At 35.4% G+C, this 72,089-nt stretch overlaps 2 protein-coding genes and 1 pseudogene across 2 annotated transcripts; 1 reads left to right on the forward strand and 2 right to left on the reverse strand.

Annotated features, from left to right (window-relative positions):
* Positions 1-2,882: 2,882 nt before the first annotated feature.
* LOC143540321 (putative rRNA-processing protein EBP2 homolog pseudogene) lies at positions 2,883-3,817 on the forward strand (annotated as a pseudogene).
* Positions 3,818-6,815: 2,998 nt separating this feature from the next.
* On the reverse strand, positions 6,816-12,629 carry LOC143540332 (65-kDa microtubule-associated protein 3-like). Its single transcript, XM_077033427.1, has 12 exons — positions 12,558-12,629; positions 12,271-12,477; positions 11,600-11,839; positions 11,293-11,502; positions 10,249-10,404; positions 10,006-10,165; positions 8,680-8,831; positions 8,500-8,587; positions 8,330-8,403; positions 8,168-8,242; positions 7,816-8,080; positions 6,816-7,276 (listed from the first exon to the last, which is right to left on the reverse strand). Exons 1-12 carry the CDS (start codon positions 12,627-12,629, stop codon positions 6,816-6,818), a joined length of 2,160 nt encoding a protein of 719 aa, XP_076889542.1.
* Positions 12,630-23,167: 10,538 nt separating this feature from the next.
* Positions 23,168-27,279, reverse strand: LOC143540322 (protein YLS7-like). Its single transcript, XM_077033420.1, has 4 exons — positions 26,705-27,279; positions 25,428-25,702; positions 24,197-24,664; positions 23,168-23,500 (listed from the first exon to the last, which is right to left on the reverse strand). The coding sequence occupies exons 1-4, from the start codon at positions 27,132-27,134 to the stop codon at positions 23,168-23,170; spliced, it is 1,506 nt and encodes a 501-aa protein (XP_076889535.1). The 5' UTR covers positions 27,135-27,279.
* Between the last annotated feature and the right edge of the window lie 44,810 nt (positions 27,280-72,089).

A 72,089-nucleotide genomic window follows, 5' to 3' on the forward strand; every position in this document is an offset into this window, starting at 1 on the left:
GTGTCTAATGTTTCATGAAAGCAACAACATTGGGTATTAACATTTAAAAGTCACTTTTTTAGGTATTAAAATTTCAATTTTGTAACAAAGTTGGGTACTAAGTCATCCGTTAAAAACTTAACAGAATGGGAGTCATGTGAAAACAAAACAAAAAAAAGAAAAACTAAGGGTAATCTTGTCATTACACATTTAACCCATACTAACGTATCAACTCCTTCTTCTTCGCTCCATGTTTGTAATACCGAGAAGACACAAAGTCACGATTAGGGCAAGCGAAGAACAATGGGCGTGCGGGCAATCAAGACAGAGTTTCAAAACTTTAAATTTAAAATGGCTTACAATACGTAATATTGGTAATGATATGCTATTTAGACCCTTTGTTCTTGATAGTGAGATGAAACTGAAAATCGTATTTTTTTATTTTTGTGTTCAGGCCTTCATGCATAGCTTTTTTCTATCAAAATTCACTATGGTAGAGAATTTTCCATCAACAACTACCAGAAAGTTTATGAAAGGGGTAAAGTCAATTATGTGAATTTGTTGGATGCATAATAAAAAAGTTCTATATACTAACTTTTTTACTTTTTTACTTCATTGACACTTCATAACGTAGAAAGGTTCTGTATTTTTTTACTTCAACCAGTCAATGATATAATAAAAAAGTTTGGTTATCTAATGAAAAGAGCCGTGAATGTAACGAAAGTCATTGGTAAGTGCCATGGTATACTAACTTTTTTAATATGTCATTCAAGTAAAAAATTTACATAACCTTTCTACGTCCAACAAATCCACATAATTGACCTTGCCCATTTTATAAACTTTGTGGTAGTTGCTGATGGAAAATTCTCTACCATGACGAATTTTGATAAAAAAAAAAGCTCTGGATGAAGGCCTGAAACAAAAAAAAAAACGGTTTTTAGTTTCATCTCACTATCAACAACAAAGGGTCTAAATAGCATATCATTACCAAAATCACGTACCTTAAGCCATGTCGAATTCAAAGTTTTGAAATTCTGTCATGATTACCCACGTTCCCATTGTTCTACGTTTGCCCTAATCGTGTCTTTGTGTCTTCTCTATATTACAAACATGGAGCGAAGAAGGAGTTGATACGTTAGTATGTGTTAAATGTGTAATGACAAGATTACCCTTAGTTTTTTTCACATAACTCCCATTCTGTTAAGTTTTTAACGGATGTTAGACTTAGTACCCAACTTTGTTACAAAATTGAAAGTTGAATACCTAAACAAGTGACTTTTAAATGTTAATACCCAATGTTGTTACTTTCATGAAACGTTAGACATCAATTATGTAGTAAACTCTTCTGCAAATTTAGTATCTAACTTTAAGAAATTACAACTATGGTCCCCAATAGTTTATGGTCTCTAAAATGAAATTGGTTTGGATGGCGTTATCTCTCTGTGTCACATAATATACAAAGTAAATAGAAATGAAATTTACTAGGTGTTTAAAGCAACTATTCAAGCAGTTGGTAGGCTAACATAGAAGATCATGTTTCATGATGTTCACATTCAATTGGTGTGGTAATCTTGACTGGCAAATCCAATAAAAGCTGCTTCTAGTTCTAGATTAAATGGATTTTTCTTAATTATATCTATAATTTGGACAATTTGGTTATGATACTTAAAAAATGAGTAAATGACTAGACTTTAGTTAATTAGCAAACAAATACACTGGTTGGAAGTTTTAGTTAGAATTGCTTCAAATATCAATAAGTTTCTTACATAACATATATTATCATCAAAGTTCAGTTTGGTTATCACACATCAAAACCATAACCAAACCATAAACTTCAATTAATTGGTTATGGCTTAATCAACCCTTCTATTAATTCGCTTATGGCTCATTTAATTTGGTTTATTTTTTTTTCTCTTAATTTCCTGGGTTTATTTTTTTTATATATTCTTTTGTTGTTTTGTTTTCACTTTTTATATTGTTACTTTTCATATATTATCACATCTTGCACAAAATACAACACTGACACCGCCAGTATATAAAACTTACAATAAATAGTTCAATCATCAATAATTGAAACTTAAAATCATAACAGGTGGATGAAACACTATACTATAACTAAATAAAACCACTCGAGACACTTACCTACTTATCTAATTTAGTAATTTTAATACGACACAAAATGAATGAATCATCAATTTATTTAAAAGCTTACATGGGCCAAGTCGTAGGCCGAAACTCACATTTTAACGGGCTAACTCTCTTTTGACAAAAATGGGCCTATATATACACACATTAGAGAAAGCAATTGACGTTTCATTCAAGGGTTTAGGGTTCATCATCATCATATACATACATACGCCTCTGTTCCGTCGACAGTTAGCTTCCAAGGTCAGCCGGTTATTTGTCTGCCGTTTGTTTTCATTGGTTCATGTATGCAATTCTATTCTATTAATCTTGCTTTTGCACATCGTTAATCTAGGGTTTTAGAATATTATTATCTGGTTAATCTATTTTACAATTTCTTTCAGTTGCTATCTGCCCTTTACTGTTAATCTCGATTTCGATTTCGTCTCGTTCATTTTAGTTTTTTTTTTTTTTTAATTTTGAATAAGGGCACATCAGGGTTTGATAGGGAAGTTTGTTTGTTATTGCAAATTATCAAATATTATTTATAGATAGATAGATACATGTTTCATAACAATATTGCCAAGATTCTTTGTTTATATTCCTACTGTATTTGAGGTTAACTACACCATGTAATATTGTTTTAACAAAAAAAAAATAGTAACCGAAAATATATATATATATATATATATATATATATATGAACCATGTCATTTTTCGTTATTTATTTTGACAAATCAGTTGGAAGAGTTTTGTTATTGTTTAACTGTAACAGATTACTAAATGGCTATAAAAAAGCCGACTTCCAAGTTGTTAGAGACGTTACCCGAAGATCTTGATATGGATGCTTCGGATTCTGACCCAGAAATCCAATCCGAATCCGACCCTGAGTCGGAGTCTGAATCCGAAGGGGACGAGGACATTAAACTAACCGAGCCATCAAAAACCGCCATATACAACAAAGAAGCTATACTTGACAAACTCGGGGACATAAGCTGGCCCGAAGATGTTGATTGGCTACACAAATTATCACTTCACATTGACCAAGACCAAAAGGTAGACGTTAATGATGACCTGGCACGTGAGCTCGCGTTCTACACACAAGCCCTTGAAGGCACCCGTCAAGCTTTCTCAAATTCCAACCTTTGGGCCTCCCGTTTCTCCGGCCCACTGATTATTATGCCGAAATGGTGAAAACCGACACATACATGGAGAAGATTAAGGGTCGGCTTTTATCTGAAAAGAAAAGAATTGAAGAGGCGGAAGAAAGACGAAAGGCCCGAGAGAATAAGAAAAAGGCAAAAGAAGTGCAAGCCGAGAAGCAAAAAGAATGGGCCAAAATGAAGAAAGAAGAGATTGAGTCGGTTAAGAAATGGAGGAAACAACGGGAACAGAGCGGGTTTGCGGGTGGTGACAAGGATGGCGATATGGGTTTGTCGTTTGAAAGTGGAAAAGAGTCGGATAAGTCTAAGAAGAACAAACGGGCCGGGGTGAACCCGTGAGACCGGTCGGGTGGAAAGGCGAAAGTAGGTGGTGGGAAGGACCGTAAGGGGGGCGTAAACAATAAGAGGAAAAATCGGGATTCAAAGTATGGGTTTGGTGGGAAGAAGGGTTTGAAGAAGCAGAATACTGCGGAGACTACTAATGATTTTAATGGGTTTAACAAGAAGAGCGAGTCTTTCGGGAACAAGAAAAGAAAGAAGTGATCGTCATAAGTTCATCAGTTTTGTTTTGGTTCTTTAAGGTCAGATTGTTGTTTTGGTTCATTTCTGTTGCTTTAGTTTTAGTATTATGAATGTTTTGAGCCACCAGATATTCTCTATGAAAACTTTTATTTACCGCAGTGTTTCTTTTATTTTTTTGACTTTTGAACTTATATTGGTCTGTTGGTTGTTTGTTATATGACATGGCATTATTTGATGGGCCAGTCAGCACAATCATGTTATTGCATCTTATGAGATCTCATGAGATCTCTTAGGTTTGGTAGACAAAACTGGCTGTGATATAGCAAGAGAAGTAGGTTTTCTGTTGATGTTAAAAACTAGAGGTTGCAATATGGGTGGGCGGGGGTAATGGGCCATCTTGGTTGAAGTTGAATTTTTTTTTGTACAGCTCGGAACGCGATCTATAATAATGGTTAGGATCACAACATAAATCTTGAAAATGGTTTTGGCGCATATAAACGTAAAATTAGATTTTGGCTAACTTTAAAATCGTCTGTCGTGTTTTTCTTTTGGTTCTGTTTAATCATGTTCTGGCTTGAGAAATAAGTGTTGTATTGATGTTAAAAGCTAGAGGTTGCACCATGGGTGGGTCGAGGATCGTCCTATTTTAGTTGGAGTTGAATGGGTTTTCTACTGTACAGTTTAAAATGGGGTGTGTGATGATAATTTTTTTGGTGTTAATTTGGATCGAGTACGAACTGGTTTTGGAGATTTTATACATTAAATGAAATTTACTGTTTATCTACAAGTAAAAAGGTTAACTTTAAGTTGAAGGCAAACTTTGCATGACAAATAAAAACTTAATTATATATTCTAATTATATTTTTATTATTTGTATCACAGATTTAGATGTTTTTGAGTTTTAGTAAATTTAATTTTGAACATGCTTATCAGCTTGGGTGTGCGTTGGTTTATGATACATTAAAGCTTATGTATGATTTTTATTGTGTGTTTATTGTTAGCAATTTGATAATTAATTTTGTTGTCCGAGACTTGAATGTTTCATCTGTGACACATGGAAACGAGTCAAAAAGTTAAATAAAGACTTACAAAGGAAGTTTATTAAAAAGTTTAGAACGTCAATTATTTATCATACAAAAAAATTAATCTGTTTTAATGTTATAGTTTATTGATGGTTGTTAGACTGGTTTTTATATTGAGAAGTCAACTGCAGTTAGCTTTCACACCACACCCCAATCATCCAAAAGCTTACACAACACACTCTTCTTATTCTCCCATCCTTATAAACCCTTCCATCTCTCCCAACCCATCTCTCTCTAATATTCTGTGGCCAACGCCATGTTTGAATTGATCGCTGTGGCTGCATCAAATCCGCACCTCATATTTCTTTTGTGCAATGTGATCATAGTCACTCTCATTCTTGTTAGCTTGGAACCATCATCACATTCTGATCATCAACACACTCCTACTCCCATTCCACCACCGCCACCGCCTCCTGTCGTCAACAAAAACAAAACTTTTGCAACTGCCACTCCAGTGAGTCAAACTGCATCCCTACAAAAGATTAACACCAGTGTATTGATAGACGTTGACCCGGTTTCTTATGATGATGATTGCAACTTAGAGGTCAATGAGCACGAGGAGGAGGAAGATGAACTCAGAAGAAGAGTTGAAGAGTTCATTGAAAAGGTTAACAGAGGTTGGATGGCTGAAAAACTGATTTCAGCTTCAACTCTTGGTTCTTTCACTAATTAAGTTTCATGTGAAAATTATGGCCTATTGGATGGTTGGATTGTTATAGAGAATGTACATAAGTTGGTTCGATAACAAGTTATGAATTTTGGTTGTTGCTTCTTCTAGTTTAGAATCTTGGTTCTCAGTTTAAATTCATGTGAAATATGTTAAAAGAAAGTTAAATTTAACAAGCAGATGCTGCTATCTTTTGTTTTGATGTGATACCTTTTATTATTTTGGGGGCAGTTGACATGCTACATTTCATTATTATTCAGTACAATTAAGGAAGAGTTTTTAATTAATATTATTTTCTTTTAAAGATCAATTGGATTAGTGGGGCCAATTCCAAAATCGAAAAAAAAACAAACACACAGGAACATAGACACAAATTTAATTTCACATAAAAAATTTATTTAGTTAGTTAACGAATGCATCCAATGAAGAAAGATTACACCAAACTGTTTTAATATTACATTCCAAGTTGGTGTGACATAAAAGAATGGGAAATCAAAATGATCTAATAAAATGTTATATTTTTTGTACCAACTTAAAGAAATAGCTTATAAAGAGTTTAATTGTCAACGAGTTCAATAAACTTTATGTTGATTGAATCCTCACATTATAGGCTCATGCCCTCCTCAGGTCCTTGTGGAGAAGCGCGGACCATCTCTTCACCTCTTGTTACACAATTTCAGTTATTGTAATTAGTGCAAGATCAATCCTGCTTGCGCTTTTCTGGTTCGTGGCATCTTTGTTATTTACCAGCAAGTTCCAAAGGAAGACTACCAAAAGGATGTCATCCATGGCATTTTGGTAATCGCATATTGGTGTTTATGGAAAACAAGGAACGAGGTAGATTTTTCAAACACGGAAATCAACCAATTGGCTAGAGGAATTATAGTTTAGGTTTCTTTAATGGTAGTGCTGAAAATGTTACAATTATTTAAAACCCGTCCTAAGGAAAAGAAAAGGCAGGCATCTCAATCATACAATAAGTCGTCATTTGGTTACATTAATATGACGGCTATTTCGTTAAATTAATATAATATGTATGTAAAATGCCATTTTCAAAAACAATATTTAGTAATAACAAATATCAACAGAATAAAAGTGGTAAATCTTTATCACATAGCCAGCCAGCCACTAAACTTCAAACATCAGCACAAGTCATTAAAGCCAATTACAATTGACTTCAAACACCAAACAAACATGTCAGCAGTAACAACTAACAACCATTAAACCATAACAAATCAAAGTATCCTAATTACTTATTAAGTAACTTCTTCACAAACATCAAACTGCAACAACTGTCTTCAGTAGTGTTCTCGGAGCCACAAAGCCCGCTCTTCTCTCTTCAAAGGAGTATTCAACAATCTCTTCAGGAATAATCTGATTCACACCCGTTAAAGGCGTCATCACAGTCTGCATTGGGACCGAAACAGTTGATGGTGTACAGGGTACGGTTGGGATCATGTGTGTTTTAGGAGTTCTGTTTTCGTCATCTGTTGCAGATGTTATGGTTTTGGAAGGAGTTGTAAATGGTGTGGTGTTGTTTTGAAATGTTTTTTGCAACATTCCGTGTTTTCGGTTGAGATCTTCAAGTAAACTTATGCTGGTTTTTGATGATTCGGTTGAAGACAACGGTGAAAAGGGTGTTCGGAAGATCGGTTGTTGTTGTGGTTGTGGCGGTTCGGTTTCGCTGATGGAGTGTTTTCTGTTTGCAGGAAGTCCAGCTATGTCCAAACCTCTTCTCCCTGAAATAAGAAATTCCAAATTACCTCTTTAATTGAAAAGCTTTACAATTTCACTTACTCATTGGCAAGATTTTTCAAAATATGGCCTGTTTTAATAAAAAAAAAAAACATTTTTTACCCTTTGCATAAAGAAGTCATTTTTACCCTTCTCATTTTGCTTTTTATATTTTTTTTCTGAAGGGAGAAATTTTAAAACTAAGTTAGATATCCGGCTGGTAATCATATCATTACTTCTTAATGTTTGTCATTCTTGATAAACTTTACCAGCTTGTTAATATTATTAAAAACGCTTATTATTTTTTTTACTACATTTATAAAAAAAATTGCCTGCTGAACAGATTTATCGACTACAAAACTCATCAATTTATGATATATTTACAACACCTTTCTTTATAAATATACAGTATAATGAGGGAGAATTTGATAGGTTAAAAGATTCATATTAACTATTTTAAGTTTGTGTTTGGTATATATGATATTTCATAAGTAGAAGTTAAAAATGACATATTATTGTAAGAAAGAGTTAGAATTATTTTTACCAGCTGAAAGGCCTGAAGATCCATTCCAGTTATTATTTAACTGTCGTTCGTTCTTTTTGCCAGGTCGGGTATTAGGCGTGGCTCTAACGGAGTGAAGATCAGTTTTAGTTGCATGCATAGCTCCCCCGAGTGATAATCTTCTGTTACTTGCCCCACCATATGACATCCTGGACCCCTTTTTCCCACTTTGTTTCATCGGGCTCGGTTTTGACCCGAACATGGCTTCCTGTTCCGCCATCAACTGTCCTTGAAGTTTTTTCTGATCCTAAAAACACACAAAACAACATTATAAAGGCAATGAGATCAGGTCAAACGGGTTAAACCCGTTCACAACACTTAAATTAGATCCTACCCTTTGACGTTTTCGTTCTTCTTCTTTTACTTGTCTTAAGGTCTTATATTCTTCAAGCATGGATATAAGTCGGATCTGCACAGGACATATTAAATTTTATAAAAAAACTGAAAAAAAAAAATGTATTTTTAAATATTATTATTTAAAAGTCAATATTCTTACTCCATCATAAGTGAATTCAATGCCTCTCTCATCCTCCCAGGTTATTGTCTTTACAGCTAATGCCTCCACCATTCCTGTTTAAAAATCAACCAAAAACATGTTATATCTATGAAAAAATATTTCATTATTGGAACAAATATTTTACAAGTTCGCACGAAAGTAAGATTTACCTGGAAGTTTATTTACTAAAGCGCGGGCTTTTTCTGCACGTTTTAGAGTGAGATGTGCGCCCCTTCCAGCATTATAACGATTATCATCCTGGATATAAAACAATAAAAGTTATTTTCGTTGAGCATGTAAAATTAAATAATTGAAATAGAAGTAACTAAGGGTAAAGAAAAATTATTCACATTGTTATACTCTTCCAGCCAACACTCTTCTTCACACGCAGAAATCCACTTTTCAACCTTGTCAAGTATTTCTTTCCTGCTATATGCTTCTTCTTTAACTTTTCCTATTTGAAGCTCCAGTTGTTCTAGAAGACTAGCAGGATCAATAGCTCCTTCATTAACAGATGCAAACTTTATATCAGTAAATATGCAAATATAATTGTTGTTAGTAATATCAATTTTTGACCCATTTACTTATGAATGAGTCGATTCGGGTTATGGGTGAAACGGGTATATTAAAAAAGTTTAGCTTAAAAGAAAATCGTCAAGTGGGTATATTAAAAAAGATTATCACTGAAATATAGAATTTTCACAATTGTATTTGCTATGGAACAACCCAATCCGTCTTGATCCGTAAAAATACCAACCCATTATAACTTGTTACCCATCGCACACATTGCATTTTAAGTATGATAATGAGTTGTGGCTATGTGAACCAGCTACCAATAAATGAGTACGTTAAAAAAGTCAAACGGATTGAGATGTCAAAAGTTGTCCCAAGTGTATTTTAATGCATAAAACCTTCTTAACTAATATAAATTTCATAATATCATATTTGACACGCAAATTATTTAACAAAAAGTTTGAAACTTTGGGTAGAAAGTGTTATGGGCCAACCCGACCCGTTTTTACCCCTGCATATATTTTGACGTTATTTTACTAATCTCGTGAAAATAACGTTAAAAGTGGCGGAAGGTTAATCAGGCATCATGTGGTGGCGTTGATAGCCGAAAGACAAGGGCACATGCACCGATCAGCCGGTGTCCCGATGATTGAGTGCTATGTGCCTTATGTCCAAGGCTTGATGCAAAACTACTATCGAGCCGGGGGTCTCACCGGAAGCAGCCTCTCTATCCCTATGGGATAGAGGTAAGGCTGTCTACATCTTACCCTCCTCAGACCCTACCATAGCATTGCTATTGGTGGGATATACTGAGTACGATGATGATGATGATGATATATTACCCATTATAACTTGTTATTAACACGCATATTACAATATGCGTGTATTTTGAGCCCATTTTTGAGTTTAATATTGATGAGAGTTGACAATTTCAGCCCATTTTTGACCCGTATGAAAATCACCAATTCTAACACGTCACCTAACACACACATTGTATTTTGAGTATGGCAACTTTGGCCCATAAACTTTTGAAAGGCCCATAACTCATAAAAAAGTTAATGAAGAAATTACCAATCCTGCCCCTTTACCAAATGTCCCATTCATGCATGTAACATTTATCAAGTGAAAACATTTTACATATCAGTTTCACCCTAAATACATACCAGTTTCAATAGCTTCCATTGCAATCTCCATTGAACTATCAGCTTCAGGAAGTAAGTGAGTCTTTCTACAAATATCCTCCAACTCTAATCTTTTCTTGAAAACAAGTTCCTTCATTTTGCTTGATTTCAACTCTTCAAGCCGCGAAACCTCAGCCTCAACCTTTAAAAGAACAAAAACTTATTTCTACCTATTTTAAAACTTAGTTACACTTTTGAATAATGAATCCAAATACCATTACTTACATAATTAATGAACTCAACCGAAAGCAAGTTGGGTTCTGTTATCTCTTCCTCTAAAGCAGCTATGTTGCAGGTAACACTTTGAAATACCTGTTGCTCTTCAACGGGTGTATCCATCAAATTCCAAAGCTCTAACAGGCATCTTGCAAGATTTTGGAGCTAACAGAAGAAGTTTGACAAATTAATAAGGTTAGTGGCAAATTGGATTCGGGTCAAAACATGTCATTTGTTAAATGTGCCAAAACGGGCCGGGCCAAGCCGGGTTGAATTTTGTAAAATTTTTAATGTATTAAGGGGGTGTTTGGGATTCCTTATTTTTACCTCCTTATGACTTATGGATAAGTCATAAGTTACAACCTTGTGACTTATGGAACTTTTCCTCTCACATATTAAACAAACCCAAACACCTTTTTAAGTTTTTAGTAAGTTATAAGGAAGCAAAAACAAGGAATCCCGAACACCCCCTAAATACAATTAAGAAAACTGCAATATGGAAACACAAAGCGATTCTAGAGGTTGTTATTGTAAGTATTTAAATCCACTACGGGTCACTTTTGACCCAATTGATTCGATCAACTTTTTAATAAGCAATTTAAGAGGTTATAATTACTTACATAAACTTCAGGCCACTTGTGACCTGTTTGACTCATTTGGCACAATAAATGGGTTGGTGGATTGAGCAACGGGTTGAAATGTGTTCTGGTCAGAACATGTCACTTTTCCAATGGGTCAAAATGGGCCAGGTTGAATTTTATAAACATTTAATGTACTAAATATGATCGAAGAAACTACAATATGAAAATACTAATCTAGTTTTTTGAATAATTTAGAAGTTATAATTGTAAGTATTTGAATACACTACAGGACACTTTCGACCCATTTGACCCGCTCAATTTTCTGATAAAGCAATTTAAGAGGTTGTAATAATTTATCGGGTCACCTTTGACCCGCTCAGTTTTTCAATAAAGCAATTTATGAGGTTGTAACTATTTAAATAACGTCAGGGTCTTTTGACCCATTAGATTTGAAATATAACAATGTACTTACTCTTTGCACTCTCTCTCTTTTGACCTCATGTAATTTGTGTATAGCAGCAGCAAGACTCCCAATGGCATCATTACTTAAGCTCTTTGTTCCTTCGGTTTCTTCTAAACGAGGATTAATTTCATGAACTGTCTGATTAAAGTCCATTCCAAGCACCACACACAGTGAGTTTAAGGTGTTCATGTGGTCTAAAACTTTCTTAATTCGATCACTCTGGATATTTAGGACAAAAGCAACAAGTAATTAGTTTTAAAACAACCCCGTTTATTAAAGTTATAATAAAGTTGATGGTGAAAAGGGTAAGAATTACCTTCTCTTTCTCAAGTGCTTGTAGCTGCACATGAAGTTCTTCAAGTTTTCTTAACGACAAATCAGTTTCATCCAATACTGTTTTGAAAGAAGTTGCGTAGATTTCCATTTGTATCCTTTGTATCTGTTCTATAACTTCAAGGAATTGATTCTTCCTCTCGGATTTCCTCTTTCTCATTTCTTCTAGTTCTGGAAGAATAGCTCTGAGTTCTGCCTTTAGGCTCTTTGTCTTCTGATCAGACTGCAAAAGTAGCACATTAGGCGATCAAAATCAAGCATTGTTTTGTAACCATAATCAAGAAGAAAGAAACACTTTATGCAACCATAATCATGAACTAATTACTGCAACCAAAATCAAGAAAAAGTAACACCTTATGCAACCAAAATAAAGAACTGATTGTTAAGATTGTTTTTTTAACCAAAATAAAGAACTGATTGTTAAAATTGTTTTTTTAACCGATTATTAACATTGTTTTATAAGCATAAATAACCCACTTATTAACTTTCTTAACCAATGACATAAAGTGACCCATCCCAAACCTTAACGGGTCAACCAAACCACCCAGCCCGTTTCAACAAGTATTTAAACTGACCCATCTAAACCCGAACCTTAACTAACCCTTTACCCTCAACTCGTAAGCAAAAAAAATATAATTTAAGAAAACGATTTACCTGCCTAATGTGCACGGGGCGCTCCCCCATAGCCGAGCATATATTTGCCAACTCCGCTTCACATTCAGCAATGGCCTGCCTTAAGTGAGCGCGGCTTCTGTTTGCTAAATCGACTTTTCTTCGGTATACCTCTAAGCACTCTCGTTCAAGCTCCAACAGCATCTTATCCTTGTCAACATCTGACTCGCCGACTTCATTCCAAATAACCTGATGATGATATTGATTTTACACAAAAGAGTTAAGTTAAACCCACCCAGCCTAGGGTTCAATAATAATAATAATAATACCTGAAGTTCATGAAGAAGAGAACCACATGTTGTTTCCACTTGCATCAGGGGATCCTTGGTAGGAGTAGTCATTCTGAAAACCCTAATTTTGAAATTGAAAATTATTAGGTAATTAAACAACAAATGAGGCGTAAAAAAGTAGTCAATTTCAAAGTAATTAAGCAAGTAAGAAGTAATAGAATAAAATAAAGAAACCCTAAATAGAAATTGAAGATCTAACCAACAATGGATGCAGTCGTGAGCGTTTGCAACCGGAAGAGACAGAGAGATGGATTGAATTTTGAAATTGAAATGGAAGGAAGGAAGGAATTCGACCGTTGACAAATTAAAAACAACGCTTGTGATCAGATTTGAATTTCAAATAGTGTGTGTGTTTGTGGGCTTTTATTTGTGTTTGGCCCAAAAGTAACAACGATGCTTGTTGTTGGTCCCATCCCAACCTTTCCATGATTTCTTCTTAGGGGGTGTTTGGTAGAGAGATTTGAGGGTGGAGAATTAGGTTTCTCTTGTTTGGGAGAATTAGGCGGAGAATTGGGCGGAGAATTGGTTTTCTCTGAGAATTGGGTGTAGGCAAAAAGTAGAGAAATCCAATTCTCTCCATTTGGAAAAGAAATGGAATTCTCTCTGCTTCTAAATCGCGTCTCTGCTCTACTCCGTTCGCGTATGATGATGATGATGCTCCGACCGGCGATGGTGATGATGATGCCGACTTCCGGCACGGCGGCCGACGCCGCAGCCACGTCCGTTCGCGTCTCTGAGCCAAAACGAAACCCTAAATCGCGAGGCGGTGTTGCGAGGCGGAACCCTAAATCGCGGTGTTGATGTTGCGCGGCGATGATGATGACGCTCTACTCCGTTCGCGGTGTTGCGACGCGTCTCTGAGCCACCATTTCTCCACCATGATGATGCCGAGGCGGAACCCTAATCACGTCTCTGCTCCCGTTTCTCCACCCATTTCTCTATTGTACCAAACAAAGGAAATGATTGTCAATTCTCCACCCATTTCTATTTCTCTCCAATTCCATTTCTCTCCCATTTCTATTTCCATTTCTTTCCATTCTTTTTCTCTGTACCAAACACCCCCTTATGGTTTATCTCACCACCGAGGGACCAGCCAACGTACCCACCATTTGTCATCTCCACGCCCTCTGATCCAACTTCGACCTCCGGAACATACGAACCGAACCACCGCCGTCATTACAACACCACCGAGCGCCGCAACTCTGCAGGTAGCCACAACCCCTTCTTCCAACGTGTATAAATATAACGTACTAGCTTTAGTTATAATTTCTGTTTGTGTTGGTTTAATACAAACTGAAAGAGTATAAACCATTAATTTGTTTTTTAAACCATTAGAAACTGTGGCTAAAATGGGTTGGGTCAAACGGGCAGGGGTCGAAATGAGTCATGGATCGAAACGGGTTTGGGTCAGCATGGGTTACGTCAGAACGGGTTAACTAAAAAAATGGTTATTTTGGTTTGGGTAAGAATAGGTTAGGGTCGTAAGAGCATTCTCAACGGATTCCCTAAATTATGTGAAGGGGTTCTCCATTTTTTAGATATGGTTAAAAATGGTTGTGAGGGGAGGAGAGAGAAAATGTTACTGTTCATGGTTAAATGTGGAGAAGCGTACTGTTTATCTCTATAATTTTTTAATATTTTTGAAAGTGGTTGTGAGTGATTGAGAGAGAAAATGTAATGATAAAAGTATAAAAAAGTATTATTTAATTGAAAATGATAGAGAAAAGATAGTGTTTTAGTGTAATTATAGAGATGGAGAATTGAATAGGAATGCTCTAACAAGTCATAACGGGTTTCGTTCTTTTTTTTTTTGGAACGAGAATAGCAACGGAAACATTTTAGTATTTTTAAGGTGGAGGAGTTTGATGATATTTGAAAACACATAATAATAATAATAATAATAATAATAATAATAATAATATTATGTATGTTTACGTGGGTGTGTATGTGTACGGACCATTCATCAGTTGGATCAAATTAAAGAAAACATGTGGTTGCTCATTTAAGACTAGTAAATGTATAAAGAATTTGAAGTCTTTTTTTCAGATAAAAAAAGCATTTATATATATGGCTATTTTTTTTAAAATGACAGTTTTACCCTTATAATATATTAATAAACTTAACACATATATTGAAAATTCAAAGTAAAAAAAAAAAAAAAAAACACAACATGATGAATGGGCAGAGTCTGACACAAACTGTCACAATCTCCCCCTGCTTCCCCTCGCCTTTCGATTTCATCTCTAAATTTAAAGGTTCGCAAAAAAATATCTCATCTTCTAATTCCATCTTGGTTGAAAAATGGATTGTGAAGGTAGATGTAAAAGACCCATCCATGGCCGCCGGCGGATTCCTAATTTTACGATGGGTTTGACAATGTAGTTCAAGGATTTATAGCTCTTACTAGTTTGGGAGAAAACTAAGAGAATTAGTGGGTGGTAAGAGATCGGTGTTGATGCTGAAATGTGAAAATCATTTCTTCGTAGTTAAGGAAGTATAGTCACTTTCTATTTCGGGGTTTAACTAAGTACTTGTTATTTTACTAATGTGTTTAATAAATTACATGGACATAATTTACCACCTTTCAAATACATCAAATCGATTACTCTCACTCAATCACATAGCTCATAATACAACCAATGGAGATTCTCCATAATAATAATTCTCTACGTCCCCTATAGTATTTTTCATCCAACAATTGTCCAACCTAAAAACCCATAATAATAATTCTCTAAAATGCCCTGTTCAGAAAAACCCATCCAAAATGTGACAAATTTCTACAGTTTGCTTTGATTAAACCATCTTCTCGTTCGCTACACCATGCAACATATCATATGATTAGAGAACGACGCTCCGCAAGATATTACAAGTCAAGGGGTAGGTTATAATAGGAAGTATACTTTTTGTAGGAAGGATAAAAAGTAATCTTGTCCATTGATTTTAAACATGGATGGTTGAGATTAATTTACGGGGAAATCAAGTGTGAACATAATGGGAAGGGTATAAAAGGAATCACACATTTGTTAACTTTCTCTCTTCACATGCAAGACACATGCCAAATTCCCCCATCATTTTTAAACGCCCATAACTTTTTTTTATGACCTTTTTATTGAAAAACAAATTCACCATAATAACGAGTGTCTTTTTATCTTTTATATGAGTATCATATTGTAATATAAAAATAAAAAAAAATTAGTGGGTTTTTTTTACAAATTGTGTTTTACCGAATGTGTTTTACAAAATTGTGTTATACAATAGTATTTTTCATTGTGTTTTTTTCATTATGTTTTTTACATTGTGTCATACAATTGTGTTTTTTATTATGTTTTTATCATTTTGTTTTTTTTCATAGTGTATTTTTCCATTATGTTTTTTCATTATGTTTTTCATAGTGTTTTCCATTGTGTTTTTTCGGACTTTTCCAACGAGGTGGTGGCGGTGGGTGACGGTTGTGGTGGCGGTGGGTGGTGGAGTGGCGGTGGTTGTAGGAGATGAGTGAAGATGTAATTGGGTTTTTGAAATTAATTTAAGTGGGTTTTGAGATTAAAGTAAGTGGGTTTTAAGATTAAAGTGTTAGATTAAAATACTATCCTTCCTAGCCTTCTTAGGAAAATTAAACTTCTTATTTGAATCTAACCCTACAAGTTAATTCCACATCGATTGTCCATAATATGCACATAAACACACACATTAATCATTATATAATGTCAAATCAAGTCTGCATATCAAAGTACGTCACATCATACGAGTCATATGAGTTAAAATAAAAATAAAGAGTTTCTAAAGAATGATAAGATAAAATTTGACGTTAAGAAACTCTACGAGCCTAGATCCTAGAAAACTATTTGGTATTTTAAAAACTACTAATTTCAATCACCAAGAGCATTCATATTTACATCTATCATATTTTACCCTATAATTTAACAAAAATTCATACTTTTCAAAATATATTACTCATTTTTAAAAATCTCTCACAACCCATCCACCATTTTTATATTTATCTTACTCACAAATAATAATTTTATTATATTTCTCGTTTATGTACCCTCAACTAATTTAAAGAATTATGAATATTAACTTTTTATATATAAAAAGCTGGTATAACAACTTTCTATAATTTTCGGGGTAAACAAATAGTGGATGAGTTGTAATTACTTTTTAATGGAATTGTTTAAAAATTTAAAGATGAGAAAAAGATGATAGATGAAATAAAAATACTCTAAATTCTAGATCCAATTGCCTATATCTATTTTATTCTAAAAAAACTATGCATTTTATTTTAACCCAGCCCACAATTTCTATATTTATTTGACCGGTTAACATAGGAATGAACATTTGGTACTTGGTGCCGGTACCGTATCGGTACCGAAATCGGCACCGAATTGGTACCGTTGGTACCAAAGTTTTGAATTTCTGGGTCGGTACGGTACCTGTACCGGTACGGTACGGCACCGGTATTTCCCGAATTTTTACCTTCAATACCGGGACCGTCTCGGTACCGGTACCGAATATTTCGGTACCGGTACCAAGAATTGACAATTTTCGAGATCGGTATTTTCGTTATCGGTACCGAGCTCATCGCCAGGTTTTCTCGACTTTTAAGAACCGAAGGCCAATATTTTAAAACCCTAAAGTACTGATGTTTAAAATACATCATACAAGAAATTTTTATTTGAAATTCATACGTATTAATTATTAATTAACTTAGAAAGTCAAACTTGTTATAGGGATGATTCAAAACATTTATATATCTATACTACTTAATAAACAAAGGTTTTTCTTTGTCACGTGTCCTCTTCCAACTCCACCGTAATCTATACTAATTAATAAACAAAGGTTTTCCTTTGCCACGTGTCCTCTTTCTACTCCATCCTAATTCTCAAAATCCCGCCTCCCTTCTGAATCCTTATATCACTCACTAATCGGATTCCTGTTCCACCCTATTTTGAAATTATAACCCCAACAACCATCTCATCATCCTTGATCCTTGATGTTAAAAAACGCTAAACCATTCTTGCCCCTTTCCTAGATAGCCCGATCCTTAATCAGATCCCTCAAACTAGAACAACCATGTCATAATCCTTGCTTAAACCCGAACAAGCAGATTCTTATCACCGCATGTCATCATCATCCACATCTCCTCGATCCGCCAGCGACTTAGGTATACCGTTTTTTCTAATTGTTTGTTTTTCTATGTTTTACATACACTGTTAGGGTTCCGATTTTAATTTTGCTTTTATTTTTATTTTTCGTTAATTGTTATCGTTGAAGGAGATGTATTGTTGTTGAATTTGTTGTCTCCATGTTTAATTTCATTTAAACCTTAATTTTGCTTTTATGTTTAGTTTGTAAAAATTTTTTTCATGTAATTTTGTTTTCATTAGTTCAAACACTTGGCGTGCATATACACATTATAATGAATATTGTGTAAAAATATTATTCATTGATGGAAAGCTTTCTATTTAAATAGATTATGAAGTGGGGTTTGGTGTACAACTTCTAAATGAGTAAAATTTTCACAGGTTGCCATGTTAAATCGTCATTTTTATTCAAAGAACACGAATTATGCCTATGAAACTGAAGCAAACAATCGTCCAATGCAAGTAAATCCGAGGATGATGTTGAATGGATGAATCAGATTGCAGAATGTTCTGTTTATCATTCTTCAGTTGAGTCCGTTTTGAATTAAATCAGATTGCACTAGAAGCAAACAATCGTCCAATGCAAGTAAATCAGATTGCACTAGAAGCATCAAATTATGGTGAGTTTTGATTATTTTTTTACTTTACTAAATTAATGATTACTTTATGTTGTTTTGAATTAAGTTAATTATTTGCAGGTATATGCAAGATTGTTCCTCCTTTTATCTCTCAATCGGTCTCCACATGTCTTAATAATTGAGCCGTCTTCAATAAAAAGGTATCAATCATTGTAATCGGCCATCGTCTTCAAGATTAAAAGTATAAAAGTAGCCTGCTTTACATCACCATTTATACTCAATTATCAACATCATTTGCCATCGATTCATAACTGGAATCATTTTGAAATCATCGTCGCAATCAGCTCATTATATACCATCTTCAATATAAGATTTGTATCTACATCTCTTTATTGTTGGATGCTCGAATTAATATGGTTACTTATTTCTATTTCCAAATCCTCGATTTCGATTTAATGTTAATATATGGTTTAAACATGTATTTGTTGTTTTTATGACTTTTATCATCAAATTTTTTTTTAGCCTATTACTCAATATCCTTTAGAATAGGTTGCAGTTAAGAGGATAGATTGAAGACCATGTGTAGATAGATGGTAGGAAATCTGTCGGTCAAAATTAATAAATGAGCCATTTTGTGAACACCAGAACTTGAAGCATAACTGTATATTAGAAAGGCTAAAGTAATTTGAAATTTATGCATAGCTGCATTCAGTATGTTTTTTTAAAAAACTATACTTTCTAACAAAAAAAGATATAGTAAACATAATTCTTTGTTGCATTTCAAAACAATAACACCTAACTCGATTAGGGATTATATGGTTGTTAATACTTTGTTGACAAATATCAAAATTCCAATTCTTAATGGATTGGAAAAAGATAAAAGTCTAATATAGTGTCAAATTTGGATGAATTTTATGGCACTTACTACATTAGATTAAGTTTGTGCAGTCCTGTCATACATTCTTTTTTTTTTTCTACCTAAATTATTATGAATTATTGTTGACTGCATAGTGACATGTTATATTCACTATTAATTAGATTAATTTTTGATTGTGCAGGGGTCCTTGATCTTTGCGTCGATTTGTGCCTTTTTGTGTTTCTTTGCATCTGCTCCCCATAGCCCATTTCCAGGTAAGTTGCTTTGCTTATGAATCCTTTAAATTAGGATGTGCGTGGTGTGGTTCGGTGCGTTTTTAAGATAAAACCAAACCAAAAACCAAAACTTAAGTTTTTTGAATTTTAAGACCGTTTGGTTTCGGTTTTCTCGGTTTCGGTTTTTCGGTTTTCGTTTTGGTTTCTGTTTGGTTTAAGTGTTTTCGGTTTTGGTCTTTGCTTTTGTTTCGGTTCCCTTTCGTTTTTTTTTTCGGTTTTTTTTTCATTTGACCTTGAAAATTTAGGCCGAAAAAAAAGTTGTGGAAAAATAATGAATATAAGTATCAATAATTTTGTTAATTGTTAACGAATTGATAATTAGCATTTTGGTTAAAAAATATTTGAGTTACATACTTATTAAATTCTTTTAAATTATTTAAAATAAAAAATAAATAGACAACAATTTAGAAATTCGCTTCGGTTCGGTCTTTTCGGTTTTTATTTCATGAAAAAACCAAAACCGAAACATAACTTCAGTTTTTACAAAAGCATAAAATCAAGCCGTCGGTTTTTGTTTTGGTTCGGTTTTTACTGTTTGGATTTTTCGGTTTCGGATAGGTTTTTTTGTTTTCTTGCATACCCCTACTTTAAATCTATTTGTCTACACTAATTGCTATGATTGCTTTTCTTTAAGTGAAGATATCTACATGTTCTTGACGTGAGGATGATTAAATATGGTTGTTAGGAATGGGGTTTTTTTTTCGGCTCTTCAACTTTCATTCTTCATGTAAGTCCACAGATTTTTTTTCTGTCCATTTTTTTCATTTGGATCTGAAATCTTTAAAATTTAATGGTCATCACATGCATTTAGAGAACTCACAAGCTATTATTTTTGTAGTTAACATTTGTAAAAACCTTATCTTTTTAACAATTTGCAGGGTTTGATTAGCCATTTTGCTGCAATATTTCTTCAAATCTGTGATAATTTGTTTGGTTTAATTTTGTTCTTATTTAATGTAATTCACTATTTTGTTTATTCTTTTCTATTATGACATGAATAATTGTATCATTTATATTGTGTTCGATCATTTATTGTATAGCAAGCACATTAATTATTCTTTTTCTTATAGTATGGTCATTTATGTTGAGATTTCGTTCTCTAGTAAACGGGTAAGTATTTATAAGGTATTTTTTTCGTGAAATATAATGCTATATGGTTGCAAATGCTATATTTACACATTTATGTTTGTTTAAGCACACTTATCTTCTAAAATGTGGAAAATTTTAAACCTTACTATTAAACAAGCATATGATATCTATCATAAGTATTTTTCCAAGTTATAATTAATGCATTTGTAAAAACAGTATATAATTTAACTATAACATATGTTTGTACCTTTTATACTTAATAGCCATATTTATTTATCATGACTTATTATTATTGATACTTTAAATGTTTTGGACTTATAAAATTAAATTTGTTAAAACCCGTGTTATACACGGGTACTTAACCTAGTTAGAATGTATATATTAAAGTACCACTTTTGCGTAATTGACCAAACCTTGGGACGAAAATAGCACTTTACTCTGTATGTTAAAAAACTTTTTTACGTGCCCTGTTCGCAAATGATAAATTTCACATGTTCAACACCTGCTTAACTATTACCTGCTATTCCAAGTTTCCAACCACATAATGCAATTCAAGCACGTTACTTATTTCCTTCTTATTGAAAAATTAGGTTAATCTGTACTGAACTTGGGGTGTTCTTTGGGTTAGTTTAGATAATTTCAAGCTAAGTCAGTCGGGTTAATAGGGTTTCGGAAATTTAAAATCTAAACAAATAATCGACCTGAATCCTTGCGGGTAACAGTTAAAAATGAAGTAACATCCGTATTTTGAGAATATTAAATAACAAGAGGATTTGTTATTAACCGTGTGTCGTTTATTTAATTGTGTGATAGTGTTTGGATAATATTGGATTTGGAATTGAGAGTGGGTGGTGGGGCCCATAGCCCCCTATAAATAATTAAATATCAACCACTTCCCCACTTTTTCTCTTTTCTTTCTAAACATACAAACACACCCACACACAAGAAACACACACATACTCTCTTTTACACCCGAATCCAAATCCGAGCTAAGAAGAAGGAAGAATCTTGGGTGTAAACACCGTTTAAACAACAAGAACACGTCCAGATCTACTCGGACCCTCGTTAGTTGAGGGTTTAATGAACGTAGATGTATGAGGTAGTAGTAACAGATAATTGACACTCGTAATATGTTACACAGTTAGCCGTGCACAGCTAAGGAAGGGCAATACTACTAACTCGGAGAGAAACCGACTCCAGGTGAGTTCTAGCCCCCCCTTTATCTGTTATGGTTTCGGGGCTGTGTGCATACTCCCATGTGATAGTTACTACATATACTTGAATGGTAATTGTATGATACGTGTATGACTATGTATTGAATGCTATTATTATATGATGATTATATGAACGATCTGTATATATATTACATACATAAGACATGTATGGTGGTAGGGTTATTCGAGACAGTAGGGACCAGACCCTTATGATATCTGTGATGTTAGGGACCAGACCCTTATAATATCTGTGATGTTTAAGATAGAATGGCTTATGGTATACCATAGGGTTTTATGAAAGGAAGTATGTAAGTACGTATGCATTTATATAAAGTATGTATGAAAGAAGTAATAGTAAGGAAGATATGAATACGTATCTTCAGAAACGTATGTGTAAGGATATGAATGTAATGTATAACTCACTCAGCGTAGCTGACTCACACAGGCAAATAGGTTGAGACAGCTGGCTTGAGGAGGGACACATGACATGAGCTAAAGAGACTGGCATCTACGAAAAAGTGTTATGACCGTCTTATATTAATGTTTATGAAAGACAATTTGTATGTTTAAGACAAGAACGAATGCTTCGTAATGTGATGTTTGAAGTTTTAAATTATTCCGTGAAAGTTTTAATTAACTCTGATTTTAGAACTGTGTTTATGAGTAAATCCAACACCCAAGTAGGATTACCGGAAACGGGGCCTTACAAATGACAGCCCAGGAATTGAACCCCATACCAAGATCATATCTTGTTATTCTCACCATAATGTAAGTTAACCATATACCACAAAGCGATAGTTGTTTTTTCAGAATCAAACTTCAAATACTTTTATAAGTAAAGATAAATTACTCCAATCTGTAGCTGTTTTAGGATAATTAAATAATTTAAGGGGTCAGTAACATGTATGAAACTTATCTATTACATTGTGGTACCATAACTACTTTATACTATTATGCTGTAAAAACAAAAGCCGTATGAGTATTGTAGAAACATGAAATGAATCTGACCTGATCCATGACGATGTTCCCCGGTCTTCGAGATGAACGAACCACGACTCGATCTTCTTCTCCGGTAGCTTAAGATCTGCAATGGTTTTTGGGGGTGTGGAGGTGACTGCTAAGAAATCTCAAGGATCTCTTGTTTACAGACACAAAAATGGTTATGGTGGTGGCTCTTATTGAGAACAACCAACCCTTAATAAGGAGGTGGAGACCTCCTTATATAGGGAGCCTCATGGCCACCATCATGGTACCCTAATGGGCCTAGCCCAATTAGGGTTACCTCCACAAAACCCCCTCAGCCCAATAATATTGTATTAGTCCATATAATAAAATAAGCCAGACATAATAAATTAAGGTCGTAAGCCGGGTTTAGTACCATATCCCTACAAGTATATTATAAAAAAAAAGTCACCTCATGAATCACGAGCCTCAAAGTCTCTTCTAATAGTGTCCATCAAAAACTCATTCCATGTATCAACCGGGCCTGGCATACACCAATGCAAACAATCTTGTGGTGGTGGTCGCCCGTCAACACTCCTCTTTGTGATCTTATTCGGGTCAAGACTCCGGTACGGGCCTGGATGACCATCATGCCGATACGAGAAAGGTTTTGTAATATCCATAAATGCCACCCGGGATTTGTTAGTTTTGTTCTTTATACCACGGTTGAAACCTGATACTTGTTTGTCGTGCATTATGTTAGTGAACCCGCTCTCTACTAACTCCCCGTCCAAAGCAGGCTTTATCTGTTGAAAAATATATGATATTAATGCATAATATATTGTTACTGAAATATCATTTTTGCAATCAAATTTTACATTACTTACATAAAAGGAATTACAATAATATTAGATTTTTATGAGTTAAATATGGAGTCTCGAGTAATATATGATTCATAAAATGAGATATTGACAAAAAAAATATTGCCAAAAATTTAAATTTTCACGACCAGACCAGTTAAGCTTATTTAACTGTTCTCCCTTCAAACTGGCCGGTTATACTGGATTTCCAACCTTTTTTTTATTTCTTTGTTTTCATATTTTTCCTTCAAAATCTCATTTTATGAGCCATTTATTATTCGAGACTCCACATTTTATTTACTTATAAGTCTTAACAATCTATTAAAATTACAAAAGTCACACCAAAACATAAAGTATTTTCATATTTAGTTTTGTATCACACACATATATATACACAAATAGTTTTAATTTATTTTTATATTAACTATGACATCATCCGGTTCTTAAATCCGGTCCAGCCAGTGAACTGGTAAGACAGCCGGTTTGTTGTCAGTATGGTTTTGAAAACATTGGTTTGACCAAAAGCCATTTTGACCAAAAGTAACAAGTCAAAATTACAACCAGTTCAAGCGAAAAGAACAAATTCCTTTTGGTACGGGTCAAAACTGTTCAGAAACACATCTCAGAGTCTGTCATTATTACCTTCCCGGTACACGACCCACCCGTATTCCAAGCTCCACCTTCATAATGGTCAGGTGAGTATGACCTAACCACGGTCAAGCCTTTATAGTCCAGTGTAGTCACAAGCGCAGACATAATAGTTGCTACTGATATCTCAAACGCTTCAGTGCTATCAATTTTCTTCTTTCTGGAATTATCAGGCCACCATAACTGTCCACCCACAATCTCATTATTTAAAATATAAACAGAGCGTTTTGCAAACCAGTGACCCGAGGAAAGTACAAGAACATCAAAAGTGCGAATGTCACCCATAAATGTTTCATCTGGGACATCAAGATGCAGTTTGTCTACACCTTCGGGTGCAAAATCAAAACTTTCAGTTGTTTTGTTGACCAACCATGATGACCATATTCTTACAATCGTGGTGGATGTTGACCGGAAATAATAACGTTGCATTCGTTTATTCCCACGGTTTATTGGAACTTCAGCCTGCAATATTTACACCAGTAGTATAAATAAAAGTGCGCATATAAAAGGAAAAATTTCATAAATGGTCCATTTGGTTTGACCAGTTTTCAAGCTTTGTCCACAGATTTAAAAACTTACAAAACTTAGTCCAAATATTTGTGAGAGGGTTGCACGTTTAGTGCCACCGTTAATCCCAATTAGTTTTTAACAGAAAACCGAGGGTGTATTGTCAATTAACATTTTCTTTATCTGTTTAAAACATAATATTTAAACATCTGGATTGTTGTAAGCGGCGATTTCCACAGGTCCTCTTCTTCCAATTGAAGATCAATGAGTTAATCACATGTGTTGCTTTGATGCCACCGTGGTCCTAGCCCAGAGGTAAGAGGCAATGCCTCTTAGGTGAAACACTCAGGTTCAAACATGGTAGAGAGCATTTAAATTAGGAGTAAAATTTACTGTTAAAAAAATAATGTGTTGCTTTTATCGATTGGAAGAAGAGGACTTGTGGAAATTGCCGCTTACCACATCCGGATCTCTAAACATTATGTTTTAGAAAAACAAAAAAAAGAGAAAATGTAAAATGAATAAATGATAAATATATCCTCACCTTTCCGTTAAAAAGTAATTGGGATTTACAGTGAGGACTAAATGTTCAATCCTCTCACAAATGTTTGGACTTAGTTTGCAATTTTTAAAATCTGGGGACCAAACTTGCAAAATGGTCATACCACAGGACCGTTTGCGCTATTCTTATAAGACATGATAGAGAATAAATACTCGCCTGCCATAGTATGCATAACATTGACTCCATTTGATTTCGGGCAACCGAGTCACCTACAAAAGCCAATGTCTTTCCTCTCATTAATTCCAAAAACTTTTTCGGCTTAAATCTTGGTAGGTTACATTCTGTGGGTTGCCATCGATAATTCTCGTACTCCTTATCAGGCCTACCGTTTCCTTGGCAGTTCTGCATCTGAGTCAGCACGGGGCATGAGTTGTTTGAGTATAACGGTCCAGCTGAATCAAGTACCCATTTCCCGTGATACAAATCACACCCTACAAATTCAAGCATCAAAATATGTGCATATATAAAAGAGTTAGATTATTATTATTGAAATGAATGTAGCTTAAATGAAAAGGTGAAACAGATTGAAAGTCAACCAAAATTACGTGTAACGCATAAAAGCTTAGAAATCATTTTTAGCAGTTGCTATTATTTGAAATAATGCATTTGATAAATATACTAGTTTTTTTTAATAAAAAATTAGTGTGTTGGGTCAGCCCGCCCCTTTTCAACAGATACCCGAATCACCAATTTTGACCCATTTCCTAACCCCTGACCCACCCATTTTGTTACCTCTAATTGTGACCGATGACCCAAATTTACTTCTGCAAGTTACTGCATATATATGCGTGTGTGTGTGTGTGTGTGTGTGCGTGTGTGTGTAAAGTTAAAATAGTAATAGCGGATTACTACGTTCCATTATCATGTTTGGTTGACATGTAGGGATAAAATGAATTCTGATGTCAGCCTTTTTTGTAATATACAAAGACATTTGTCATTTTTATCTCAACTTTATACATTATTTAATAACATTTATAGGATCTTTTATGTAAAGGTAATATAAATGAACATAACAAAAGTCAAAAACTAATTAAGACATCAAGATTATAACAATAAAAGCCCATTAACTCCTCAATCAAGATTATAACAGAATGGTGTATTTTCTAACGAATCTAACCATTTCTAAATAACAGAAAAAATAATTTAGGTAAAGTTGCGATTTCTTTTAGAATGACTTATTCTAACATAAGAACATAAATGTATAGCATACATATTGACAGCACACATGATCACACATTATATGCCCCATGCCCATTCTATTAATATCTATTCAAGTTCCATGAAGCAGACATTATGCAACTTTGCACTTTAGTAGACAAAACAAAAGTTAATTGTTGACAGCATAAAATAGCTTCCACGACATATTAGATAAAAAAATGTAATAAACCGACACTCATAGCATACAGGTGAATGGAACAAAAAAAGCTCGATACCTGAATCAGCAATCTTCATGGGACCTGAATCAATAGTCTTGTTTGTTTCTAAATCAGTAGTGTAACTGGTATCTAAATCAACATTCTTCTTTGTATCTAAATCAACAGGTTTATCTGTATCTAAATTGACAGTTTTGTTGGTACTTGAATCCACAGTCTTCTCGGTACTTGAATCGGCAGTTATTTTTTTGTGTGCATCATTCACCAAGTTCTCAATAATACTTGTTTCATTGTTAGAAGACAATAAATCGATTTTGGAGGCTTGATCATCTACTTTATAAAAATATCCACTAACTTTAGTTCCAATTGGCTGATAGACCAGAAGCATGGAGGCAAAAATTACAAACAATGCAAGCCCCCCTACAGACGCTGCAATTGGTAGAATTGTCTTTGGATATGCAGACATTGATTTAGGGGAACCCAGTTTCATGGCTTTATATATTTAAAAAACCTAAATAAGAAGCAATACTAGCAGTGAAAGCTTCTCCGTGAATAAATTAACTCCTCCTGTGCAGCATTTTGTACCAACAAAGTGAAATGAATTAAAATCCACCTGTAGCATGTTGAAGGTCAATAAGTAAAGTTTTGAAATTAAACCATAAAAATATTGGTTTGAGATTACACACAATACCTATATACTATAAAGCACAAAATATACTAAAAAAACACCCAGATTTTAGGTGTGCAAACGAGTCGAGGCAATCGCGAGATACTCTTGTATATTTTTAAGTTTTAACTCTTTTAGAGTTCTATGTATTATTACTTTCGCAATGCATAGCTGAACTCGAGCTGAGATTTAGCTCATTTAAGGTACTGCGCACGAGCTCGAGCCGAGCTTAGACTCGTTTAAGGTTTTCTCAACATATAAAAATGTATATAAATTAATTACACAATAATAAAGAAGCAGAGATTTAGAAAAAGAGCTCAAAACGAGGCGAACTCGAGCTCAGGCTCGGGTAGAACCTACTGGCAGATTTGAATGTTAAGCCAGCTAACTCCCAAATATCATCTAACAAACGTGATATGTAACTAACTATGCATGATTGATGTAACAGAAGAATGTGAGCACGAAAATGCTTGCTAAATGAACAATTAAGCATGTCAACACTACGTTACAAAATAAGATCCAGATTTCAATTTCCAGTTATCAATTAATTAGTTAATTAATTCATGTGCTGATAGAAATAAAATCAGTTACGGTGGCTGAACTAGATAGTCACAAATCTAACGCATTAAATAAAGTAAACCCTAAGCAGAACAAGAGAGCTATAACTATCAGAATCTGGTTAAAATCAGATCAAATCTAAGTTCCGGAATCAAATCAGGAAATGTGCATGTGTAACTGATTAAATGTATTATATCTACCCGTGAGTGGAGGAGTTGATAGATCGACGGAGGTATCGGCGGCCACCGGAAAAGGCGTGATGTATATGATTTCAGCGATTTACGGCGAAACGTGACAACAAATAAATTAAGTGGAATTCAACACACGGCAAGCAAGCAAACAAAGTTATTAATCATTATTATATATATATATATATATATATATATATATAAACCGTATTGTTACGTCTTTCATTTGACCTTTATTATTATTACACATTTTCGGCACTTTTAGTCCCCCATACTCATTGCAAAACTATTATTATTATTATTATTATTATTATTATTATTATTGTCACATCCCGACCAAAGACGGCGGAACATGCCGAGGTGTAACGATTGTCCATAAGCACATGACACTAATTAAAGTGACAGTATTTAATAAACTCATTTCATTTCACAACATCGAAAATGTCACATAACAATTATCCATAAAATAACCATAAACAAGATATCACAAAATATGGCAAATTTGATATTGTTTATTTTAACTAATATCCTAAGGTCTTTGATGTCGTTTTCTTCACAATCATAAATCAACCAAGATGCAAACCTGCAACATTTCATAAAACAAAGTTTGTCAACACAAATGTTGGTGAGCAATTCATAAGTTTAATCATATTAGTATATAATAAAGATAGCCACAAAACTTGCATACGAAACGATAAATAAAAGTGGTAATTTGGATAAATAGATATCGCTAAACACATTAGCGACACCTAGCTATAAGGAGATGCCAAATAGTCTAGGATTTTATAGTTATCGTTAATTGCATTACGTTAACGACACCTTGCTATAAGGGGATGCCAAATAGTCTAGGATTTTATAGTTCCACCAACCAAAAGCGATAAACACATAGGCATATAAGCATAGAACACCAAATAGCGCAATTATTTTGGTAAAGTATACAACTACGTTTGTGGTTTAAGATTCAAATATAAAGCATTTTGTTGAATAAGTATGAAATGTAAACCCCAAAATAAAAGACGGAAAATGGGGTATGAAGTACTCACCTTCAAGTAGTAAACTTGAAAGATGATAATTTGGAGATTTGACGGAACGACGAGTTTAACGCACAATGCCTAAAAAGAAAAGAAGTTTTGAATTTAGAAAGGTTGTCTTGAAGGTCTTTAAACAAAATAAATGTTGAGAAATGTAAATAATTAAAGTTCAAGATTTAAAATGTAACTATTTAAGAATTTATAATAATAACCCTTTAAAAATGTAAGTTTGCTCAAAACCGGGTTAAAGTATCTAACCTTAATATTTACTCAACCTATGTTAAGTAATAAGGTGGGTAAAATGCAAGAATGCAAATCCCTTTGGAATAAAGATACTAAAACGGTTTTTTTTATCGAGTGTTCGGGTTATCGGTTCGGGTCTTGATAATTGGTCAAACCCCAAGTCAACTTCCAAAATATTGAATGTTATAAGATAACTCAATAAAATTTAATAAGACTTAACCAAGTATGTAGTTCCATTGTTTTAGAACTAACAACGCACGTTAAGCGAGTAAGAATCGGTTTGGTTCGGTTTCCATCTCACAACAAGTTCATAGATGGGTTCCACGTGTCCAAACACTTAAGAACTTGTATAATAATGTACAAATAAAAATACTTTAAGTTTTACAACCAAAAGTTAACAATAAAGTCTTTAAACAAAAGTTCGGTTTTCGGTTCGGATCGTGTTTCGGGTTAAGACCGAGGTAAGATTCTACAAACCTATACCCATAGAATTTGTAAAAATGATTTTAGAAACTTAGATATAACAATAAGTATGTTTAAACAATTATTTAACAAAACTAGTAACAAAGTTCGGTTTACGGTTTAGAGCTATTTACGGTTAAACCGAAGCATAGACTTTTAAAAACCCATAACCATGGAACTTGTAAACATGACCAACAAACTAAAATAAGCAAGATTAATATGTATGAACAAGTTATATAGATGTATATATATCAAGGACACGAAGTTCTCTATGAAGCCTTGCCTTATGAGGTCCGAAACCTCACCGACCGGAATCGGAGAAGTAACTACCAAAGGTAAACAAGGGTGTATATTATATATATGGTGCACAACCATAAACAAGTATTAATAAGGCTACATAAACTAATTAAGATGAAAGACTAAAAACCGTCAAGAACACTTAAGAAGATAACCTTGAATCTTTGATGTTTGAGAGAGTTTTTTTTTTTTTTGGAGTTGTAGCAAGGGAAAATGAAGAGGAAAGGTGGTGTATATATAGGGTAATGTTGGTGGTCAAATATGGGTGTGAGACACAAGAGTTTTCATGCAAAATGGATCAAGACAAAAACACAAAACAACAAAAAAATAAATAAATAAATGAATAAATAATAAATAAATAAAAATAAAAATAAAAATAGGATGTTTTCAAGACCCAACAAGTGTGAAACAATATTGTAACATAAATCCATCATTTTGATTATAATATAAGCTTCGGTTTACAAATTGGGTCGGTTTACATAATAAACAAATACAAAATCGAATACAAACAAGACCCGAAATTGACGAATGTCACAATTATTATGGCACAACTAGCGACAAAACAACATTAAGACGTAAACGAAAATCTATTTCTCATCCATAGATACCCCAATGATTTAATCTTCTTTGCCACCAGACCAATTCCTTTAGAAGAAGATGACGTCATTTCTCGTATTCCAAATGCACCAACAAGCCGACATGATAATTCTATGCAACACCTTTTGCTTTTTTCTTACAAAGGGGAGCTGATGAGTGTGGCGTAAGAATGTCTCGAACATAAAAGACATAGATTGGAGGAATTTTGCACTACGAGCTAGTCGAATTCCAAACTGAGATAGCCACATGGGAGGAGCTGAAAAGCTGGCTGGAGATTTTAGGGCTATTTTCACACAATAAATGGTCAATCAAAGGCACCAAAAAGGATCGGAGCACGAGACCTTCTCTAGTGGCTGGTTTATCCATCTCCGCCTTCTACATGAAAATATTGACCTTATTCGGAACCCAATTATATCATTTCATGACAAACGAATAGAATAACCATCTCACATCAAACAAAATCTTTTTCATGGACTTAACCGAGAAAAGATCAAAGGAATCTACTTAGAGAAGAGGCAAAACTTCAATTATTATTGGACATTTTTGGCACAACTAAACAGAGTGAAAGAATGAGGCGGTCTATGCGGTAATTCTGGAGATTTTAGGGCTATTTTCACACAATAAATGGTCAATCGAAGGCACCAAAAAGGATCGGAGCACGAGACCTTCTCTAGTGGCTGGTCTATCCATCTCCGCCTTCTACATGAAAATATTGACCTTATTCGGAACCCAATTATATCATTTCATGACAAACGAATAGAATAACCATCTCACATCAAACAAAATCTTTTTCATGGACTTAACCGAGAAAAGATCAAAGGAATCTACTTAGAGAAGAGGCAAAACTTCAATTATTATTGGACATTTTTGGCACAACTAAACAGAGTGAAAGAATGAGGCGGTCTATGCGGTAATTCTGGAGATTTTAGGGCTATTTTCACACAATAAATGGTCAATCGAAGGCACCAAAAAGGATCGGAGCACGAGACCTTCTCTAGTGGCTGGTCTATCCATCTCCGCCTTCTACATGAAAATATTGACCTTATTCGGAACCCAATTATATCATTTCATGACAAACGAATAGAATAACCATCTCACATCAAACAAAATCTTTTTCATGGACTTAACCGAGAAAAGATCAAAGGAATCTACTTAGAGAAGAGGCAAAACTTCAATTATTATTGGACATTTTTGGTACAACTAAACAGAGTGAAAGAATGAGGCGGTCTATGCGGTAATTCTGGAGATTTTAGGGCTATTTTCACACAATAAATGGTCAATCGAAGGCACCAAAAAGGATCGGAGCACGAGACCTTCTCTAGTGGCTGGTCTATCCATCTCCGCCTTCTACATGAAAATATTGACCTTATTCGGAACCCAATTATATCATTTCATGACAAACGAATAGAATAACCATCTCACATCAAACAAAATCTTTTTCATGGACTTAACCGAGAAAAGATCAAAGGAATCTACTTAGAGAAGAGGCAAAACTTCAATTATTATTGGACATTTTTGGCACAACTAAACAGAGTGAAAGAATGAGGCGGTCTATGCGGTAATTCTGGAGATTTTAGGGCTATTTTCACACAATAAATGGTCAATCGAAGGCACCAAAAAGGATCGGAGCACGAGACCTTCTCTAGTGGCTGGTCTATCCATCTCCGCCTTCTACATGAAAATATTGACCTTATTCGGAACCCAATTATATCATTTCATGACAAACGAATAGAATAACCATCTCACATCAAACAAAATCTTTATCATGGACTTAACCGAGAAAAGATCAAAGGAATCTACTTAGAGAAGAGGCAAAACTTCAATTATTATTGGACATTTTTGGCACAACTAAACAGAGTGAAAGAATGAGGCGGTCTATGCGGTAATTCTAGTGATATTGGTGTATGTGAAAGTTCTGTGCAATAATGTAATTTTCAATAAAAATAAGTTCATCAAAAACATTATAAAGGATATCAAAATTCAAGTTTCGTTTGGGTTAAGGGTAGAGCCTAAATGAAAAATTTTGGAATGGAAAGATGACGTAAGCTTAAACTGTAATATGTATTGAAGTGTATGTGGTTATTATGTTTTGATGTATGTCTTGCTATACATATGTTTTATTAAAATCTTATTTAGCCTTAAGAAAAAAAGGTATTTAAAGTCTAACTAACAAGAATTTCATTAACATCAATCTAATCTACAGTTAATTCTATTCTATAATTAACCTAGAATGTTGAGCCATTAACCATTGAAGGTACAAATTTGGGAAATAGAGGTACCGGTCTCGAAACTCAAAACTTTGGTACCGATTTCGGTACCAGTACCGGTACCAATACCGAATTTGCTCATCCCTACCTACTGGATAGGTAATATTCACCCGTATGTTGACAAAAGAATCCGAAACTCATGAGAAATCCCGAAACCCAAAACAGTATTTCTTTATTGGAATAGTTTTAGTTGATGGGTTTGGGACATCTAACTATCCAAACCCATTTACCCATATGGGAAAAATATGTAGTTACAAAAAAACAGGGCACGTGCACAATCACACATGTAACAACCACACGCCAACTTGTTGCATAAAATTAGAATCTGCCATGTAGGAAAAGTTTGCTATGAAGAGTAGACTCGGTGTAACTTTTATATACCAAAAAGTCAAGTAATCACATGCAGGAAGAGTTTGCTATGAAAACTGATGATTTTGATATGTTACATTACAACATTTATATAATTACAATTCTGATTCATCGCATACTGTTGACAGATTCGATTTCGAAATCCTAGGTGGCGTTTGCGATGGTCTGGTTAGGTGCATGTAGTTCGATGTTAGGGTTTTAGGGTTTCCGATATAAAACCCTAACTCAGGCGTGCTTTGTCGATTATGGTGACTGTTGCAATTCCGGTTTGTTTGTCCTCTCTGAAAATGTGTTACAATTGTTATGTTGTATGTTATCTTGATTGCATTTTATTTCTTCAAAGGACATTAGTCGGGTTTTGCAGAGATTGATGCGATTTACAAATAGTGGCACCAAAACTGCTTATAGGTATATTTGTAGATCTGTTCATAATTTTCATCGTACCATATGTACAAACTACTCTATAGAAACATAAAGCAATAATACATTTATATTATACTAATGCAAGTTATACGTGCGGAGTTGGTTATGCATTCCGGCACCCGTTATGCGCTTACTGGTGCTAGATTGTGACTACCGACGCTGGTTACGCGCCCGATATCATGCTAGCTCATACCAGCGTCGGGCTGCGTCTGATGCAGCGTAACATGCGTATCGGCGTCTAGCTGTGCATGTACTGATTACACGTCCGGTGCCGCATTACGCACGTACCGGCACTGGTTACGCGTTCAAGATGAAACTCTAGAGTTGATACATTACAAAATGACTGAAATTTTTGAAGCAATTGTATGATTTCTATGAAATCAAATTGGAAAATGAAGTTTTTATCCATAAAATAATAACGGTTGGCTAAATGGGCAATATATATATATATATATATATATATATATATATATATATTTACTGAATTCCCTGAAGCTTAAACTACCATGATTTCAACATATATGCAAATGGTTACATTCATTGCAACCATGGCGATTAAAAATTTATGCACACATAATACATGACACTAAACACTAATAACAGTGCCAAAATTAACAGATTATACTTGCTATCTCATGAAAGATTTTCAAAGGAACACAAGCAAGAAACCATGACAACGCTACATTTGGGTTGGTAACATGTCAAGAAAACAAAACAAGCTATCTTCTTTTTTTGAACATCTATCTTTTGTAATTACTTGCTACAATATTTTGTACCAACTCAAAAGACCCTCAAACATGATGTGAAAAGGCCTATAAGGTTACTATCTAAAACATAATTATGCAAGCTAAACAGATGTAATACTTTTGATAATGCTATTCTGAACTCCATCACATCGAAACGTTGTTAATGCTATTCTAAACTTTGTCACGTTGCAGCGCCCCCGCAACGGGTAGGTTTACCTACTAGTTATAAATATTCAAAGGTAAAAGGCTAGCTATATCAATAGTCCTGACTCCTGACTATGAGTTGAAGTCTAATATAATAGGTCAAATAACCGTTATAATAATCCGAACAAAACTAAATCATATTCATAGTTCATACATCATGTAATTCGACCCGAACCAAACTTCAATTAGAGTGACACATTTAAATCTCCCTGTATAATAAAAGAGAACAAGTTAAGCCACTTGTCCCTCTCTTATCAGCTGAGCTTACGTGTCAAAATTTTAGACTATTTGCTGACTTGTCACCCTTATCAGCTGAGCTTACGTGTCAAAATTTTAGACTATTTGCTGACTTGTCACCCGTAGAGCCATCCACATGTTTGACTTATCTTCCATCCTCTAGAGGCTTTCAAAATTCAAAGCGATTACTTCTCCATCTGCATCTTCTACCCTTTCAACAAATAGCAAATCTATCTACCTCATCATCTGTCTCGCTCTGTTTACTACGCCCTCCAAAAGAAACACGACCATTTATATGAGCATCTCTCATGGCCGCGTGGTTCAATCTGATTTTGTTCAGGTCGGTCGATTAGGTGGGTTATTTGGTCCGATAGTTAGGATTTCTGACCTTATTCCGTCCGTATCATAGTCGATCTCCAACAAATGTCATTCACTTTTCGGTCTTCAAGCTCCAGAAAGTCATCGGTACTCCGATTCCGTCCACTAAACCCTCACACATTCCGGTTTCAACCAAAGTTAAGGAAATGTGACCTGTCAGACTTAGTCCTCTCAAGTACGTTCAATTCATTATTCTGAGTATGGATGCATCGGTTCTTTGAAATGTTTGATTTGTTGGCAGCTCTAGGAAAATTACCAAAGGAGACGAGGTTTTGTGGTTTGCGGATGGAGATTATTCGATTCAGAACGAGTTTAATCCGGCAATTGTGTATGGATTTGGTTAGTTTCTATACCTTATTTTAATTTTTACCTCAAATCCCCGTTTGAGGTAATTATGATTATTGAGAGTTTTATACTGTTATTGCGGCAGATTGTTTGGACCGACATGAGCCAACTAGGCAGGTTTATGATGTTGCAGCTCAGCATGTTGTTAAGGTAGCCATGTAAGGTGTTAGTGATAAATTTTTTTTCTGTTTTTTATTTAAATTAGTTCAAATGAAATGTTCTATTATTAGGTTAACAATACCTTTTAACATTTTTGTTTTTTTAGTTAAGAATCATATAATAATATTCTCTCCAATCACTGAAGTTTACTTTTTGTAAAACACTGGTTCATCATTGTCATTCTGGATTGAATTATAATATTTCTCCATTATTTTTAATAACCGGAAACTAAATCTTATCTTTATTATCTCTCACTAAAAGGGTTAAGTAGCAAACTTCTAATTAGAATACTTGCATGCAGATTGCAGAGTTGGTCCGGTCGGCGAATTTACTGCCCTAGGCGTCGTTAGCGTGGTGGCACCGAGTGCCGGTAGGATTGATTGGTTCGTTGCCTTTCGTCACCGTATCCAGCTTTGACATATTGGTATGAAGCCCAAATAGTCAATGATTTATATCACTTACATTTTTGCTGCATAAGCTTCCAGTTTCTTGCTTATATTTGTTATTATGTTATTTTCAATTTTCACTTTTTATTGTTCATCAGGTACAATGTTTTAAACACGACTTTGCTGGGCGGATATACCATTGCCTTGCCGGGTTCACGTGGTAGTCTCATCAACTCTGCATTTGTCCGGCAGCCACAACGTCACTCATAGGCGATTTGGTTATTTAATATTTTCAATTTTTGTCTTTCGTTTCCTTGATTGCATTGTGCATTTTTTTGATTCAGGGTTTGATTGATTTAGTTTAAGCCAATTTAACCATATTATAATGTATATTTGCTGCTTCATTGGGAGTTTACGGTTAGTTGGTAGCAAATAGAAGATTTATAAAATTAAAGCTTCTACCAATCCAATATGTTTCAAGTTTATTGATTTGGGGATTTTTCTCTCTATAAAATTTTAAAATGAGGCACACAATACATGAATTCATTTATGTTTTAAATGGTCTTTTAGGTTTATTAAAAGATCCTTTAGGCTACTCTAACTATGATTTTAAATTTTACCCTGTTGACTTGAGCTTATGCATTTGTGGTTTGTCAACACATTATTTTTGCCAAACTTTCAGGCTAACAAGATATGGACGTTTATTTTTTTATTTTTTTATTTTAGTTTTTTATCTAACAAGAAGTTTTAAGTATAAACCTTTCAGTAAAGCTAATGTACAAAAACATGCATCCGCAGGTTCTGGAGTCCAGTACAAAAACATAAGCAACATACCAAGAAGGAAAGCTTTTGAAGGCATAGGGAAGCTTCAGTTCCATTACTATTATTTTCTTCTTCTTTTTATATGAATTTGGGTTTTTGTTTGTCATATCATGATTATGTTACTATTATTTATATTTGTATTGATTAATTAGAAAAGATGTTGAATTCTGGCTTCGGGAATAGACCAATTGCTTAACTTGGATTGAATCACAGATTTATTTTGAAAATATGTTCTTTTTTAAGTCTCTTTTTTAGTAATCAGGTTGTACTAATATGAAAAAACATATGATCACCTCTAATGTCATTTTAGCTGAATATGTTGTTTCGTTTATGAGCATAACCAACAAAAATCCGCATTGTTCATACTAAGAACGTTTAAGTTACCTGGTTACGTATTTATTTGATTTTAAAAAATTCATACATTATATATTAGTACCATGTTTTATAAATAATTTTTTCTTTCAACCTGTGTATTATACGGGTATATAAACTAGTACCAAATATTAGTGAGAACCCATTCAAAAAAATCATGGCATCATCACTGCTGTGCATGAGAATTTATAGTTAAAAAGAAAAGAAAAAAACAAGGAAGCTCCCACGTAAAATAAAAAATATCAGTTACGTAGTAAGCAGGGTTCTTTTCATGAGTAATATAACGAGGGTTAGTTACTTAATTATTGGTAATTAAACCAAAATTAAGATCTCATTGGTTGTTAACAATTGACATGATCAAACTGTATCAATTTAAATTAAAATGACACTTTATCTGATAACCAAATGGAAAACTATATTTTTGTTTATAAAACAAATCGACAAACTATTAACTATCGCTTGATTCGGCTATGATAGTGTAACAAAAAATCCAACCATCTATTCCAATCAAAATCCGACAACCAGTTCTTCCTTTTGGAAGTTTTTGACATTGACTGTCACCAAGCCCTCATACAACTTTGCTTTGAAAACAGCCTTTTCAAAGTTGCCACACCTTGGTAGCTCTTGACACTGCTTATAGCAGATGTCATTGTTGTTGTCTTTAACTATTAATATGAGTCTATTCTTCACATCTACCTTCATGTTGATTTGGGATTCACTACCCACACCACTCACAGGGAATTCAATTTCAAGCTCATCAGGTGAATTCTTTGTCCACCTTCCTCTGGGCCCAACCCATTCGAACACCAATCCGGTTAACCGGGTGACTATCCTAGAAGACCAACCTACATTTTTTTTAATTTCATTTGGTTTGGTCAGAATTGTTACTTTAATCCAAAATTTTAATTATAATAAAATGTTAAAAGAAAATTGAAACTTACCTTTGTTTTCATGGACGGACCACAATCGTTTAGACACAAAATTAGCGATGATGTTAGAGAATATGCTAGTCTTTTCTTTCGCCCTGGGAAGGGTTATATTAAACATTCCATCTTGCATCTCTATCTTGATCATACTACGCTTCCCTTCGAAGAACTCTGGTAAACGTATGCCTGTAATATAGTGCACCTCATTCGTTTTCGTTTTTGATTTCCCTTCAATGAACAAAACATTGGATTTGACAAATGACTTCACGTCCTCTATCTTGAGTTCCGACATGTTTAAGGATACATATATGCCTTTAGTAGGGGCCACCTCCGCCTTCTTTATTCTTCTGGGCATACAACTTATGTGAAGGCTTTTAGGAGTTACCTTCTTACACATTGTGATTGAGTCAAACCACCAAGGGCACAATCTCATGCCTATATATGGCCGAGAACACGCCATAATAACTGAGAATAACAAGAACAATATTCAAACAAGATAATCATAAGTAGTTAAACCAGGTGTGTTCATAAACCCATCAAAGCGCCTAAACCGGAGAAGATGGACTGGTTTGGGCAGTTTTTTGAAACGCGTTTGACGTTTTGTGGGTTAAAGTTCACTTTACGGTTTCAAACTTGAAATCGTCTGTATAAACTAAACTGGCCATTTAACATATGTAGGGTTAGGTTAAAACAGGAAGTATAATTTTTGTAGGAAGGATGAGAAGTAATCTTGTCTATTGATTTTTGAATATGGAGGGTTGAGATTAGTTTAAGGGGAAATCAAGGGTGAAAGAAGGGGAGGGCATAAAAGGAATAACACATTTGTTAACTTTCTCTCTCCACATGCAAGGCACATGTCAAATTCCCTCGTCATTTTAAAACGTCCATAACTTTTTTTTACGATGTTTTTATTGAAAAACAAATTCACCATAATAACGAGTGTCTTTTTATCTTTCATATGAGTACCATATTGTAATAAAAAATTTAAAAAAAATTAGTGGGTTTTTTACAAATTGTGTTTTACAAAATTGTGTTATACAATAGCATTTTTCATTGTATTTTTTTTTTCATTGTGTTTTTTCCATTGTATTTTTTACATTGTGTCATACAATTGTGCTTTTTATTGTGTTTTTTTTTTCATTGTGTTTTTTCCATTGTGTTTTTTACATTGTGTTTTTCATAGTGTTTTCCATTGTGTTTTTTCGGACTTTTCCGGCGAGGTGGCGACGGTGGGTGACGGTTGTGGTGGCGGTGGGCGTTGGAGTGGTGGTTGTTGTAGAGAGTAAATATGTAATTAGGTTTTATGTAAGTGGGTTTTGAAATTAAATTAAGTGGGTTTTGATATTTAAGTGTTAGACTAAAATACCCTCCTTCCTAGCCTTTTTAGAAAAATCAAACTTCTTATTTGAACATAACCCTGTATATATTATATTCAACAACCCTTCTAATTCTTAAAATGTTAGCACCCCCAAATTATGCTCTTTTATAAACATATATATTTTTTATTCTAAATCCGTCAAAACCAAACTATAAACACCCTAATTTTGCCCTTTTAAAAACATTATATATTTTTTATTCTAAATCCGTCAAACCAAACGGTAAACACCCCAAATAATGCCCTTTTAAAAACATTATATGTTTTTTATTCTAAATCCGTCAAAACCAAAATGTAAACCATGAAAACTAGCCAAGCCAACCAACCCGACCAATTTGGTTTATATTTATTTACCCAAAAGAATAGTTGCTGATTCGGCCCAAAAATCTTGAACATAACCGTGATGTCAAAGAATTTAAATTTTAGATGTGATCATAGCAAGCACCTACGTACGTACCCGAGGGCATTAAACGAAAACCGAGTTTAGTAAGGGTGATGGTGAATATGTTAGCCTTGTTCTTCTTAAGTTGTGTGTCTTTGACTTTCGGAAGGGTTAACTTAAACATTCCATCATCTTGCATCTCTGTCTTGATCATACCGTCAACGTTCTCCGGTAGGCCGGTGCCCGCGCAGTAAAATGCGTTATAGTTATGGCCCGCAATGAACAGCAGACGAGGGTTGGTTTCAACACACGGCGCCTTCATATCCTCCTTTCTTAGTCCTGCAGGCATATTTCCGAATACGCATAGGTCTTCATCACTCTCGGTTTTCGACAGTCCGGGCCAATTGAAATTGAAGTACTTGCCTCTTTCATCCAAAGAGATTGATAATGAACATTCCATTTTTCAATTTTCTATATATATATGATTGTTTATTGGATTACATCGAAACAGAAGGCAAGCGGGCAACAAGCTGCGCCGCTACTCCTTTTTGAATCGCAAAACCCAATCTTTTAAAAACTATATTTGCTGATCATAATGAAGACATGCATGGCTCCCGTGGTTGATCAGATGACATACTTGCATAAGTTCGGATATTGCGTGATGATCGGAAATAGTGTTTTATCGTAGATGATCTTGCGAGACGTAGCGGGGAAGCCATATCTAATTGATGGAGTTAATTGTTTGGATTTCAGGAACAGGCGTGGAGTTAGCTAGGGTGAAGAAGAAAGCTCCCATTAATTTATTTAGAGCGTGAAACAACTAGAAAAGTATTTTTTTAAAAAGATTTTGACTTTTAATCAAATCAAATCTGCATTTAGTTTAGCTACAAATAAATTAGGTTTGTGTCGGATATAATAAAGGAATTACAAGTATTAGTTATGCACAAAAGAAAATTATAAAATTATGATTTCTTTCCCGATTTTTATGAGTGAGGCCATTATACAGATTTAATTTTTAAATTAATTGATATATGCTCTCGTGCTTTATTGATGGGCGTTTTTTTGCCATTAAACGTCATATTTATCAATTTTAGCAAGGTTAATTTGGTAATTACATAAATAACAGTACTAATTATATAATAATTACTAGTTTGAAACCCGTGTATTATACGGGAAATTAATAAAACTTATATTAAGCAAAATACAATCAATAACACATAACAAATGTGTCAACTACTATTTTAAAAAGGAGGCGGTAAATAGCAAATGTTGTTTAATAATTTATTGTTTTTGTATAATAAAGGAAAATAAACTAAAATTAAAAGTGATATACCTTTACACTAAATGTGTCAACGGACGCACCAACAGTAATGGAGTCAGATTCTTGATGCTATTGAATGAATTAAACAAACAAATTTAAGTAAGACTAAACAAATCAAAATATCAATTGATTTGAAATTGGAAATAATTCTTCATTAAAAAGTGTTGATTGGCCATGAAAAGTTTAAAATATCAATTGAAAAAGTGTTGGTTCACCATTCTTTTAGGCAACTAGCAAACCAAGGATAGGATAACAATAAGCTATTGACGAAAATAAAAAATCATTCATTTTGAAAATTAAAGTTGAAATCTAAGCATTAGTGACAAATAACTGAATAGAAAAAATTCCAAAAAGTTAAATCCCCATAGAAAAAATTCCAAGCAGAACAAATCTAGATTTTAATTAAAACAGATAAACTTTATTTTAAAAGATCAACATTTTTAGTCGTCAGTATTGCTTTGACTTTTGAACAGTTATTAAGTCAAATTCAATGCTTACAAGTTACAATCTTAAAAAGTTAATACAATATAATTGCTAATATATTAACTGTATAATTAAATTAAATTGATTTATCTAGTGGATATGAGTTAGAAAAAGGGGGAGTCATGAGAGTATGACAAGTGGCAGAACATGGTACTCTTTTATTAGAGTAGTAAGATATGGCAAATTGAAAATAAATAATTGATGTTCAGGTATTTTGTACATATATTAGTGTGTTAATTATGTAGTGTTATTTAGTATATTGTTAGAACTTTGGTACTTCATACGTGCTTTTGTATTTCAGGTCATTGATCGTTAAATATGCTAAATTGGAGACTTGTACGAGCATGGAATGATATCTCGGGAAGATCGAAGCATAAATTGAATTCTTAGGAAGTGTTAGAAGGATTCGGGAAGAGTTTGGATGAGAAACCTAAAGCCGATGCTAAAACTGAACAAGATGGGTTCACAAAAAGCGACCAAGAAGTAAAACGAGCATATCCTGGGCTAGAAAATGAGTTACGAAACCCATAATATATGAATTTTGGGTTTCTCTATGAGAGGAATCCAAATATGAGGTTATCTTCCATCGCATAGTGCGATGTAATAGGCATATGGCCATCGCGCTACGCGATGGTCCCCATTGTCGGGAAAGTTAGGGTTTGATGTTTTATTTCGTTTTGACGACCCTAGACGATATCATTCAGTTTCTAGAGCATTTTTTGAGAGGAATAGCAGCCTACCATCACTTCCATTCATCTCAAGGTCATCTACATATTCCATATCATCATAATCGAAGACCGAGAGATGCCGAGACGCGGCTAGACCCTTCGAGTCATACCCGGGATGTATTGTTTGTAATCTTTCAGTTTATTTCTCATGTGCTAAAACAACTAATTGTAATTGTCTTGATGTTATTCTATGAGTATTGATGTTTAGTATGTCCGTGCACTCAGTCGGTTTAGGTTTTTGTCGATCAGAACGATTAGTTTTTCGGTTGCTATAATAATTGCTCGTAGGATTGTTTTGACCTATTAATTGTGAGAAAGCATACGTTTGCCCTTAATTGAGTCACACTGGAAGGGACCGTTTGATAACCAGTGCCGTGTGTTAGCGAGCGTGGATGCCTAAGGTTTAACCGGTTAGTTAGTCTGTAGTTGACACAAGATAGTTTATCTGTTAAGTTGCATGAGTTTGCTATTAGTTTGCTTACTTGAATTCCTGGGTGTGATTTGCTTTGTTTAATTAATTGAATACTTGATTATTTGTTTGCTTATTATAAAACCCAAATCAATTGCTAGTGTGATCAGCACTGTTAACTAAGTTACTTTATAATGTTAGGAATCGATTTCACTTCACACTGACCGCATACTCCTCGTGGTTCGACACCCTATTTACCCTAGCTTGCTTATGTGATTAGGACACTGATTTACTTGTTTTTGACTAGATAGCGAAGTCTAGCAACAATAATCTCACATTTTGTGTATTGTCCGATAATAATCCCACCTTTAAAACTCACTACCAACGGTTTAACCTTTCAACTATTTTTGTATCAATGGACCTCAATTAAAAACACCTAACGTCAAGTTTTTTTCTGAGTTTCAAACCGATGTTTTAGGGCTTTTGGTCTGAAAAAGGATACGAGTCGACTGATGTAAAACTTATCTTGAAATAGTGATTCAAATGGCTTGTTTTTTTGTTAATTAAAAATTCAAACACCCGAATTAAAACACTGGTTCATCGCTTGGATCATCGTTTCGACATATGTTTTACATTAGTCGACTCGTATCTTTCACCTAATTAAAAGCCCTAAAACATTAGTTTGAAACTCGAAAAAAAACTTAATAACGTTAAGTGTTTTTAACGGAGATCCATTGAGACAAAAATAGTTAACTGGTTGGACCGTTTGTCACACCCAGCTCCATAGGCCTAGGCGTGTGACCAATAGTGAGTATCTGTTTTGTAAATATATCAGAGTTGCAGGTTGTTTTTAGCGGAAGACTTTATTTAAAATATAATATTTATATATAAAAATTCTACAGATATTATACACCCATATGCTTAATGTATAAAAATGTTTCATCTAATTACGATTATTTTAGTAATTAAATTGAGCCATCTTCATGTAGCGAGCATCTAACTTCATAAGTAACTCTAATTCCTTGTTATTGCTGCTTAACTTGTTTTCCTGAAATGTGGGGAAAATACTTTAACTATATGCTGGTGAACACATTGACACTAAAATATTTCATATACTTAATTATTCCCCACGGGTATCTTATGACTCGGCCCGTCATGGAAAATGAAATAATTAAGTTACGAAATTATGAATAACTATTATAAACTCAAGCTCAACTCGAAACCGCTCAACAAACACCGCAGCTTTGAGTACTTAGCAACTATCAATATACACAAGATTATTCCTGTAGGTCCCTTGAATGGATCTAACAACGTGTTCTTGAATAAATCTCAACTACTAGCTAGCGGAAGTCACTAGTAGAGAACCAAAATCTCGGATCTTGCTAAGTTTTGGTCATTACCCGAAAAGGAGAGAGAGAGAGAGAGAAGGGGGGGGGGGGGTAGAGAGAGTTGGTAAAAAGTGAAGATAAGATTTTCAAAAGGTTAGTCTGCATGGTCAAGTCCCTACTTTATATAGAGGAGACATGCCATGCTAGTCTCCATTTCATGGGCCCTTAAAGGGCTTTGTTTACATGTGGTTCTAGCCCAAAACATTATTACAAGAACAAAATCTAAGTAAATACATCATGAATGAACTAATAAATACATAAGACTTAAACAAAAAGATATGGGCTCTACAATCTCCATCTAGTTTTATGGTATTTGTTGCAGCTTTCATCATCAATCAGTCTCGTAATCGAAGGGAGAGTCATAATCCAATAGTAGATTGTCAACAAGATAATGAACAAACTTATTGAACTTTTCAATTATCCGATCAGTGTTGTCCATCCGAACATCTTTAACTGTGGATAAATGAGAATTGTAAAGCTTCAACAAATCCTCCTTGCTTAGACCCGCTAGCTCATGCTCGTCAAAGAAGAGGAGCGTATGCATGTTCTAACAGTGTATGACCAACTCCCAAGTGCTGTTGTAGAACTCCCAAACAACAAAGTCATAAAGCATGTTGGGAGTGAACGGCTCTCCGTGGTAAATTGGTTTCCCATGATCTTTCGGCATCTTGTACCTCCATGCCTTTCTTCTCTTGCGGGTGGCCGGATAGACAGCTAAATCAACAATAAACCAACTAATTTTCATCTCAAATTCTTCTGCATCATCATCAGCTAAATCAGTGTCTTCAAACACAACTTGTTCACAATTATCATTTGTAATTTCATGATCATCATCACTTATATCCTCAACTTCTTCTATTATATTTCCTTGTACATGATTAATAGGAAGCAAATAATCAGTTGATGTACATACTAACATTTCATTATCTTGAAAGAAATTCTCTTCGTCTTCGTTATCCTCATCACCTACTTCACTAGCATCTTCGGCTAGTGCATAAACTCCCATTGGCGTCGTCTTAACAACAACCCACCAATCTTTTAATCCTTTTTCCTTTGAAGGATATGGTGTATAATACACTTGTTGTGCTTGTGACGCTAGGATAAATGGATCGTCAACCATCCTACTGCTTTGGGTTTAACATCAACCATATTAGTCTTTGGGTTCACCCTTACACCCTTCACGGGATCAAACCATGTACATTTGAACAAAACAACAACACAACTTCCTAGCTTAGTGTGGTACTCCACCTCTAGGATTTCATCCAACAGCCCGTAATAGTCACTTTCATTTTCGTCATAAGATTCCCCTTTCACGCACACACCAGAATTTTGGGTAACTCGCCCATTATAAGATGTTATTGTGTGAAACTTGTAACCATTAACCAAATAGCCCTTGTGTGATTAAACATAAGTGAGAGGTCCTTATGCTATATATCTCAAATGTTCAGGGGAATTCATAACCTATATTCATAAAAAAATTATATTAACATGCATGGGGTGATATAAATTCATAACCATTAAAAGCTCTCTGGTTGCTTCTTACATTCTCTCAAACCACCAGATTACTTTATTTGTAAATGGAGTCTTCTCATGTGTTTGACCCGAATTCATGGGTATGAGTCTCACCAAACCCAGATAACCCTTAAACGGGTTATAACATCTCATTAAATTAAAAATTAATCTCACCAAATATTTGATATGAAAATCCTGTAAAATAGGGATATACTAAAAGGTGATATCCGATTTAAAAAAATGAAAGATATTATTTATAATTAAGAAATAATTTTATAGTAAAAAATAAGCGGGTCATGGGTCACCAAACCTAGATAACTTTTAATTCGGGTTATAACATCTCATTTATTTTTGAAACTCTTTCATCATTAAATCCTAAATATATATATAAACGAAACCTTCAAAAACTTTCTGGTTGCTCTCTACATCCTCTCAAACCATCATATTATTTTATTTGTAAATGAAGGTTTTTCATGCATTTAAACTGAATTCACGACTATGGCCTCACCAAATCCAGATAACCTTAAACGGATTATAACATCTCATAAATTAAAAATTTTAACTTACCAAATATTTGATATGAAAATCCTATAAAGTAAGGATATACTAAAAATTAATATCCGATTTAAAAAAAAAGATATTGTTTTTTATAATTAAGAAAAAAATTTATAGTAAAGAAAAAAAAAAGAAGCGGTTCATGTGTCTCACCAACCCAGATATCTTTTAAATGGGTTATAACATCTCATTTATTTATGAAACCATTTCATTATCGAACCCTAAGTATATTATTAACTTACTTACAATAAATAAAATCAAAATCAATAAAATCTAACTAATATATTAAAGCAAAACCAATTTGTCCATTTATCCTTCTCCTAAGGTGTCCACCTAATGTTCCATGTCATCCACTTTCCATGCTTATAATTTCCACTTAATTAATCAATTAATTTTAATCCTAATGCTAATTAGCATTTAAACCAATATATAACACAAGCATTGGTCAAACTTAACATTTAAAGTTTTGAATTCATAACTTAACATTTACTTTGACTTTATTACATCTAATCTAATCTAACTAATATATTAAAGCAAAACCAATTTTTCCACTTGTCCTTCTCCTAGGGTGTCCACATAATGTTCCATGTCATTCACTTTCTATGCTAAAAATTTCCACATAATTAGTCAAATTAATTTTAATCCTAATGCTAATTAACATTTAAACCAATATATAACATAAGCATTGGTCAAAGTTAGCATTTAAAGTTTTGAATTCATAACTTAACATTTTTTTTGACCAACCTAAATATAAAAAAAATTCAATGTTTAGATTACATCGATGCAGAAGGCAAGCGGGCAACAAGCTGCGCCGCTACCCCCGTTTTGAATTGCAAAACCCAATCTTTTAAAAACTACATTTGCTGATCTTCGAGTCATAACATTACTATGCATGACCCGCTTAACACGGATAAGTAACTCCATAGCTTCAGGCCGGGAAACCAAAAGTGTCAAAAGCAAAAGGAATAAATACATGTTGCTTGTCAAGACACGCCTTAACATTTACTTTGACTTTATTACATCTAATCTAACTAATATATTAAAGGAAAACCAATTTGTCCACTTGTCTTTCTTCTAGGGTGTCCACCTAATGTTCCATGTCATCCACTTTCCATACTTATAATTTCCACATAATTAATCAATTAATTTTAATCATAATGCTAATCTTCTTACTATACTATTAAAGCAAAACAGGATATCCACATGGCTTTCAAATAGGATGCCCACATAAGCTTACAAGGTTTCCATCTCTAGAATTGCCACATAAATCACTAAATAATATTTTCTAGAATCATAACCTCACTAATTAATGTTTTCTAGAATCATAACCAACTATTTCTTTTCAAACGATTTAAAAACCGATTTTGACTACAATTAATTATTTATAACTAATTTTTGCTACCTTTTTTAGTATGACTATTACTTTAGCAATTCAATCAATCAATCAATCAATCATGCCAAGTAAAATCCCACCGACAGCAAGCTATAAGTAGGGTCTGGGGAGGGTGGGATGTAGGCACACCGTACCTCTATCCAAAGGAATAAAGAGGTGGCTTCCAGAGAGACCCTCGGCTCTAAGTACATGTGTATGAAACAAAATAAAGGAAATCAAAGTTTAACAACTTTAGCAATTCAATGATTTGTATATTTATACAGTTTCTCATTCACACAATTTATATATATTTTTACTACATCTTGTGGTTTTGTAGAAAACAATGTGAATAATTCTTATTATAGCTATATATATATATATATATATATATATATATATATATATATATATATGACGTTTGAAATTTTTTCTATATGTGTGTAACACGGGTCACTATCCTAGTATATAAATATTAGAAACGAAAACTGTAAAACAACCCCGAGGATAAAACCTAATATCTATAATATATATAAACGAAAACCTAAAAATCCTATGTGTCACGATGTGGTCGCTTCCCCTTTTTATGGAAGCTACCAGATTTCTTGATTTTTAAATTGAGGCCTCTTATTGATTTAACCAAAATTCATATGTATGAGTCTTACCAAAACCAGATATCTCTTAAACGGGTTATAACATCTCATTAAATTAAAAATTAATCTTACCAATTATTTGATATGAAAAGTAGGAATATACTAAAATTTAATATCCAATTTAAAAAGAAAAATATATTATTTATAATTAATAAACAATTTTATAGTAAAAAACATAAGCGGGTCATGGGTTACCAAATCCAGATTGCTTTTAAACGGGTTATAACATATCTTTTATTTATGAAACCCTTTAATCATCAAACCCTAAGTATATTATTAACTTTCTTACAGTAAAGAAAATTAAAATCCAAAAAATAAATATTAAAAAACAAAAAATGTAAAACAACCAATCTTTCAAGCCATTATTAGATTACTTTATTTGTAAATGAAGGCTTCTCACGCATTTGACCCAAATTCACGGGTAAAGGTCTCACCAAACCCAGATAGCTCTTAAAAGGGTTATAACATCTCTTTATATTAAAAAATAATCTTATCAAATATTTGATATGAAAATCTTATAAAATAGGAATATACCAAAAATTAATGTCCTATTTTATTTTAAAAAAATATATTATTTATAATTAAGAAACAATTTTATAATAAAGAAAATAAACGGGTAATGGGTATCACCAAACCCAGATAGCTTTTAAACCGGATTATAACATATCATTTATTTGTGAAACCATTTCATCATCAAATCTCAAGTATATTAATTATTAACTTTCTTATAATAAATAAAATTAAAATCCAAATATACATATATAAATATTAAAAACGAATAATGAAAAATAATTCCCGTAATACGGGGGATAAAATCTAGTATGTATAATAGTTGTGTATATATCGGCTAAACCTTTTTTTGAAATATGATTGCGATACTTATTCATGATTGTAGGGACGGGAGGCTTCAAACACAAATTAACACAAACACAAAAAAGAAACAATATAATAATATAGATATAGTACGTTAATTTAAATTTGAATATAAATATTAAATCTTTTTTGTTAAATTCAAATTATATGTATAGACAATTTTTTTTAATTCAAATTAAATGTATAGATAAATCTTCACTTTTATTTTGTATCTAATTTCAAAACATCCGTCTCCTCAACAATTTTTGGCCACTCTGCACTTGCTGCGTCCTCCGTTTCCATCCTCACTCTGCACTTGCTGCATCCTCCGCTTCCACCCTAAGCTTCTAAGGCTGGATTAAGTCAACATGAATTTTCAAAACAAGATGTGCGCATAAAGTAACATAAGTGAGAATATAATGTAACACTATGATCTGCAAATTTACTTGATTGTAACATATTATAGACTTAAATAATAAAAAATCATAGATAATAACATAAAATTCAACACTTTATTGATTAAATGGTAATTAGGATTACAAAAATTTTTAAACAGGTTGGGTTTTGGGTTTTAAAATTGGCGAATGTCACATATACCTCTCTTTTCATCTTTCAAAGAGGAAATCAAACTGCTTACGTTCTACTTTAGGTCGATAACACCCTCCTCATCACATCCACTGACGAGCTCCGAAAACACCTCACCTCATGCATTTTCTTGTCGTGGAGTTCGCTATGAAAGACCTTAGCCATTAAGTTACTTCTCGGGTATCTTTGTACAACGCATAGGTGATACAATGTTTATGTCTCATAAATTTTATGCTAAAGATAACATAAATATGATATCATGGAAACCAGTCGCTACTACAGTTTATACACACTCTTAACTTAGTTCAACTTTGGGAGCAATCTTTGATAATCCGATATTGTCTTGTATTCTAGCGGGCACTTTATAATATTTAAAATTCACAAGGCCCGACGTTATGTACGTCGTACAACATGTTTGTATGTATATGCACACTTCCATACTGGATCATTAGGATGCGAAGTAGATTAGTCGATACTTTCAAGGAACATCCGACTACGGTCTCACTGTCAGCCCGAAATCCGCCCTATCATTACTCGCTTATACCAATGGTCCAATGCCGACTAGGTGGGCTGTCCGAACACCTGCCGATCAGCGTCCGACTACTGGGTCTACTTTAGAGACAACTTCATATCTTGGTCTTAAAATAGGCAAGCCAGAATCTAACGTACGTTCCAGCGCCGAAACCGAGTATCGTGGCGTTGTGAATGTTGTTGCCAAAATTTGTTGGCTTCGCAACCTCCTTCTCGAACTTCATTTCCCTATCTCTTGCACCACCCTTGTCTATTGCGATAATGTGAGTGCAATTTACTTATCCGGTAACCCTGTTCAACACCAACGCACAAAACATATTGAGTTTGGCATGTACTCTTTACGTGAACTGGTTCAACGAGGACAAGTTTGAGTCCTACACGTTCCATCTCGGTATCAAGGAGCAACCATCTTTTACAAAGTGTAGGTCCCAAGTCGGGTGGATCAAACAACGTCTTTGGATCAACCTAACTTAGTGCTAGCGGAAATCACATTAAGTAACCAAGAGGTCTCGGATCTTGAGTTTATTTTCGATTAAGGAAAGGAGAGGTTAGAGAGAGAGAAAGTGATAGAGTTCTTGCAAAAGGTTTTCTTTTGTATATCAAACTTCAACAACTTCAACCACTTGCTTCTCATGGCATGCTCCCTATTTATAGGGAAGCATGCATGAGAAGTATGATATGTCAAATGCCCAATGGGCTTTTTTACAATGGACCGTGGCCCAACAATATACAAAATGACCCGTAGGCCCAAACATGTAACTTAAACAATACAAAAGACTAAATATACAAAATGGGACTAACAATCTCCCTCTAGTCTTTAGTATTGAAACCCGTCGGTGTCGTAAATCAGGCATTCGTCCTCGGTCAGTGGAAGTTCAACAAGTCTACGCACGAACTTGTTGAAGGCTTCCACTATCCGGACGGTATTCTGACGGCCTATATCCTCGAAGGTTCCCAGAGGCTTCTTGTAGAGCTTCTTCACATCTTCAATGTGGAGTCCCATAAGCTCATGCTCGTCAAACACTCTGATCTCGTGCATACCACTGCAGTGAATAACGGCCTCGCCGGTTTTGTTATCAAATTCCCAACCAATGAAATCTCGGAGAGTGTTGGGAAGATAAGGCTCGCCATGATAGATCTCGTGACATTCTTTGGGCGCCTTGTATCTCCACATCTTGCGAGGCTCTCCGGTAGCCGGGTTTATTTCTCTTGGGTTCCGGTATCTACGACCCTTATTTGGCTCGAAGTCTTTGTAGTTGACTTTCGATTGACGCTGCAGGTAAGTCGGGACCCAACTTTCCAGCGTACTCCCGGTAGCACCAGGACCTAAAGCTTTCTGAAAGTAATTCAGATCAAGCTCAGGTAGAGTCTTCAGCTCGTGATGAGTAAGATAAATAAGATCCCGCTGTAGCGTCTGATGGCCCAAACTTTATTTCGTTGATCATATCTAGCATATACGATCAGCGAGTCATCGTGATATGGATAGTTACGCACGCGGGCAGACGCACAGTCCGTGACGATATGTGTCTTACGCTTCTTCTTTGGTGGTGGTGCAGGGACAGGAGCTGTTGTAGGAGCCTCCGAAGCTTGAGCAGGAGGAGTATCTGGATTTGGCGAGTAATTGATGTCATCTTCTTGTTCATTCACCGCCATTTCCTTTTCAGTTCCCTCTATGAACTCCTCAAAGCTTATACCTGCATTAATAAAGTCAGCGATTACACCTGTATTGTCTGTCGGAGAGATGAGATCTTTGTATAAGCTGTCAAGTATCGAATCATCCTCTCTGACTTTACTGGCTGAGCCTATGTTAGCAGGGTCTTGAGTATCATGTTGAGATTGTGGAGGTGATTGAGTGTTAGCTCCACATCCACCTCCTGCCGTCCCTGCTCCTCCATCTCCTCCACCACCGTTGCCACCATCGTCATCATCATCATCAAAACTGTCATGTACGTCATCGTTGTCGTCATCTTCTTCATCATCATCATCCTCTTCGTCTCCATCATCCTCTTCGTCTCCATCATCCTCTTCGTCTCCATCATATCCACCACCAGCACCGCTAGATTGGCCGCCCTGTTGTACTAACCGACCAACAGTCGCCTCTCCTTCTGACACAGCAACCAATACTCCTCGTATGGCCACAGAAGGACCTGCGGCTGGTTGCGATCCACCAACTTGAGAAGTCTCACCAGACCTTCTCCAAGTTCTAAAAGCAGCATCAAGCCTATCCTCCAGACCATGAAATTCGTCTTCCTGAATGCCCATCAGGTCTGAGGCCGCTTGGTATTTGCTCACCATCTCTTCATTTGTTTTGAGTTGTGGCTCATTCAGAAGCTCTTGATCTTTTAATCTTTCTTTGATGTCTTCCATGTCTGATCTGAGCGGTGGAGGAAGCGAGTTGATTTTCCAAATCAGCAACTCGTGAGTTTGTAGCTTCCTTCTCAACATCCCACCTTCTTGTGGCATCTTCAATTTTCTTGTTAATGCTTGTTCTGAGAGCACTAGCACTTGGTAAATTTCTTTCAAGTGTGCCCAATCGATCTCCAAGTCTAGTGTGATCGGCTCTCAGATTAGCATTCTCGGACGCCTCATGATTCATCAAAGTTTGAAGATTTTGAATGCGGGTGTGGAAGGTATTGGTCAATAACCGTTGATTTACAACAACTTCATCACTTGCTGCTTTTTGCTCTTCCAACACTCGTATCCTTTCCTTTAGGGCCGCCTTCTCCTTTTCATCCTCTAGAGCCCTTTGCTTCATCTCCTTGATAAGCTTGAGGAGGGCAATCTCTCGTTCTGCCCTTTTGGCATTTGATTCCTCCAGTGCGACGATCCTATCTAGGATAGGATCAGCGTATACTGGAGGTGTCGCAGACATTCCTCGTGAGATCGGTTTGGGAGAGATAATGGTGGATGGTGGGGTTGTGGTTGTTATGGGTGGTGAGGTGGTTGGCAGGGGTAGGGTGATGGCTTGAGTGAGGATTTGTGAGGCTATAGTGGTGAGTGGTGTTGGTTGTGTGGTAGTTGGTGTGATGGTTTGGGTAGGTGAAATAAGGACGGCTTTGCTCCATATGCTTGTAGTTTGAATTGGGGAGCTGAAAACTGAGGAAGTGAATATGGATGATGTTGGCTGTGAAGGTGGTGTTGAGGCTTGGGTAGGTTCAGGGTGAGGTTGTTGTTGAGGTGGTGAGTGTGGTGAGGAAGGTATTTGGGGTAGGAAAGTTGGAATTGGTTGGTCTGTAGGTGAGGGTTCAGGTGAGGAATCAGGTGAGTCATGGAGTAGGGTTTTGGTTTTCCTGGCTTTGGATTTCTTTCTGGTTTTAGTTGGTTTGAGGGCAGGGATTTGTATTTTGGTCACATATAAGGATTTGAGGGCTTGATCTAGGGCTTCTTTGGTAATTTTTTGTTGGTCTGTGGGCTTGTCTTGTGAGGGAGACGTGACATGAGACTTGGTTGACTTCTGGGAGTCCCCATGTCTCCTCAAACGCTTTAGGGGCGGCTGGTCTTCCTACTCCTCCTCAAGCTCTATTGTTTTACCCTTTTGTGCTATCTTTCTCTTCAAATCGTGTTTGGCCTTTGTTCTATCTTCGGCCGGCTCATCGGACGAATCTTGACCTTCTTCAGCTACCGGTTCTGCATCACCTTCTCCTTCTTCAGATGCCTCATCCCCAGCAGGCTCTGTGTCTTCAAACAATCTAAACTTGGGCCCAGGTCGTGGTCCTGTGTATTGATGACCTCTGCCCTTGGTGCTCAACAGCACGCCAAATACTGACATCTTGATTTCGTGAACGTGAAATGGCTCGGGGTGTGACTTCTTGTCTTTTGCCTTCTTGTCTCCCGGCCGTTGGATGTCTGGGATCATATCATCCAATAATAACTGCACAAATCTTGGGTACATCAACCATGTGGCCCCACTCTTGATATTTGCGAGCATGCACAAGAATATACATCGTGAGTAATTAAACTTCTCTTTTTTGGTCAGTGCGTACATGACTCGAACCCAATCTGTGTGCTGTCAAAACCGCCTCGAATATCTGTGAAGCAGTGTGTAATGATGTGGAAGAGGAATCTCCAATACGGTGACAGATGGCTCTTCTCTAAACTTTTCCATTCCGTATCATACCCCATTTGGGTAACGAATTCTTCCAACATCTTCTTATTTCCTCTCTCATATATGTAATCAGACTGGTCGTTGATCTTTAGCACCCTTCTAATATCCTCCTCTGTGATAGTTAATTCTTGTCTGGCAACTGTCGTGGTGAAGGACATAGAATCATCAGCAATTTTGGCGAATGCCCAGAAATCTAAGATCCACTTGTAGTAGATTGCTGGATCTGCGGTGATGGCATATGAAAGGGGCGATTGCCTGAGCCCCTTGACCATAGGAGTAAAAACCTTGTCACCCTTTGCTTTAGGCAACGCTAGAGTACAAAAGTTGTTATGACCCTGAAATGTAAAAACAAAAAGATCATGAGAATCATCATTAAGTCAGACCAAGACAAACTAGAAATTTACAAGGATGTTAATAATTTATACATTAGATAAGTTAGATTTAGCATTATGTACATTCTAGATATAATAAGTTAACTTCAGCCAGATTACAAGTTAATAGGAACAAAAGGTACAAAGATCAAGTTCAGATCAGTCAACAATTTCAAACAGTGTGTTTGAGATAACAGATTAGTTGCATTGTGTTTGAATTTCTGAAAAATTTTCTAAGTATGAATTTTCGTATGAGAAAGAGTTTCGCTTCGCATGGACAAGCGAAGCGAAACAGAAAGTGTTTCGCTTCGCATGATCAAGCGAAGCGAAACAGAAAGTGTTTCGCTTCGCATGGTCAAGCGAAGCGAAAGACCCTTCAAGTGAAAAACCTGTACTTAGTCCCTTTTAGCCACTTCTCACTTTACTCAAGATCGCCTTTAAGCGAATTGGGTTTCTGGAGGGTTTGAACTTGAAGCCCTTATGATTTCTAGGTCAATTTGTCCTATGAACCGATGAACAAAAACTTAAATCTACAAACTTTGTACAAATAACCCTAACACTAATAAATAATGATGATACTCAAGTTTTACAAGTCCAAAACAGATTAATCTTTAACAGATGAACCAATTTCATATGAAGATCAATTATGAATTGATCCGACGTCTCATTTGAACCGTCGTCTCAATCCATAAGAACCCAGAAAATATGAAGATGAATGATTTATGAAGTTTTAATGTTATACCAAAGGTGGATACACTGGATTCAACGGCATAATTGTAATATTGAGGACCGGATGCTTTGAAGATTTGAAGAAAATCTGGGTTTGTGTTTGAAGATTAGAGAGAGAGACGAGAGTGAAAAGTTAAAATCTTTTGGTGAATAGTAAAAGAGATTTTAGGTTTCCCTTATATATAGGGTCAGCCTATCTCGCGATAAGGTCAAAACATCGTGAGTATTCACCGAAAATGCACTCTCAGTCCTCGGTTTTTAACAATATTTGCATTTTCAAACCCGAAAAACATTTACCCACCGAATCCAAGCACTAAATTGTTTATAAAATTTTATTTTGTTGGTCCATCACTTGTTATCATTTGCACGATCGATCTCTTTTGTCGAAACACAACATAATAAAAGAAAAAAATTTTAAAAAATAAAATTTAAAATTAAACAAACAAAACAAAAAAAATTTAAAACAGACATAATAATATTAAATTAATTTACATAGTACTTTCTTTGATTAATTTTCAAAATGATCGCTATATGGAATCATATTAATTTGCAAAGCTCTATATCGCGTTTCCATTATAAAGTTATTATGACACAAGTTCATCATTGACTGTAGATATTGTCCTTCTTTTCAACTTGACAAGTGTTTTGATGCCAAAAGTGATACAATTTAGGTATAATTAGGCACGGTGCCTATGTGGTCCCTACTCAATCGGACATGTTACTTATTCCGTCATATCTCAGGCCTACTTTGTGTTAACATATCACCTCAACTTGACTTAAACCTTTCTTAGTTGATCACAGTACACTTATTAACAGACTGACTTACTGTACACTGTACACAATACACATAACACTTTGTGCTTTGCACACTTGACTCGATCTAGAAAGATTAAAATAAAGCAGAAGTTCAGGCCATAACAATCAGGTCGGATAATACCATATTATCGCGCAGAGAAAGTCCAAGCTTGAACAAAAGAAAGAAAATAAAACAAAGCAGAAGACTCAGGGCCTTAACGATCAGATCTTGTATGACTACAAACATAGAAAGTCCAAGGCTTGAGTCAAAAATAAATAAAGAAATAAAGCAGAAGTTAAAATTTTTTTAGGACTGACTCTTTTTCTTGATTTTTCTTTTTCTTTTCTGACTCTTTTGTTTTCTTTTTCTTGCTTCTCTTGACGCTTTACTTAACTCAATGAAAATTAGACTCAATAAAAATTAGACTTTCATAAGACGACTGTGATCAGATAAAGAGAGGCTTGGGTATGACATGTGTAGTTACATTTTTGCCTTCATAAATATGACTACACGGAATCATGCAACCACTTCATACTCGTATATCCCCTAGCACTGGCAAGAATTTAAATTTATATCACTTGACACTTACTTGTTTGTCAAGCCTACCTACACATCAATGAATGACCTTGGAGCCTTTTGTTCTTTTCTTTTAACGCGCTAGAGTTATTACAAACCAATGTACTATCACTTTCCATATAGTCGGATCAACTTCTCTATTCTTTTAATTATCCGACTCCCTCTAAGCAGGAGCTCCCTCTAAACGGGACAATCCTTTTTGAATTTTCTTTAAATTATAAAAATAAAATCTTTTTGTTAAGTCAAATGACTTGGTTTTGTTTTACTAAAAGTAAATTTAAAATCTTTTTGGTGAGTTAAAGTTAACTCATTTTCTCCCTCTAAAAGTGTGACATATTTGAAAAATATTTACAGTTTTAAACTAAAAGATAGACAATAAAAATTTACTGAAAGGAGATCATGCCCAATGACTCAACGAGAAAAAAAAATCGGGCACGACAGAAAGCTTTTGTAAAGAGATCAGCAAAGTTAAAGTCAGTATGAACTCGTTTTATGTCGACAAGCTTACGATCATAACAATCAAGAATAAAATGTATTCGGATGTCTATGTGCTTAGTCTTTGAGTGCTGGACCGGGTTTTTGACAATAGCAACGGCCGCCTCATTATCACATTTGATCGTTGATCCATAGAAATTCAAACCGTAATCCAGCAGCTGATGCTGGATACAAATCACTTGAGAGCAGCAGCTGGATGCGGCGATGTACTCGGCTTCGGCTGTGGATGTAGACACAGTGAGTTGTTTCTTGCACTGCCATGAGATCAGCCGATATCCCAGGAATTGACATCCACAAGATGTGGATTTTCTGTCCAAGTGGCATCCTCCATAATCACTTTTGGTGTAAGCATGAAGTTCCAAGGGAGAATTCTTTGGGTACCAAAGACCCAAACGTGGTCTCCCTTTCAAGTATCTGAAGATACGTTTGATAGCAGTCATGTGGGATTCTTTTGGGTCAGATTGATATCTGGCACACTGGCAAACAGGGAACATGATGTCCGGTCTGCTTGCAGTGAGATACATCAGGGAACCAATCATTGACCTATAAAGATGTTGATCGACTGGCTTTCCTGATGGATCAGGAGCGAGAACAGGACGAGTAGCGATTGGTGTCATAAAAGCAGTTGAGTCCTTGAATCCAAATTTCTGAACAATGTCATGAACGTACTTTTCTTGGTGAATTAAAGTTCCGTCCGTCTTTTGCTCAACCTGTAAGCCCAGGAAGAAAGTCATCTCCCCTAAGGAACTCATTTCAAATCGCTTTTGCATGATCTCAGAAAACTCCTTGCACAGAGTCTCATTCGTGGACCCGAAGATAATATCATCAACATACACTTGAACAAGAATCAAATCATCCTTTACTTTCTTGACAAAGAGAGTTTTATCAACAATGCCTCTCTTGTATCCATTCTTTACTAAATGATCAACCAATGTGGCATACCAAGCACGAGGAGCCTAGTGAAAACCATAAAGTGCTTTGTCAAGTCGGTAAACGTGGTCAGGATAATATGGGTCTACAAAACCTGGAGGTTGGCTCACATAAATTTCTTCTTTTACTTTCCCGTACAAGAAAGCAGTCTTCACATCCATCTGATATACTTTGAAATTCATATACGACGCATAGGCCAAAAAGATACGAATTGCTTCCAATCTGGCCACAGGTGCATAAACTTCATCGTAATCAAGTCCTTCTCGTTGCCAAAAACCTTGCATGACCAATCGGGATTTATTTCTGATGATCACCCCTTGTCATCTTTCTTGTTACGGAACACCTATTTTGTTCCGATTGGTTTCTTGTGATTTGGTTTCTTTACCAGCTTCCAAATGTTTAGCTTCTTGAACTGCAACAGTTCTTCTTGCATTGCTTCAACCCAAGAGTTCTCCTTCAAAGCAACTCTGTAGTCCTTGGGCTCTACCTGCGAAATAAAACATGCAAAAAGACATCTGTTATGGATCTCCAATGATGTTCTCAGTCGGATGTCGGCGATGAATTGGTAACTGTGGAATTTGTTCGACACTCTTGACTGGCGTTGCCTCAAGCTCAATGGTCAGGCTCTCTATAGGAAGAAAGACCATGGTCACATCGACATCGGCATTTGGTTTGGGGTCTCTTGCATCTTCTTCTTGATCAACCAAATGTTCCTGAGCGATGGTTCCTTCCCATAGGTTGTCGTAGAAAGGTACAAAACGACAGCAGGTACCGATGATGAGTCAGTGGTGCGAGAAGTTCCAACAGGAATGGTGTCATTTTGCACATTCTCTTGAATAGCTTCCTCAGCAGATCCATGAACGTCTTCTTCATAGGAAAGTGTATGAACTGATTCAACTATACTTGGATCATGAGTTGGGGAAGTTTCTATTTGGTGGGTTTGTTGATCCGCCGCTTGAATGGTCTGGTCATTTCCCACATTATCAGCTTACATAAATGAGTCGGTGTCTGAATCATCTGCTTCTTCGATAGCGGGCATTTCGGTAGATTCTGTAGAAGTTTGCACATTGACTTCCGAGATATGTTGATTAACCCCGTGTGGACCATTGAGTGCGGGTGCGGGTGCAGCAATCTGAATATCTGTCAAACCTTTCATAACGGCGTGCATCAAGATTGATTGATCAACAATTGTCGGAGATGATGCAGAAACAAAAGGAGACATCACTGGCGCAGACAGTGGTATATACATTCCTCGAAACTGCCTGAACAAGCCTTCATAATCAAACATCCAATCAGGACCATTGTGTGCATCGGTAGGGTTTAGTTCTTGCCAATCGATGTTGTAGGACTCCAAAATCACTTGGGATTTCTTGTTGAACACACGATAAGCTCTTTTGTTAGCGGAATAACCTACAAAGTAGCACTCATCCGCCTTTTCAGCAAACTTTGAAGTTGTAGCAACATTAGATTGAAGCACTGTGCAAGGACAACCGAATGTCTTGAAGAAATTAACCCTTGGCTTGTTTCCATAAAAGACTTCATAAGGTGTCTTATTCAGTCTTTTATTCAGCAACACGCGATTCTGAGTGTAGCACGCAGAATTAATGGATTCCCCCAGAAGAATAAAGGGAGTTTGGAGTATGACCGCATGGTTCTTGCAGCTTCAACTAGTGTACGATTCCGTCGTTCAGCCACCCCATTTTGTTCAGGAGTGTAGGGTGCACTGAACTGATGAAGAATCCCCTTGTTGTGACAGAATTCGTTGACAGCCTTGTTGTAGAATTCCGTTCCATTGTCACTTCTGATGCACTTTACTCGTTTGTCCGTCTGATTCTCAACCAACACAATGAATCTGATAAGAAACTGAGATGTCTCATCCTTGTAACCTAGCAGAAACGTCCAACTGAAACGCGAGTAATCATCAGTAATAACCAGACAATAGGCTTTTCGACCTATTGCCATTGGTTGAACAGGACCAAAAAGATCCATATGCAACAGTTGAAGAGTGGAGTTCATGGAATTGACTATTTTAGGGCGGTGAGGGAGTTTGTGCTGTTTGCACTTAGAGCAAGATAAACATTTTTCAGCGTAATGAAATGATTTTACAGGCAAGCCTCTCACATGATCACCTTTAACCAACTTATTTAAGTTTTTAAAGTTTACATGCCCTAGACGTCGATGCCATATTGATGAGTCGTTCTCCGAGGCCTTGGACATCAAACAAGAAGCAGTACGCATGGAATAATTGCTTCTCATGTCCAGAATGTATGCGTCATTGTGCCTCGGAGTACGTAACATGATCCACTCTTCCGGGACTTTAAAACCTGGTTTAAGAATAAGACATTCATTTTCAGTGAAAAGAGTTGAAAATTTCTTATCGCAGATCTGAGAGACACTGAGTAAGTTGTGATTGAGTTGTTCCACAAGATTGACTTCGTCGAAGGTCAATGTGCCATTGGAGACCTTGCCTTGTTTTGTGATTTCTCCTCCTACGTCACCAGCAAAGGAAACATATCCACCATCGAAGGGCTTTATATCGAACAATAGGGACTCATCTCTTGTCATATGTCGGGTACAGCCGCTGTCCAAGTACCAAATACTGTTAACAGGCCTTCCAGGCTGACCCTACATACATGAGCAGCTAGTTAGTAGAAGGGTCCCGAAACGAACTTGTCTCGGGAAAAGCAAACAGAAAATCACCCAATTTTATTTTATGATTCTTGAAATGTAATCTTTTGGAAAATCCGAATCTGAAGTGCAATCACTCGAGGAACTGGTGTTGGGATTCCCTCGGTTCTTAAAAGATTTTCTTGATTGCCTTCGTTTTGACTTGGGTTTGATTGTCAAATCTTCTTTGTTTGCTTTTGAAAATGGTTTAGAGGGGTTTTTAAAGTTTTCAGCTTCTAACCCTTTGGCTAACCGCTTCCTTTCTCTTTGTGTAAGCCAAAAAGGTTTCTTGGGTTTGTCGGTTCTTTTAATTGTTGAATCCGTTTTATTGGCTGAGGTACAAGTTTGATTAGACATTTTCTTAGTTTGAACGTTTAAATCAGTAAATGTCTGACCAAACTTGCTTGTGGCGTCTCTTTGTTGCTTATGCCAGTTCTTGCAGTGTCTCGCAAGATGAGACGGATTACCACACACAAAACAACATTTTCTTTTGTTACAATCATAGACATGTTGATCACTGAAATATGTGGGGTGAGGTGATGTGGGAGAGTTAGTGGCTTGAAAACCTCTACCTATGAACACATTTGAATGATTCGATGCAAAGTAATTTGACTGCCGAGGTTTATGACCAGTATAGTAGTAGGAACTATCAAATTGATCATAAGATTGAGAACTATTTCTATTAGTAGTATTCTGTGAAAATGAAGTTTTCTTTGAAGGCATATATTTAAATGACGTGCTTGGTTTTTCATTTTCAAAGACAATTTCTTTTTTTCGTAAGTCCTCAAAATCATGATCAGTTGACAGGCAACTAGACCTTGTTTGTTCATTAACTTCAGTCACATTTGATTCATCAAAAATTGTTTCACACTCAGAATCAGATGAAAAACATTCACTTTCATTACATACTTCTTTACAATTTTCTTCACAAGTGGTTTCACAAAATACAGGCTTTGATTCCGATATTAAACAATCTAACATTGATTTACAAACTTTGTTACAGACAGGGTTATTAATGCTTTTGGTTAGACCCATACATGACTCAAACCGTGGTTCTAATCCACCATGTTGCTTAAGACCCTGATTAACTGTCCCACAAACACCATTGTTTATATTTCCTGCTTCACAAGACACATTGACGTTAGTATTATCAAATGATTGAATTGGAGCAACAGTCTGAGATGTTGCGGGAATAAATGTCACAGGTTTGGGTATCCTACCAACGCAGTATGCTATTTCCTCATCAGGAGAAGTATTATAGCTAAAGTGGGGCAAACTGGTGTAGTTATCATTGAATGGTGGTGGTACGGCTGTGTAGTCGTACCCCAACCCCGTTTTAACTTTAGTACTTCTCTGGGCTCCAATAAGATCATCTAATTTCTCAGATGATACCTCAAACCTTTCGACTTGTTTTTCCGTTTCTTTCTTATTAGTAACTTCGAGTCTTAATTTCTTAATCTCTTCTTTTAAATAATTGATTATGTCCTTATAGTAAGTGACATTATGTTTTTCTCGAAAAATTTCAAGTCTAAGATTAACGACATCATCGTGTTGAGTTTTGATCTTTTCAATGTAGATCTTATCAGCCTTTACATATTCAGTGTTCAGCTGACGAAGTTTTGCATTTTCTTTCAAAACTTCGTCTTGCAAGTATCTATAGTATGTAACTTTGTTGACACATGCTTATGTGCAAAGATTTCGTTTTACCTCATCAAGGTGTGATGCACAAGAATTGGCAGCAGAAGATGAAGAGGGTTCATCATTTGAAGTGAAAGCCATGCTAGCCATATTTAGAGGATTCTGCAACTCTTGAAACTGTTCGTCCCAATTCATATCGGTGTGGATTTCTATTTGAGAAACAAGAGCTCTTGAATTTGAGCTTGAGCTGCCCTTGTGTGAACGATTCCCGATCCTTTGAGTTGAGTTGTTTGCCCTTTGATCCTCAGGCCTTTTTCCTGCAGCTTTTGCGTCCTCTTCTTCAGTTACTTCTGTCACCTGTATATCGTTTGCTGGTTTTTGAGGATTTGTGCATTCTCTAGCAAAATGACCCATCTCTGCACAGTTGTAGCATCGAAGCTTGCTCTTGTCAAAACCAATTCGCTTTCGATCCGAATCATTGAAGCTGTCTTTTCCGTATTTCAGATCACCTATTTCAAACTGAGCAGGCAACAAATTCCCTTGCAACAGCTCTTCATGACAAGACAGAAAAGCTTTAACGAGTGTCACATTTGAATCATTTAGCATGGGAATTGCTTCACAATAGCTGGATGGCTTTTTTGCTTGAGGTTTTGTTGCAGAAATTCCATGTGCATTCAGAGCTTGAGCAACTGCACTGTCAACTACTTTTTGAAATGAACTTGCACTGGATGGAGTTGATGGGTTGCTGGTGGAGATGAAAGCGGTTGATTGTGAAGGGACAGTTGGTGAGTATTTGGGATTGGTCACGAAATATACATTCGGTTGGGTTTTGCTGACAAAGGCTATTGGCACACTTGAGGATGTAGAACTTACTCCGACTTGATTCAGAGAATTCATGTGATTGTTCATCCTCATCTGTTCATCCATTTCGAATGATTTGATGGTGGATATTAGTTCACCATTTGTCATCCCATTTAGATTTGTGGTTCTCTTGATAGTTATTGTGTTTACACTCCAGCTGTAAGGCAAAGAGTTCATCAACTTGTGATTTACCTCAGTGTTGGGAATGTTAACACCTGCAGCTCTTACTTTGACCATGAGCTTCTCAAACCTTTTCACTAAGTCAAGCACAGCTTCACCTTGACGATGGTTGAACATATTGAATTCTTCCTTCAACAGTGCCTTCTTGTTTTCTCTAATTTCCGCATTTCCTTCAACCATCTCAACAAGAGCTTCCCATAATCCCTTGGCACTTCTGTGTTCTCGTAGTGTTTCTGTGATTTCATTTGACAGACAGATTGTCAACAACAGAAATGCTTTCTTATCTTGTGCTAACTTATCCAAATCATCTTGATCATAATTCTCCGGTGCCTTAGGTTGTTCCCCAGCATCAGTGTGAGTTATTGGAACATGAGGACCAACTTCAAAACATCTCATTAAATCAGTTTCAGTTAATGAGATGAAGTTCATGAACCTCCATTTGAAATCAATGAAGTTATCGTCTAAGGTCATAAACTTAGGAGGTTTCTGAGGGGTTCCCACGATTTTCTAACAGCAAATAACCCTTCACTGGTCATGGTGTAAATCTTCAAGAGAACTTAATCTTCCAAACAGTTAACTTTTTCGCTTAAATAGCCTCAAGCGAAGCAAAAGAAACTCAGGCGAAGCGAAAGAAACTTAAGCGAAGCGAAAGACTTTCAAGCGAAGCGAAAGAATTTCTTAAGCGAAGCGAAATTGTCCAGAAAGCAAATCTTTCTTGAGATCTGTTTCACCCACTTTTGTCAGTTCAAGTATGATGTTTAGTACAACGCCTGAGCGAAGCGAAAAATTTTCTTATCAACCCAACAAACTTGGAACCCGTAAGTACCCCCATATGAAGTTGTTGCCAATTCTTTTTGTATTTTTGATAATTTTCTTTGCCAAGAACACTTGAGCACTTATCTTCTTCTTTTCAAGATCAAAACCCAAGGTTGTGATCCAAAAACCCTCAACTAGTGAGCCGAACCTCTGATACCAATTGTAGGTCCCAAGTCGGGTGGATCAAACAACGTCTTTGGATCAACCTAACTTAGTGCTAGCGGAAATCACACTAAGCAACCAAGAGGTCTCGGATCTTGAGTTTATTTTCGGTTAAGGAAAGGAGAGGTTAGAGAGAGAGAAAGTGATAGAGTTCTTGCAAAAGATTTTCTTTTGTATATCAAACTTCAACAACTTCAACCACTTGCTTCTCATGGCATGCTCCCTATTTATAGGGAAACATGCATGAGAAGTATGATATGTCAAATGCCCAATGAGCTTCTTTACAATGGACCGTGGCTCAACAATATACAAAATGACCCGTAGGCCCAAACATATAACTTAAACAATACAAAAGACTAAATATACAAAATGAGACTAACACAAAGGCTTGCCACTTGCACTATTTGAAGATTTCCATTCCAGTCTTAGCATATGCTCAACTCCCGCTTCGATTGCGGGGTATAATAGGAATAGAAACAATATCAATATACCTCTATAGATGATTTGGTAGTTAACAATACAATCTTAGCCAAAATTGGTTTGTAATTATTCATACCAATTGTTTGGAATGAAAGAGGAAGAGGATTGTGAATTCTTACAAAGTATCACTGCTTGAATTCCTTTCTTTCTACCTCATGCCCACCGATAGTCAAGTGTATCTTTAGGAGCTCTCGAACCTCAAAAGCGAAGATCAGTGGAATACAACACAAATTACTCACGAATCATCATATAACTGTAGCTACATAGAATGATATTTAAATACGATCCGCCTATTTGGGTTACTCCCCGCATAATGGACATATACTTGTTTCCCCGATGATCTTTCTTCTACAAAGTGCATCTGGTATTGCTTTTTTATCCTCTTCTCACCTAAAGAGATTAACCTTAAAAGGAACCCACCTATTCCTCTTAATAAATCCCTAGCTAGCTATTAACCAGCATGCAAGGCCGGCTTGGCCCATGCGTGAGGTGTGCAACCGCCCATGAGTCCATGACCCACTCTAATGCGAATCCATAATTGTTAAAACAATTGAAAATGTCTCTTCAGTGTAATTGAAAGAGTGCTAGCCAATAAAACCAAAGGTATTGGGTTCAATTCTTAGAGTTACATTCTTTTTGTTTTTAAAAATTTGTATATAAATTATTGAGTTTAAACCCTGCTAGCATGACACTTATAAAATAAGTGATACTAAGGGGGTGTTTGGGATTGCTTATTTTCACCAACTTATAACATATAACATTTTGAAAAGTAATAAAATGTTTGGGATTGCTTATATTATGAGAGGAAAAGTTTTATAAGTTATAATTTTGTAACTTATTAACTTAATAAAAAGTTATAAGCTAGGAGGTAAAATAAAGAATCCCAAACATCCCTAAGACAACTGTTTAGAAAGGCGACTCATAAGATTAAATGACCAATTAACAAATGTTCATTACTATCAGTGAGAAATAGAATTACACAATTTAAGTGGATCACAAAACAAACATCGGCATCATTATTATATATATACTTAGTGACATATACCTAGCTAGTTCAATTCACTAAGGGAATGGTTGCCTTATATATTCCATACTGCATCTCTTCCTTGATCAAACTAGGCTTCCTTGCGTAGTAATGTGATAAACGTATGCCTGTAACATAGTGCACCTTGTAGCCTTTGATTTTTGTTTTTCCTTCTATGAACAAAATGCCATGCTTGGAATACAACTTGACATCCCTTATCTTGAGTTCAGGCATGTTTATGGATACACACACGCCTCTCATAATAAAGTCCATCTTCTGGAGCCCGCGCGTGATGCGTATGTGGAGGGTTTCAGCAGTCTCCTTCTTATACATTGTGAATGAACTATGCGAGTCTGGGCAAAACACCGCAATTACAAATGGTCGAGCAATGGTCAAAATAACTGAAACATAACATCAAGACAAGACAGATGAGAGCAATAGTAATATAATCAATTAGACTCGAAGTTAATTTAGAAATTAAATAGATAAGATACCTGAGGGAATGCTAGCATAAAAACGGAGATTGAATTTGAAGTATAAACGATTGATGATGTTGGTGAAGATGTTAGGCTTCTTCACTTGTTTAAAGTCTTTGACCTTGGGAAGGGTTAACTTAAGCATTCCATCGTCTTGCATCTGTGTCTCGATCAAAGACGTGTCCCTGTGAACGTTCTTTGGCAAGCCCACGTACGCGTGGTAGCCTTCTTTAGGGTCCATGTCCTTGAAGCTGTAGCCTTCAACATATTTTTTGGCTCGGATGGACAGCAAATTACTCCTGGTTTCAAGAGATGTCTTGACATCCTCCTTTTTGACTCCAGGCATGTTCATGAACACACACAGGCTTTCATTACTCTCTGTCTTCGCCAGTTGGCCGGGGATGTTTAAATTCAAGTATTTGTTTTCATCCGTATGGAGTGAAAAGGATGACTTTAAGGGCTCCAGAGCACAGCTTTTTATCCAAGCTAAAAACTCATCAGTAGTATAGCTTCGGATGTCAAGGCCATTGCGAGAAGCTCCGGCGTGAAACAAACACCGAGTAGATCTTGCGAGGCGTAGCATCTCGATCACAATCACGATGGGTTCGTTAATCAGGCTATGGCTATATATCTTTGTACAGGCAGGTTAAGTTAATTAGGGTTTCGTGGGGTACAGCATTATTATTATTTATAGAAATAAAATAATAATATAATGATAACAATGACAAATAACTTTTTTATCCCATTTAAATTTATTTCAACTACACTATAACTGATCTTTCAGACTCTCTAGTTTATGTTCGTTTCTTTATGGTATCAATTGTTGCTTTATTGAATTTGCTTCACTAATAGGCTCACGATTCGATCACTATGATCGTTATGGACTAGTACCAAGATCGAGCCCTTTAACCAAGTATGGTGGACTCAACCCTACTTTATTTTCTTTCTTTTGGCAAAAATTAACATCGCTTTCATTATTTTATACAAAGTCAAAAATAAATTTAAATTGACCTTTAATCAAACGTTCCAAAATATAACGATACGGACCAGACAGGCAGACATTGCCAGCAAGGACCAGTTGGACCAGTCTAAGGGGGTATTTGTTTTTTCACAAAAGATCTTCCTAACCTCTTTTGTTTGCGCCGTGCAGACCACGCGCAGACGTTTAGGTTTGCAGATTGTTTGTTTTTCAAAAGACATTTTATTAAAAAAGAAGTCTGCGTACCCTTTTTTCGCGCAGACATGGAACACCCACTTCTCACATATTCTAACTTCTTCTCATCTTTTATTTCACTCAGCTCTCTCAAACTCCAAACAGCCCCTTCTTCAACCCTCAAATCCCGTCACCTCCTGCCCCTCCACCTCTGATTCTGTCGCCACCACCTTACTCTATGCTGCCACCGCGCCTTCGCCCCCTGCCTCCTCCACCTCCGGCCAGCCACCGCTGCTCCGCCCCTGCCTTCGCAACCCCACCTCCCACGTTGTTCCTTCGCCGGAAATCAAGGTAAGCATCATCACACTACTAGAAAATGGGTACCATTGCTACGAAAATTTGTGACGCAAATTTTTGCGTCGGAATTTTCCACACGTTTCCTACATATTTCCGACGGAAAGTGAAAACCTAATTTTTTGACGCTTTTACTGGTGATACATTGTTGGATTGGTTGTCAATAAAACAAAAGTTGAATTAATTAAAAAAAATCGAAAGAAGAAATTCACATCAACCTAAGTTGGCAAGATGGTTGGTGGAACAACCTTGTTGCAACTCAAACTTGAGTGGTTCCCATATCACATTTCATAAAATAATTGGTTCTAATTCAAAACTTAACTATACTAATTTCCCTCAATAATTTAGTTACTTAAATAACTTGTAATATTTAACTTTAAAATAAAATAAAATTACACAGTACATCTTAACCTTTTTTGTGAACATCTCGATATAATTTTTTTTTAAAACTTACTTATTTCAAAATATGTATGATTTTTTTAATATGGTTCCGATACAAAACTATTGGTTTGCAAACTTAATAAATGTATTTTTTTTATATTTTAAAGAATCATAATTCATATTTATTTAATAGAAAAATTGGTTTAGGTTGGGCTATAAATAGGAGTGAAACCAATAACCTTTTACCGCTTCATTTTCAACTCACCTTCTTTGCAATTGTCCGGTGGCATCTCTCACCAATGATCTTTACCGCCCGATACAGGTAATTATATTTGTATGTTAGATTTGGAGGTTTGTTACCCTATCCAACGCCTGATCTATACAAGTTGTTTTAGTAAATAGTTTAGGGTTTGAAAAAATTTAATAATCGTATAAGATCATGAGGAATTAAAACTTTCACTTTTATTAAGTTACCTAATTTCTTTTTTTTTTCTGCAAGATCTGATATTGCAACCCACATATCTATATCATGGTGTGCTTGTGTTGGAAGCTCTTTAGTTACAAGATCTCATGTGGACGCTTCTTCTTTTTGTTGGAATGGGTGGTCTCGGAAAATAAAATATTGTAAATTTCATTCCTTTCTTTTATTCTTTATTTACTTTGTTATATTGCTAGTTGAGATATCGGGTACCGGTACCTAATGAACAAGAAAAACTTTACATTTTTCGATCGGCATATCCCTGTTTGTTAGGTACTGGTATTTGAGAAAAACAAGCACATCCTCGTTCATCGTTATTATGTGCAAGACTGTGATTTTATTATTTCTGAAAATGCAACTTGTTAGATAATAGGATGCATTTTTATGAAATCCACAACTTTTTTATTATGAAAAGGTTTTACCAAAACCGGAAATTCTATGCCATCCTTTATAAGGTAAAGTGTCAATGAATTTAATGTCTATTATGTCAATGATTTTATAAGAGTGTTGTTGGTTAATATCTTAAAATACTAGGCGTGCAAACAAATTGAGTTGCTCATGAGTTACTCGAGCTCAGATCAATAAAATGCTCGAAACGAGCCGAGCTTGAGCCAGTTTCAAGTATCAAATAATGCTCGTTTAGTTATCGAGCCCAAGCTCGCGACTTGTATGAGAAGGTCGGTTAGACTAGTCGAGTCTTAGCGACCTTTGTGTAGTTTTAAGCTTTACTCCTTTTAGATTCTATGTATTAATTTCACATTGCACCGATGAGCTTGAGTCAATCTTTGGCTCATTTAAGGTACTACACGAGCTCGAGCCGAGCTTAGGGTCGTCTAAGGGTTTTTCTCAAAATATATAAAAATAATTAAAATCGTATATAATTTAATTAATAAATAATAACAAGCCGAGCCCAAACATGAGTAAATCACTTAGAGTCGAGCTCAAGCTTTAGAAAAAGAACTTGAAACTAGCCAAGCTCAAGCTCAAGCTCTTATAAGTCAAAACAAGCTAAGTCAAGCTTAGGCTCGGCCTGGCTCATTTACATCCGTCTAAGTTATAAGCCACTGGCAATGTGGGATACATGGAATTTGTCAAACACATATTTCTGAACTAAAAATCTAGTTTTTGATGTTTACAATCTCGTATTAGCTAATTCCTTAAGCTGCTTTGTACTACCATTATTTATATTTATTAAATCATTTGAACTGCAACTAACAAAGTGCACTTGTTCATCTCGATAGTATTGGAATGTTCATGGTTATGGTGGAATTTAACATAATTATTTGTATATGCGGTTGAACCTTACAGTTTTTGTGGCATCCATGTAGTTGATTTGTTGTAGTAGACAATATTTTTTTAAGTTTTTATTGCATCCATCACAACTGACTTCTTTTAATATTGAAAATGTTAACAGCTAACATTTTGTAGTTGCGCTTATTGATATGGCAAAATGGGTGTATGACTACGCCACATTTGGCTAGAAGGTTCCCAAGCCTAAGATCTGGAAGGAAACAAACGAGGAACTTCACATCGAGATGCCGTTGGCGGTGGGTTAAACGAACCCGCAAACATTAATATGAAGATTGACGTGAAGAACCGCCTCCATCTATCTGCGAAGAATGTCGACCGCAACATTGACTATGAGTTGCATCTGGATCTCCCACGAGAAGCGAACTTTGAAAAGGCAATTTTCAAAGCTCGCTTGGAATGGGGGATGGTCTACGTTGCGGTCTCCAATTTCCGAAGGGAGGAGGTTCAAATTGGGTCATTGACTACGCCAACGTTTAGTTGGAAGGGCTCCAAGACCAAAATACGGCGCACAACATCCGAGGAACTACACATTCAATGCCTCCAATTAGATTAAACGACCCCGATAAACACTAAAACGAGTGTTAATATGAATAATCGCTTCATTCTACATGCAAAGAATGCAAACTGGGATATCGAATATAAAATGCGTTTGGATCTCCTCGGATATACCGGCTTTGGAAAAGACAAATTTCAAAGTTCGGTTGGAATGAGGATGGCATATGTAACAGTTACCAATCTCCAGAAGGATGCCCAAATTGAAGTTAAATGAATGACTCCAGCAATGGTTTTTTCCGGGATAAATCTGATGTGATTTCCCGACTCCTAGGTTAGACTCCCATAGACATCAAGATAACGGTGTCCAAACATAACCACTTCATTTTTTATCGGGGAGACCACCACTAGGCTTTACGATCAAAACTGCAGGATCCCCCCAAATGGAATTTTGAGAAAGTTGTTTTCAAGGCAAAGCTAGCCAAGGGGTTGGTGGAGGTGATCAGTACCAACTTTGAAAATGAGGATGCTGAAGTAAAGTTAGATATTAGAAGATAAGGCTATGTTTAATTGTTTCATTTTTCTTTTAGTTGCTTATGCTTAGAACAAAAATTAATCAAGTGACGATGCTTATGCTTATGCTTAGAACAAAAGTTAATCAAGTGATGATGCTGAAGTAAAGTTAGAAGATTGTGATATGTTTTATTGTTTTATTTTCTTTTTAGTTGCTTATGATTAGAACATAAATTAATCAAGTGTTTTAAGTTGATGTTGATGATTGAGTAATCAATTCTTTTAAGTTTATGTTGATGAATGCCAAGTTTATTATCCTTTTTATGAGTCATGTGCTTAGCAAATGATAGGTGAGGATATTGTATAATAATTTCTTATCGTATAAAGTCTTCTTATCATGCATCAATGCAGATGGTGGCATAATTGCCAAAGTGACTTAAATTACATATGAAGTACAATGATTACCATGAATAAAAATAGTCATGTATGAAGAAAAGTAGTCACGAATGAAGTAAAATACGCATGAAGAAAATCAATCACAAATGAAGTAAAATATCACGCAAGTAAAATAATCATGCATAAATATAATAGCACACGTTATACGCATAAACATATGAGTTTCTTAAACAGTCGATTT

Source organism: Bidens hawaiensis, unplaced genomic scaffold, assembly GCF_021521415.1.
Source record: "Bidens hawaiensis isolate Kalapana, Puna unplaced genomic scaffold, B.hawaiensis_p1.1 tig00012199_1, whole genome shotgun sequence".
NCBI lineage: Eukaryota > Viridiplantae > Streptophyta > Magnoliopsida > Asterales > Asteraceae > Bidens > Bidens hawaiensis.

Excerpts from the sequence above, each read along its gene's own strand:
- LOC143540322 (XM_077033420.1), bottom strand. The coding sequence starts at position 27,134 with ATGAAACTGGGTTCCCCTAAATCAATGTCTGCATATCCAAAGACAATT. Across the intron at positions 25,703-26,704 it reads CATGAAGATTGCTGATTCAG|GGTGTGATTTGTATCACGGG; the intron begins GTATCGAGCTTT and ends TTGAATTTGTAG. Across the intron at positions 24,665-25,427 it reads TGTTATGCATACTATGGCAG|GCTGAAGTTCCAATAAACCG; the intron begins GCGAGTATTTAT and ends TAAATATTGCAG.
- LOC143540332 (XM_077033427.1), bottom strand. The coding sequence starts at position 12,629 with ATGACTACTCCTACCAAGGATCCCCTGATGCAAGTGGAAACAACATGT. Across the intron at positions 10,405-11,292 it reads AAAGAGAGAGAGTGCAAAGA|CTCCAAAATCTTGCAAGATG; the intron begins GTAAGTACATTG and ends TTCTTCTGTTAG. Across the intron at positions 8,081-8,167 it reads AAGAACGAAAACGTCAAAGG|GATCAGAAAAAACTTCAAGG; the intron begins GTAGGATCTAAT and ends GTGTGTTTTTAG.